Raw genomic sequence first — 72089 nt, forward strand, 5'->3', positions numbered from 1 at the left:
AATGTTATTTGAAATGGCCGTATAATCAATACCTGAATTTTGATTATCCAGCAGCGGACCCAAATCGGAAGTCACAGCTTCTCCATGCACATCTACAAAGGAATTGCTGAAAATAAGTAGGATGCATGTTGCTATGGCAAATGAGGGGGTCTTTAGACCATGCTGCATACAAGTCTTTCAAAGAAACGGCTTAGAAAATCTCAGCGCCTGTCTTACATTCAGGGGATCTTACTACCTCTGTGAAGTGGAAATTGGAAATTCACAGAGTTTAAAATTAGCCACAATTCATTTCAGAACATAGTATACAGAGGTGCTCAGGTTGCAAACTCCTGCATTGCACTTGTTGGTGAACAGCCCGTGGTCAACAGCAAAGCTGAGTTTGTGTAACATGAAAGCACTTGTTGATGGCTGAGAAAAAGTGATCATGCCGAAGTGCTATCAGCGGTCCATAATCTAGAGTAATTTATGGTTCTGTTCTCTGTTGTGTGGGAAATAAAATCCTGGACTCAAGTCACAAAGCCTAAATTTGTTTTACAAGCAGTAAACTTAAGTTACTACCAACTTCACTCTCAGGTCCTGTTGTTCCATGGCATTCTTGAGTCAAATCGATCACGGACATTCTGACACAGTGGACCACACGACTCTGGGAAACTATGCATTGCACCAGCAATATGTAGTCTTGAACACAAACACAGAATAACAAATGGATCTTGTTTTTTTCTCTACCAGAAAAGGAGATTTTAGCTGCAGTAAGACATAACTCTCCAGACAACACGCTCTTTGGTGCAGAGCTGCTTTCGGCATTTTAGAGCACAGGAATGCATGTATTGCGTTATAAATATTGCGTATGTCTTCTCCATTATGCATTCATGGCATATTCATACCAAGAGCTTCCTAAAGCTGCGGCCAGCCTGCCTCCCCACGCTTCCCCTCCTCTCCTCCAGCACCCAACCACTACTGACCTACTGCCTTCACCTGTACTCTGCTCTGCAAGCGCAATACATTTGTCCGAGCCTGTAAACAGAGTGACAGGGCAAATAAAGAAACTGGAAACAGACCAGTGTGGGTTGCCAAAGAGGGTCCCCAAAGGACACAGGAGTGGTATTCAGCTACGAGAGAAAAAGCAGCGTGGGAAATGGGAGAGGGTTCCTGTGCCTTTCGGTGAGTGATGGGATGCGCACAGATGTCGTTTCAGAGGAACTGCTGAACCCCAACACTTCGGCACAACAACCATGAAAAGCACTTTTCACCACACAAAGTGAGCAAAGACACTATGGCCTTTATTCCCTGCTGTAACACTTCCCTAAAACGTAATAAAGGAAGATACCTGGGAAGTTCTTCATCTGTGTAAAACCATATGTATAAGAATTGCACCTTGTTATATATTGGTTTCCTCCCTTCACTAAACAGGCTGAGGTTCTCCCCCCCACCTTATTTTCTTAATAAAGTAATTTCACACAGCTGCTAAACTAACATCCAACTAATCAGACACATTCTCTGTCACAAAGCAATACACAAAATTTGAAAAAAAAGGGAGAATACCTCACCAAGAAAATATAATTCTCTGAGATGTGTCTCATCTGCAACAAGAAGTCTTACAAGTAGCAAGTAAAATTTCTGCTTACATTTGTACTTAAAAAGAAACACAATCCCCAATTACGGTCCTGACTTGTAAGGTTGGCAGAACACAAGTGTTTGCAGTATAAATGGATCCTGAATCTTAAGTCTTTGCAGCAGCTCCAAGAACAAGACCTAAGTGTTCAAGAGATCCCCGAGACTGAACGTTTGGTGACACTGAGTCCTTAGTTGGAAAAGTGTAGCAATATTCTCCAGCAGAACGTTTGGGCCTCTTTGCCATCATGGCACTGTCAAGATCCATTTACATTTAAGTAAAATTATAAACTGAAGCATTTGGTCCTGAAATACTGTAGTGTTCCTTAAAGTTTTATGTGTTTGAATTAGTAACAGCCTTCAGTTGAGGAACCCCCCGGTGTCATCTCAGACACACCATTTGGGTTATTCAGTTAGGAAATGTTTGCTCCAGAGACATTCCGGTAAACAAGTAACTCCATTTATCTGTCTAAAATTATTAAAAATATTATTCAGAGCTTGCAGAAACTATACCTCAGCAATTGTTTGTATGAGTTCATTGGGCAAAACATTTTGTTGTGTAGAGCACTAAGAGGATACTGCCTTTAAATAACATTTTACAAGTTTTAAGTAAGCTCATGACAAGATTCCAGTTGCTGCTGGTCATAAAACTGAAAAACGTCCGTTTTGTCGTTCATCAACACTTGTTTCTCATTCTAAGACTCTGAGAAGCAGTGTAAGCTTTACTCAGTGTTGGCCGCAAATTATTTCCCCATCCCATTAACAGGATTTAGCTTTCAGCTGTGTAAGTATCAAACTACCAGCTCCCTAACGTCTGGGTCTTCAGAGGAGGGAAGGAAAAAAAAAAAAAAAAAAAAAAATGAAGGAAACACTTGCAAGTCTTTAAAACAGATGTTTGGTTACATCAGCTGTCTTAAAAAGAACTATTAAGATGCTGCAAGCATCTTGCAGTTTACAGATTGCCACTGTACTTAAGCACAATCAACTTACTAAACGTGAAAAGTCACGCTGGCAGAAAAGAGGACTCGGGAGCATTCATTTCCATTTCTGGGTATTTAAGGCATCAAATAAAATTTTAGTCATTCGTATTTTTAGGATGCTAAGTGAAACTTGATGGGAAGCATTTAAAATTCAGTCATTGACCCTGAACATTTATTTGGGTAGAGAGATCCATGTCCTTGGAAGATTAGGATCTTTATACTCTCCAACAGCAATTCAAAAAAAAGTATTTAAGGGAGAAGATGAAAAAGGAGTAAAATGACACTGCCACTGTTCCTAACCTTCCCCTGCTACAGAAAATAAATCTGAAGACTGTTTTTTATGATGAACCTTTAACATGGAATCTTAAGGACAAACATTCACTCTGGAATGAAAGATGTACTTACTGGTTTTAGCTTTCTTTGGTCTTTTACATATGTCAAAAAGCAACATCTGGATACAAACACAAGCTATCATGGCCCCCAGCTCTCCTACCCCTAAAAAGGCTAGGGTCAAGGGGCTGGGGGGAAAAGGAGAGTTATCAAGTGAATCCAATTTAAGATTTCTTGCCTTATTGACTTATAGCTTTGTGCTTAACTCAGGAAAAATTAATCTCTTTCAAAATGCGCTTAATTATAATCAAATACCCATATCAATGTCTGCCACCACATCTGCACATCTGGCAGCAATGAAGACAAATTAACAATAAGAGTCAGAAAATCTGGCAATATGACCAACTAAAGCACGCAAAATCCACTGTTACCCTTAGACCACCAGTGACTAAGGATGGATTAACTTCCTGTCTCTAATACTGGTGCCTAAATTAAAGGGAAATTGCATCGCAATCTGGGTACCAGGTTTCTGGCTACAAACAACCAAAAGCCCTCAGCTCAGCTACACGAGGCAGCAAAACCTTTGCTCTAGCTTTAGCCATCATGTCTGGGATGGCCCTACTCTAACAGCTGCTTTTCATTTAGTTTAAAAGAAGCAATTTGGCAACCATGTAACTTTGCACCTTCAAAGCAGACAGATGTAAACAGCCGATGTCCTGTAATATTAACCATTTTGGAGTCTTGCTGTTTTAATGCAGTGATGACAACAGGATTCACAGCTTTTTAAAAGTAGGTATCTGTACGTAGAAAACCAAAATAAGGTGTTTTCACTTATTTATCATTTTATAGTAAGGAATCCTTTTTCTCTGACTGTATATTGTTAAAGGCATTGGGTTCACAGCTGCAAATTTAATCCAGCAAGAATTTACAATTGCTCAACTCAACTGAGCAACTGACTAAAGCACAGATCTCATCCATAACCAGAAAAAGGCAGCTGAATAAGGAACAGAAGCCGGAGTAAAACCAAACAAAACATTATCTTGTACTTGAATTACCTCCTAATGTTGTCCATGGAAGTGGCTGCAGAAGCAAAAAAAAAAAAAAAAAAGGGAGAAAGGGTATGGGAAAGCAAAGACTTCAGCATGCACTGAATATTTGGCAAATACTTAACACTAAGCCACTTAGAAAAGAGTGATGCTACCGGGTAGACATCCAGTGCCTTTTTTCTTCTTTTACTAAACAGCTTGATACGGAATTTGTGCATCTACTGTGCATACCCTCCACCAGATGCACGCACATTATTTGCGCACGGTCATGGGCAGACTGTTGGCACTACAGCCTTGCATGCGTGAAAACTGAGAACATGTGCACATACATCTGATGGTAGGAATTCACAAAGTGGAAGACTCGCGTACTTATTTTGGCACAAATAGCTTCAACCCACCTTACCAGCCACCAGCAGTTAGGTCAGGACCACACCCGCTCTTAGAAGCTGACATAGTAAATCCAGAGATACAAGTTTTAGTCAAATAAAGGTGCAGACATGCAACAGAAGGCACCTACATATGCAGCATTCCTCCATCTATAAACATAATTCACGCGTTTCATTCTTCCTACGCTAATGTGGGTCAGAGACCACATGGCAGCATATTTTATTAAAAGTAATGTGCAAATAAGATGCATGATACCTGCAAACAGCATGGAGTTTCCATTTGTAAAAAGGTACAAATAACAGTACAAAATTAGAATGATTACTACTCATTTCAATAAAATGAAGTCTGACATAGAAATACATATGCTGTATTATTTACACCGTTAATTTACAAAAGATATTATTTGCATAAAACAAAGCTATAAAATTATTAGAAATATAGTATTTTTATAAGGAATGTTTTCCCTGTATAAAAACGTAGAGCATTTTGGCAATTACGCTTTATTTGAATAAAAATGCATTTATTTGTTCTGAATTCATAGCATCACGTCGTTTCTTTCTTCCCTTCTTCCTTTCCTTATTCCCTTTTTAAATAAAATTCCACACTGAGGTAGTAGTACGTCAAAGTATTTCTTTGGTTCCAGAAATCAATGGCAGGTCCAAAAGGAGCTATGTATCCAAATCAGAGGATTGGAAAGCCAAAGTCCTAAAGTTTTCAAAGGACTGTTTGTAAGTATAAATGCTGTTTTCTCCTCTAGAAACTGTCCTTTCCTTTCCATCTTCATCTGCCTCTGCATCGAAGTCCAGTGAGGCATGAGGATTATTATGGGAGGTTTTTGGTTGGCAATTTGCTGGCTGTCTACAACTTGAAAGAGAGTCCAGCTGAGGCCTCCATAAAGGCTTTCCAAATGTTCCTGAAAGACAGTAAGTGAGTAAGTACAGACTTACTGCTGCTAAGTTTTGTGTTTCACTAAGGGCTGTGCATTAGAATGCAAGCCACGGATCAACACAAGCAAAAGTTCACCGAAGTTAGATTTTACTTCACTGTTATTTTACCCCTTAAAAGACACACGCTTGATCACAAGCATAAGGTAAGATTCTGCTGCCTGAGACATTAAAAACATTTCCAAAGTAAATGTGTAGCCACACACAACTTCATTACTTTTGTTTTTACGACTACTCCCATGCCCATTTTTCTTTTGGGAGGGTGCTGAGGGGGGAAGCGAGCACGCTGACCAAACTGTGAACATCACAAGACACTTTCTAATGCGAAAGTCAGAACAGTGTCCTGTGTTGTTCTTCGGTGACCAAATGGCACATGAAATCTGCTGTGCAGTTCAGCAAAAATAAAAATAAATAAATAAATAAATAAGAAAATACCCAACATTGCATAACCCTGTACATGTCCTCCCACTGTGCAATCGGAATGCCAAAACAATCTTTTTCTGGCTAGCATCTCCCATTAATAATAAAGGTCCCGCCAGCCAAATTCTCCATTCACACATGTTCATCTCTGCCCACAACTGGCTAGAACAGATGTAGACCAAAGAAAATTTGGCATTTCAGTTGAATCTTTATTAATAACTATCTGGATTCACTAGCCAGAAAATAATTAGTGTACCTGTCACTCTTCACCATGGGGAAGGTGTTAGCGTCAACCCCTCTGCAAGAGACTTCTCTTTTTTCGCTGAAGAACGATATGGATGTTACAAGTTGTAGTGTCTGTAAGTGACACTCAAAAGACTTATATTCAGAGGACAGCGTGCCACGGACTGATGTGGAAGAATTCAGTTTTTATTAATAACTTACCACTACAATCATTAATGAATTTTGCACCCAAAAAGCCATACTTCTAGGTTTGCTTAGTCGCTAGAAGCAAAGGTTTCAAGTAAAACTGTAATCTGAGAAGTTACTAAAAATGTATTTGGATAAGGTCCATATTTGCATCAATGATTTGCAGAGCAATTTTGCTCCTGACACAATATGAAAGGATATACCTCACAGCACCAAAGATACAAATGAATCCTGTCTTTAAAAAAAAAAAATCCAAGCTGTGAACTTTCTGGGTCATGCATTAACACTGATGTTAATGCCAGCTGCCTTCTTCATGGTGATTGTACAAGCAAAAGGGGGCTGAATTTGAACAATGACACTGAAGAAATGAATCCACAACTGAAGACAAGAAATATATCAAGACTTCTACAGCTACCACCTCCAAGATCTAACCATAGGCTCTTTGAGTGAAGAGTGCTAACAACTATGAAGCGTCCAAGGCAATTATGATGCACCTTGGGTGGGTAGTAGCTCAGAGAACTGACAAGAAAAGCTAGCTCTGCATAGATTTTCAGGGCAGAAAGGGGAATATGAGCCCTCAAGGTTGCATTAACTCCTGGATATATCCACGTACAGCAGAACTACTTTCTGCAGAAGACATGTGGTAAAGCCCTATCTGCACAGTCCCACCACGGCAACAGTGGCAGGCAGCCAGGAGAACATGTGTAGGCCCATGGCATCTGCAATGTTTTACAGTCCAAACATCTGGCTTTCGAATGGGGAAAACTTCAGAGCTTGTATCTCCCTCCCCACCCCCTGAGAACAAAGAGCCCACTGATGCACATTCCCCCATGTCCTCTTGCAGAGCCAGCAGACCCAGGACTTGACCAACCATGCCTGACACACCAGCTGGGAGACAATCCATGGTACCAGGGCTGCACGTGGCACTCAGATGTCACAGGGATGAAAGCTGTATGTGAGTTCATAGGCATTTTCAACTAACCAACCAAACCAACACCCAAAATTTAGGGAGCTTCAAAGGTAAAGCAATGCTTTTCTCTTTCCCCCTACCTCTCCCTGCAATCTGGATTAAAATTGTAAACCCTGAATTAAGCTTCAGGAACTCTGTCCAGTTAAACCATGACAAACTCTTTTGTCATAGACACCATGAAAAAAGAAGACAAAGGAGGGGTAGAGAGGGCATTTTTCCACAGTGCCTTACTTTGACAGGTAAATAGTTCTGGCTCACTCTGTTATACAATATATCCTCATACACTGGAGTTCAAGTCTCCCCACCTGCCCTGAGCCCTCCTGGGACCTCGCACACATTTTGCCTGTCAGGCAAAACTTCTGGTATGCCTGGAGTTTGTTAAGGTGTATTTAAGTAAGTATCTTAACATTTATGGAAATCTGCCAGCTATATTAAGATAAAAGATAAGAATCACACCACTGATGAGATTTTTATGTAAGCATGAGCTATTAAGATCTCCTGGTAATCTAAATACGCTCATTACTCAGTTTTACTGTAATCACTTTTCTGTTCGTGACCTTTAAACATTTGGGACATCGTATCCAATGGTCCTTAGAAGTCAGGTTTCCCAAGAAGCAGAAGAGGGCTCACAGTTACACCCAGAGGTGAACCACCTCACCGGACTGCCACATTTGACCTAAGGACTCCTTTGATGTGTATCGCTTCTGCTTCTGACCAAGCCCCAAGCTGGACCCTTTGTAACACAGGATAGGGCCCATCTCCTGGCTAACTGCCAATAGGATCCAGAGGGTACCCTGAGTTCTGGGACATCCAACTGTCCTCATGCACTGCAGTAGAGAGTGAGCCTATGTGTACAGTTCAGTTGTGTGAGCCTTAAAAAAAATAGATGCTGCAGTATTGAAAGTTACTCAGGGAGGAAGAAGGGGGAAGACAACAAAAAGACAAGAACACATGCAAAAAGTCATGGATGACCCTCAAACTGCCTTTCCTCAGCTACTTCCTGTCTCTCCTCTGCTCCTTTCTAAAGTATTTGTTTACAACATGCTGTATTATCTTACTAAATTCACAGACACCCGCAAAAGGAAGCCTGTGCAAAATTGCACAAAATTATTTTTTTTCACACCACCAGCTATATGAACATCGAAACACTACTACAGAATTAATCCTATTAGGAGTGGTAAAGAAAAAGCTGAGAAGTCAGTTTTTCTTAGTGTTGGAAGTAGGAAGCAAGAACACCAGCAGCCTGAATAAAAAACAATAGGTAGAACATACCCATGAAAGTGCTGTTACTGATAATAGATGAGGGTTCCAAACTTCTGTTTAAATCAAATGTGTCCGAGTTTAGACTTCTGCTTTTAATTCCAGTTCCTTCACTTTGAGTATAAATGGAGTTAATCAATTTGCTACTTGTAGCCTGCATCCCAATTATGCCAACGCACTGATCAAAGGGATCTTCCAGTGGAGGTGAGTATTGATAGCTTTCCTTTTTCCTTAAATATCCAGACTCATAAGGGTCCAGGCATGCTGTTCTTTGGTCAGGGCTGCAACCTAAGGAAAATGCAAAATTGTTTTTACACAGATTTATCATAGCACAAGATCAAATTAGGACTAAAAGTCTCCCTCTGTCCCCAAACCTACTTGCACTGTATGCTTCAAAGGCCTCAGAGCTGTATGTGTTCCCTTTTAAATACAAAGTCCCTGAAGTCCCCAGATAGTGGCACAGGAATGGATCTGCAACACCCTCCAAGTCTGTTTCACTGCCGTTATCCGGATGGCAAATACCTTAAAAATAAAATTGACATGTCAGCATATGTTTTTTTCTTAAGCTTCAACTTAAGGTTTCCTGAGTAAGTTTTGTTCTTTTAAGAACCTCGTCCGTTCAACTAAATTTCATACTGTATTTAGAGTTTGCTTAAGCCAACCTTTTAATAAGAACTCCAATTCTAGCAAGTGTTCAGTTAATTAGCTTGACAGAGAACGTGTCACACTTTGCTTCAGTCCCTGGATAACAGAACAAACCCAATCACAGGGATCAGAACCAGGGACTTCCTTCCCCTAAAGCACTGGAAGCCAGGTTTATGCTTTTTTGGAGCACAGAATGCTAACAACAAAGTCATGAGTGGAAGAGTCTGAGGGAGTCACTGGTTGCTTGAACAGCTATCCTGACTTTCAGCTCAATGGTTCCCGAAACTGGTGGACATAGTTCTGCAGTGGCAGGGTAGTGAGAGGAGCAGCCTCTTTGTGGAGCAAGAACCACAGACTATCTCACCACTGTTCAATTCCCACCTGCCCCAACTCCTTACAGTACCTCGACCCCAATCCCTTCCCAGCAAGGCACTTTTTCCTCCTTAACCCAAGTATGTTCTGAATTTTCAGGACCCAGATGTATAAATATTAAGTATTGCAGCTTTTAACTTGCAGTCACCTCAAATCCTTTATTCACCCTGACTTTAATGACTTTCCAGCAAGAAAGTTTAATCAGCTATACTATATTAAAGTTATGTTGGTTTTACCACCCACCCTTGCGTTCCATTACAGGCATCCTTTTCAAGCTGTAACAGAGGAAGACATGCTGTTCTAAGTCCTTTTGGACAGTTGTTTTGGAAATGTGGTCAGTTCCAAGTTTACCCTTGAAACTAGAGAAAAACATGATTTAAGCAAAACCATAATGTCATTTGGATGAACAGAACCAAGTTTCCGCTATTATCTCGTTGAAGCAATACTAAGCAATGTTTCGCACACTCCCAAACTTCAGTGAAGATGTTTCTTAAGTGTTATTTCTATTAGTTAGAAAGACAATAGTCAAACTGCAGCTACTCAAGCAACATGGAAAATTTGCTTAGCGTTTGACACCTACCATTACTGTCCCTCTGCTGCAAGAAATACCCTCCCATGGAAGATGTGAGGAACTGATGATGACTGCCATTTTCAGATGAACCATAACCATCCTGCCTTTCAGCCAGTGTCCCCTGGGATGACAGGTAGCTTGGAATGTCAGCAGGCAAATTTGTTTCATCTGTGGGGAAGCAAAACACACAACAAAGCCATCAGCATACTTTAGAGTTTGTAGAAACATTTTTAAGCTTGTCAGCAAAGTGCTGAAGGTAACAAGCAATTCACCCTTCTGACTCTGAGTCAAAGTACACAAATGTTCCTACAATAAAGTCATCACAAAGCAACCACCAACATTTTTTTTTTCCTTTCCAAGGCAAACCTTTAGTTTACAAACCTGTATTTGTGATGCTGCAATCTTCATTTCTCCTTCTGGTGTGGTAGATGATGACCACCCACACCAAGGAAGTACCCACCACACAGCAAACCACAGCTATGATCACAATGCCAACTGTGGCCCATCCATCATCATCAAGTGATGGGGCAATGTTTTGAGGAGAATCACAGGTGGGAGTAGGAATTACATTAAGGCGGATGTTGCCCCGTTCCGTTCCAAGTGTATTAGACATTTCACATGTGTATTTCCCAGCGTCTTCTACATCTGTATCCACAATAATTAGTAACTGATTGCCGGCAGCAAAGAAATGTCTTTCCGTTACCACGAGAGGGCTGTCATCCTTAGTCCAGTTCAGTCGGGGTGGAGGGCTACCACCAGCAATACACTGCAAGACTGCAGTTTCACCTTTTGTTACAGTTCGATCCAGCAAAGGCCGCAAAAACGATGGTGTTTCTGAAAAGGAAGCATGAGCCATATATTATAAATGACCTTGCAAGAATGGGAACATGTCCCTTTCCTTCACAGCTCAAGAGGAAAAGCTAAATTAAATGCATCAGTAAGGCCTAATGAAGCTTACTCTCATTCTCAGAAAAAACACATTCAAGGAATTTGAACTTAGAGCCTACAGTTTACTTGTCAATTGATCAGATCTATACGCTTGATTACCTTAGAAGGTAAAAAGGCCAAATCATACATGCTCAAGATTGCAGAGAACTAGACTAAAAGTTGTTAACAAAATGTCAGGAAATCAGAAGTAAAACAAAATCTCCTGTCTCTAAACAAAAATAACAGCCCCCCCCCTTTTTTTTTTTTATCCCCTGCATATCAGATATTCTGTACACACTGAGAAACATAACTAACTTTTATTATTTTGCATTCTAATAGTGCTTGTGTGCCAGAGTACATATTTCTAATCTGTAACTATGTGTCAACACAAATTATTGCAGAGTATTTTTATTTCTATACAGCACTTTCATAACAATGCTATTTTTAATCAGCTGATGATTTTAAGAGCACTCAGCAATAGTTCTGCTCAAGGAGATTATGCCATCAAGGATTGCCTATGTCTTACCTAGTACTGTTAATGTTGCATTAGCTGAAATGCTTCCAGCAGTGTTTTGAGCTGTACAGCTATAGACGCCTGTGTCCTCGATCTTTACATCAACAATGAAGAACACGTCATCTTCAGGCATGACATGCATGCGTCTTTTGCGTGCTGCAGGAAAATCTGTTCCACCATCCTTCTGCCAAGCAATCTGTGGGACGGGATGCCCAACTGCAGCACATTCCAAACGTGCCATTGCCCCCGCACGAATGGTTAAGTCCATGGGGATCTTTGTAAATGAAGGCAGCACTAAAGAAAAGTTAGTGACACCAAAATAAATAAATGAAATGTACTTTTCCTTTTTTGCACAGCATATTCTTAACACCCTTCTTGGACCTAAAAATGCAGGAGAAGTATACAACCTAAACCTACCAGTAGCCAGCAAAGAGAAAGGGAGGGGGCTGTGAAGTATATGAGACCACCTAGATCAAAATCTTATTTATGCTAAGCCTCCTAACATGACCTTTCCATAGTACCTTGGAACAGAGTGTACGCTTACCTCCTGTAAAAAGAAAAGATTAACGTTTTCCCATCTTGTTACACAGATTTTGTCAGACTTACTACGAATTGGGTCTGTTATTTGTTTTTTCATATACTATGGTTCAGCACAATGAGGCCAGATGTAAAACCAAATGGTAACTTTGGAACTAGATACATTTTAATAAATTATCTCATCTTACTAAGGGATCTTCTAAAAGATGCAAATGAGAATGGAAAAAACTGTATGTATATATCTTGATTAAAATCATTCTACATTAGGTCCACAAGCAAAAAGTAACATACTTACTGTTTACTGTAAGTTTGGCTTTGACAGAGTAGGATGAACCAAAGTGATTTGAAATAACACACTGGTATTTCCCTTCATTACTGAATTCAACATTGCGCAGTCGAAGGATGGTAGTGTACTCCATCACTTCACCACCCTGTGACCGGAGGTGTGCATAATTCTCCATTTCAGCATCTTGCAGTAATTCATTGTCTTTCTTCCATGCAAAAGTCATTGGGGAATCACTGCTGCTGGCTGCTGAACATACAAAACTCAAATTGGAGCCTTTGATTGCTGACTGGGTTTCTGGCTGGACAGTGATCTGTGGTTTAGGGAAATCATCTGCACAGAAAGGAGAAAAAGAAAAAGAGAAAAAAATAAATGTGAAGCCCGAGGACTCTTTTCAGAAAGCATCCGAAAGCCTTGTTTTATAAGTTTGAGAGAAGAGGCAGATAACTATTTATAAAATGGATACACAATGCTTTCACTTTAAATTTCACTAGCCTTAGGGCATTTAAAGATCCCATATTTATGAGTTTATTGTGCCAAGTCATCTCTTATTGAACAGAAAGCACATTTGAAAGCAGACTGTGTGTACAGTTTGTTCAACAGAAGCACTAAAGAGGACAGAACTACCCCCTGACATCTGTAAGAACTATTCTGAATGTCAGCCATGCAGCCTACCCTTCATCTTTACAACACCTCAGGCTGCTGTGAGTTTTTCTTTATTGAAAGCATAGTTCTTCTGTCATCAAAAACTGCAAGTTGAAGTCAAGGGTTTTCCCCAAATCCACAAAAAACAATCATGTACAGAAGTCGCTATTCCAGTGATTTGTGGCTGGGTCCACCTTACAAACACAGCAGTGCTGAAGGGCAGGACACAAGAATTTCAAGATATTAGTTTCTGGCGATCCCTTTACTATTGGAAAGCTACCTTCAAAGTGCCATTTTGTGAGTTTACAAAATTAGTTGACTTCTGAATTCTTTATTCTGTCAATTGCATGTACAAAAGGAATGGGTAATTAGATGCTTGGTCTCCCAAAAGCAAAAGCCTTAGCATATTCCCAACTTTCAAGATGTCACCTACCCGCTAACATCAACAAGGGCCCAAAACTTCACAGGCACTGCAGGAAAAGCCCTGGGCCCCAAACACTCCGCTTCCGCTGCAGAGTCAGGTCTTACCTAGCTGCTTTGCCTCCCTATGTGTCATTTGTTTGGAAACAACATACCAGGGTCAAAGCGTTATTTCCTCGAAGAACCTCCATGCTGCATATTACAAAATAAAATGAGACGTGCAGGTAGCCTGAACTCAAGCTGCCTGCAAGAACACTTGCAAGTCTGGAGATGTGTGTCAGGGCAACATGGATCCCCGGATCTGGGACCCTGAGCATGGGCCTTCAGAATCTCCCAGGCCATTTGGTTTTCAAGCTTCATACCCATGCCTTAAATCCTCCATGACAAACTATACCATTTGCAAATTGAGCTGATACTTTCACTGACGTTGCATGGGGATAACTAAGTAAAACTTGGAAATACTTAAATTAGCCTTGTGAAAGGACAAGAGAACCTACTTTATTCTGTTTTAGTTGTACTATCAATAGAATAATAAAATATTTTTAAATCTTAATTATTTGGCAGGAGGGGGGAATGAAAAGGTCACTTAAGCAGATACTACAGAATACAGAAGAACACTCTAGAAGAATAAGACTAGCAATGTGTTTCGTCAGAACAGAATAATTTGAGTGTATTTGAATACATGTATCACAGAAATGCACACATACAGACACAGATACATAAACACATATACACACAGATGCATACACTCTCTCTGAGAAATGTATTTCTCATTTTATAGAAGCCACTTGGTTACTACGTAACAGAAAGCAAACTATTCATTACCTAGATGGTAATCTTTAAGCATAGCTATGTTAACTTGAAGTATTTAATACAGGTCTTCCACAGTTGTCTTTAGTACAGGAATGTCTCGTGATTTATTTCAGTTTGAAAGACAAGATCTTAAGAAACCCAAATTACAGAGATTTTGTTTTGTTTTGTTTTTGTTTCACAGATATGAACCCTCGCCTAGCACGTGCTTTCCTTTAAAAAATTTAGGATGATTCCCCTCCCATCTCCCAGCTATTTTCAAAAAAGTAGCTTGGCATGATTTGAATGACTTATACACTCATATAAATTATATGTAATAGATTATTTATTTTAAATTCGGACAGGACTTAACACACTCTTTGAAAATACTATGAAAGCAAAAGTGGCCATTGTAAACTTGTAAGACAAGTGTATCCACCCCAACATCTAGTGATGGCACACTTTGAAGATTTAATTAACAGTGAAACACTCACTGATTGTATTAAAGAGATTCTAGTTACTTCTGCATGACAATTACTTTACATATTAAATGTAACAACTTTTAGTACATCCCTTTTTGCTAATATATCTTTAAGGGTTTGAAATTAATTCATTAAAAATGTCATTCAGCAGATAAAAGATCACAATCCCCCATGATTTAACAAATAAGAGATATATATTTAAATCCCCAGATTTAATTTCTTGCCAGAATGAGTTTCTCACAAATAAAGAACTATATTTCATATATACTCCATTAGCTATCAAGCAATCTGTAATTTCTTGTACTATGTCAACTTCTCCTTTTCAGCAGTACCTAGATTACGCACCATCTACTCATTATTTAACATTAATATATTAATCATTTGACTGCTAATAGGAAAGGAGGAAACAACATTTTTGTACACCATTGTACATTCTGAGCCTGCTTTGCAACTGATAAAAATGTATGAGTGGCAACAGTAAAAATTAAGCAGTCCTATTTGCTATGACAGGAAAGTTACTGAGAAGACAAATATAGTTTGTCACCAAAGAATAGATAGTTTGAACTGTCTTTACTAAGAAAAATAAAATGTAAAAATACATGAAATCCAGTTAGCTTTTAATTTCCTGGTATTTTCAAAGTTCCCAGTTCATATATCAGATGTATCAGAGTACTCAAACACACATCTTTACTCTGAATGCTTAGCTTCACTTTGCTTTAAATAGAGAACATAACATACAGGTAATAGTGAATGTTACTAAACACAGATAGAGAAATTTTATTTTTAAGGAGGATCCTATCACCTCAAATTCTCATGTCTTAAAGTAAAAATATCTGGTGTACTAAAATATAAAATATCAGTAGTATAACTGTGGTAATCAGATGTTTTAAAATACAGTTTATATACAGGCAGTAACTTACACGGTCCATATAATTTTTGAAGTAGACAACAAGCGCACGCAAAAAAAGGTCAGAGCTGAGGCCAGTATGGCTATTTCACCTTCAAATTTTCTCAACTCTGGAATAACCTCAAGACTGATGAAGTATGAAAATAATTTACAAATAATCAAAAGCAAAAACTGCATCTTTACTTTGCCAAAATATGTCTCACTTAAAAATGATGGTTATCTAAACAATATCCATCTTTTAAATCTAGAGGCATATACATTTACCACCACAAACTATTCGGCTTTCCTTTCCATGCTATGCTATGTACTTGTAAGCAAGCTGTACGTGAAACAAAAGTCAGAAAACCACCACTCCCCATCTTGTACACAACCACAAACTTTGAGTATCTACATCACAGTTTGGGAACAGAGAAAGAAATGTTAACAAATATTAAACCCTCTCCATTTCATTAGAGAATCCAAAACATATCAAAGAAACCACAACAAAAATCAATGCATTCAGCAAAATTTGTTCTATGGAATGAGGAGTAGAGGCTATACTCACCACAGACAAAAACATCCAGGCTGACAGCAAAAATACTTGTCCCTTTTAGCAGCTGAGGATGGGCACAACTGGCATTTACAAAGCTCTGAAAGTTGTTCTCTGACATCCACTGTGGCAGCCATTTTAACTGGCAGTCACACAAGAGACTCGACGTGTTTAAGTGCCTAAGAAAAAGCAATTACATTCAAGGCCTGTTTGCTTGTTTTTTCTGTTTGCAATACAGATCTGTATGAGCACACGTCAGTAACAAAACTAAATTTTTAGGCTAAATACATATACAATAAGAGAAATACAGCAATATTATTTAGCTCAGATGTGGTGACACCCTTGTCGTGACTCCTACATTCTACAAAGCAGATGTTATCCTGAACTCCCAGCTTCTGCTACAAATAGGAGTCCAGGCAGTCAGGCACGTTTGCAGTGACTTGGGAACAAACCTACAGTCAGCAGTAGGACACACAGAATGGGCAGGTAGGAGAACAGACCAGAAGGGAGGCGCTCTGGAAGCTAACATCAAAACCTTCTGAGAGAATTTCATTCCTTCATTTCTCTTTCAGTCAGAATTTATCTTGGGGAAGATATTTAAAAAGGGGAGCAGGGAGATGAAGACTAGTCAGGTGTCGACATAACAAGTGCAGACAGAACTAATTATCAGCTTACCTACCCTATGCGAATAGCTACATTCACAGAGGGGAAGAAACAATAAGAAAGCAAAGGGATATTTTGTGAAGTATCTAGAATCAGGGGTTGAAGTAGAAATAGTTCTCAGTTTTGGCTGAAAACTTAGAATAACCCTTAAAAAACATTAAAAAACACAGTAATAAAATTCCTCTCTTCAAATCTTACCTATTCTTGGAGGAAAAGCAAAAATAATTTATGGATCCAAGGAGAGAAACAGCTTTAAAGATAAATGAAGAAATACCAATTCTTGATTTTTTTGTGAAGAAAAGGAAGTCTCTCTGTGTTCTTTTCTCACACTAACACTGTATGGATAAAACCTAGGGATGCCAGCTCACCAGTTCACGTTGAGATGAAACAGGTCATCTTTCACTGAAGTTCAAGGGGCATTCTTGTTATTCTTAAGAGGCAGAGAAACCACAGCATTTTTTACTACCCTGATGCAGTGGGTATCTGTCATTATTTTCAGACTTACTCTCTAGGGGCCTCAGAATAAAATTACTAGATGGGAATTTATACTAAATAATCTTACTTCTGGGAAAGTACTTTCTACCACCTGTCTACATCTTCCTCAGACATAATGGATGTCTATCAGGTGTTTCAAGAAAAGGACAGAAAAAGACTCCGACAAATCCTGAATAATTATTTCATTGAAGAATTTAGAGTCTGGTATCTTGTAGCATCTTAGGCCTCCTGAAGCAGCATTACCCTGTCATTCCATCACATTTGATCACTCTTCGAATTATCTGTATCAATCCCTAACTGTAAACACTGTGCTCCCACTGCTTCTCTTGTGCCAAATCTAACAATTGCCCTGCAGCTGGCTGAGTGAATTCAGCAAACTAATCAAGCAATACAACTAGATCCAACTCAAAGAAGAGCAAAGGCAGAAAACCCCTGGCTATGGGTTAGAAGCGTGGCTGCTGCTTTCTAGTGCAGCTGCAACAACACCAAGATATGGGTAACATCAAACTGAACTTAGTCTGAACCAAATATTGTCAGATACAAGAAAGAAATGTTTTACAGTGTGAACAATCATACACTGGAACAACCTCCCCAGCGACATGGTGGATCCCCCAGCACTGAAGGTTTTCAAGACACGACTGGACTAGATAATCTCATCTAGGCTCCCTTTTCCATTAAAGGTTGGACCAGATGACCTTTTGAGGTCTCTTCCAACCTGGGCTCTTCTATGATTCTATGAAATACGCAACGCTCCTCATTACTTTCTCTGTGGCACCCAACATAGAGTAATACCACAAGATTAAGTAGAGTGCCAGCTGCTAGGGTGATACTTGATAGGAGTCTGGAGAATGCAAATGAAAAGCTCCCGGCAAGCTCCAGGTAGTTTTTACTCATGACAAGAGCAGCATCTTTTTATTATTCTTTAGTTTGTTGGCAGATTATCCACAGAGCAGCTCAGGAGAACAGATCTGACTAGAGAAGGCTGGTATGAATAGATGAGACATAAGATATATGCAAGAGGAAGAATTAGCTGTGCTCAAAACACAGGGAACAGTGACATCATTTTTCTGCATTGACCAACAGAAAAAGAGGGTAAGAGGAGAAAAAAAAAAACAAAAAAAACCCCAAACTCACTAGAATACATTCATCCCCGTGACCGCTTTATGACTTCTCTGAAGATCTGCCCCTTTGCTACTACAGGATAGTAGCAGGATAGGACAGGACCCAATTACAAGCACTGACAACCAGGTCTTTACAAAAGAATTACAGCACTGCATTTCACTGGTCCAGTAAGCTTTAGCTCAGTGATAGCACTGCTGATCTTATAGCACATTACATCAAAGTCTCCCTTATCTAATACCTATTAGATATCAGCCAATTTAAAATAAGGACTCTAGACACCAAATGTAGCAGAAAATGAACGCCTCCTATTCTACACTATCTCACTGAAATACAGCGATCACATAAAAAAAAAACAAAAACCAAAAACCAAACCACTGACATACCCTTTTTATGTGACTTCAGAGAGATTACCGCGGGAGTTTATCACTACATCAGGCAACATCTTACAAGGCTCTTATTTATATGGATAGATATATTTAATAGAGATTATGTCTTTAGATAGAAACTTACAATTCTTTGAGTTTCTTCATTTGTGAAAATGCATTTCCTTGAACTGACATAATTGCATTGTTACTTAGATCTCTGGGGGAAAAAAAAGAAAAATAACATTACAGGAGGAAAGAATAATTTATGAAATTGAATGTATTTAAGACTCAAAGAATAGCTTGCTACATTAGCGATATACAAAGGATTCTCCAGCTCAAAAACTAAAGAGACGGGATTAAGGAGTTTCATAGCATGCTTAATACATAATGCTTTCTGCCTTAATTCCAAAATTCATATTCAGCATAACTCCAAAATAAAAGAAAAGAACCTGCTCAAGATCAAAGCAGCAACCAGTATATTTCATTCAAAGATATAAGTAAAGCTTGTTAGTCCTAGTTTTATTTCAATTAGTAGCAAAATTCATTTTTTCCAGTGTTGGGTTAAATGTGAATTCTACTACTTACAGGTGTTCCAGTGCATCCAAACCAGAAAATGCTTTCTTTGTAATGGATCTAATCCTGTTTCCTTGGAGTATCCTGAAAAATATAAGTACATGATACAAAAGAGATGCAATAAAATGGAACCATTTTTTGAGCTGAACAATTGCATTTTTGGCATTTATTTCTAAAATGCGACTAATATTCACCACTCAGTCTTCCTCAATGCAGCAAAACATCTCACCTCTAAAAGACAGTAATTTATTCCCCTTAAGTAAGCATCTAGATTTTACAATGATTTTAGATGTTTAATGTGTACAGTTCAGTGATATGGATTATTCTAAATGTATACACATAAGCATCTTTTTATTTCCTAGATGTGCATTTGAAAATTTCAATGCAATGAAGCCACTTCCATTGGATGCTGCATTTCCTTATCAAAGACTATCTCCTGCCACTATGCCCTTGTCATATGCACTTATTACTTCCTGCTAGGAGAAACCCCCATTCTTTGAGAAAGAGGCTCCATAAATATAAAATATTTCAAGATTAGTTAGACTTGAAAAATCTGGAATTTCTTTTATAGAAAAGGAACATTTCATAGAGAACAAAATGGTAAGGGAGAAAAAAAATAATCATTTCAGCTATGGAAAATATAACATCATTAAGTGTTGGGCTTGTCCCCTGAAACACATATAATCTAAGCTAATTTTTTTTAAGGAATGATGAGATACAACTATTGTAGCAATACTCACAGCTTCTTAAGTTTATCTAGGCCAGAGAAGGCACCATTCATATCTTCAATAGTCCATGATATTTCATTGTTTTTCAGATCCCTGTTTAAGGGGGGGGAGGAGAAATCAAACCATGTGAGCTATTAAAAAGAACAAGTTACATACTTCAAGAGCATGTATTATTTAAAACTTTCTAAAAAAGCTTTCTAGTAGGTTGTTTTTTGTTGGTTTGAGCTTTTTTTGGGGGGGTTTTGTACAAGAAGCTTTTCCTGATTAGCCATTTCAATTTTTACTGAGAGACTTTGAAGACTATTAGTACTTTTTCCACTGATAATTAAAAAGATCACAAACCTAACAATTTTAAGAATAATTAGAAAACAAACCTACATTCCCCTACAACGGTATTCAGACACAGGACTATCATAAAAGAAAGAGCGTCCTAAGAAGGGAAGGAATCAACTGTTACCCCTTCAAAACAAGATACACTCATGCCTGTGTAAGTTCATAATATTAATACACAGAGAACACAGAGACATACAAGTGAATCATTTTTACATCCTACAACATCCACAACAATAGCTTAATTATCTGTGAAGCATAAAGAGATTAGAGATTTGAGAAAAAAAAATGGTGTGTCAGCAAAGAATCAACAGGGTAGGGCTAGAGGAGAAAAAAAAAATCTAGGAGAAAAAGTCTAACGCTTAATTCCTAGACACCTCACAAGTCTCTGAATTCATCTCTTTACGGTATGTTTCTGTATAGTTAAAAACCATACCATACACCCCTCTGAACTGCATCTTTGCTAGACGCCCAAAGTGCGAATATGTGAGCAAACCACTGAAAGTAAAATGTTAGCACCCTTTTCAAAGCCTAGAGGGAAAGGTAACCATTTAATTTATCTGGCTAACAGATGGGTCAATGGTACGCAATTGGAAGATTTTAATGAAGTAGAATATATTTCAATTAGTTTACTTCTTTCTTCCCCTTCCATTAAGAGATGCCATTTCAAAAAATGCTCAAATGCTTAAAGCAATTGCTCAGCCACGACAATCATCAGCATCCATAGTAATACACAGTTTTGAGTTTTGTCATCTTATTTCTGCCATGAGGGAAAATGTTGATTCAGTTAAGACACAAACTGTGACCCAGATCCCTAAAGCTGTAGGTAGCAGTGCTGCTTGCTGCCTTCGAAAGGAGACATGCCTTTCCCATAATAATGCTACTGAAAGTTCATATCATAATCACCACCAACCACTGTGCACAGCCTTAACGAAAGAGGAAGTCCTTCCTCTCAACTATTCTGAAAAAAAAAATCCTACTGTAAAAAAAAAACATATGCAGATCTATGAGATTTAACAAAAGTTTCTTGTATATTCCATAAGAAAAAAAAAAAACTGTAAACACTGAGGGTTTTTCTGAAGGTTTTTGACCTTAAAAATTGAGTTTGTCAACTTACAAAATCTGTAGACTGGAAAGTCCCCGGAAGGCACAATCAGCAATGTAATTTACTTTGTTGTTTCCAATGTACAGTCCAAGCAGCACGCTTAAACCAACGAAGCTTGAATCATCTAACCTTGCTAAGTGATTGAACGTCAAATCTCTGCAAATTCAAGGAGAAAATGTATTTTAATGTTTATGCTACAGTGCGTATTACCCAGTTCAACCCAGGTGAATTTTCAGGGCAGAAAACGTTTCTTCCCTTACAACTATCACAAAACCTCCTACGCTATTTTTGACCACACAGCTTGCGTAGTGTTTCTGATAATTCACAAATTACTACAGAATTAATTTCTTTCATTTGAAAATGACCGTGTTACAGCTTTAGTACAACTGCCACAGTGAAATGAAGCAGTCATGGTTGGCTTCAAGTTCTTTCAACAAAATACAAACTGTTGCACACACAAAAAAGTTGTTGTCACCTTGGAAACTTTGTTATGAAAAATTCAGAGATCAGTGGTAAGAAGTTCATGCCTTGGCATGTACCCGGCTTTCAAAACTGGAATAGAATAAAAGCTACTCACAGCTCACTGAGTTTTTGGCAAAATTCCCAGGCGTCAGGACTGATCCTGCTGATGGCATTTTGGCTGAGATGGAGTTGCTGCAGCATCAGCAAGCCATAAAGCCAACCTTTGGTTACCTCTGTTAAGTTGTTATGGTCCAGCTGCCTACAAACACACACAAACAGATAAAAGACATAAGGTTCAGAAACTCAGTGGTGTGCGTGCTTTGCCGCAGGTCCACGTCTGACTTCATGATACTGGTTAGACAGCTGCAGCCTCTATTTACATTTAGTGTTGTATGCATGCATTCAGAATGTGCTGTCTTACACATTCACCAATGACTGCTTGCCGATTTTCTAACCATACTAGAACAACTTAATCCAAAAACATCTTTAAATTTTAACACGCAATTCTATTCATTTTGCACAATTCTACTTAATGTGTTTTCAGGAGAATCTATCACCAGAAAGTTGATACTTACAAGATTTCCATGTTGGTTAATCCCCAGAAAGCACCATCCATGAGTCTAGTAACGCCGTTTCTCTGTAGTTTTAAGGATTTCAAAGCTGGAAGTCCTTGGAAAGTAAGTCCATCTATTTTTTTAATTTTGTTGCGATTCAGTTCCCTGCATTAATAAGATTTATCATTACAGCACACTATGTTTACCTCATGCCAGCAACCTTTCTTCCCTCTCTGGAAGCAAACCTTATTTAAATGCTTTTCTTGCACATAGAAAAGAGGCAAGATGTAATAAAAATCAAACATTTTACTGTAATACGTTATGTTTAACCATGCTAACACTGTTCTGCCTTTCTGATACTGAAGACAAGTACTTGATAGTTCCTTGATTTTCAGATTTAAAGAATCTTTGTAGACCTAAAATGTCATGGTTAGTCCTGTTTGCAAATTCAGAAGTGAAAGCAAGTTCCTGGTGTTTAGCCAGCAGTAGAGCCATTAAGATTAGCTTGTAATTGTAATCAATAATCAGTCAGAAAGAAAAAGTTAAAAATTTTACTTGTGGTAACTGGGCAAAATTAAATATCCTGGCTGATCCCTCTCTTTCTTAATCTGGAGTCAAGCATTCATTATACATTCCTCCCTCATTCTCCACAACTAGTTATGAATAGGTCCTTCCCCCTTTCTCAAGTGGTCTTGGCACTCACCCTTCTGCCACTACACATGCCCTGTGTAGGTCAGAAGCTGGGACCCATGTGTACCCTGGAAGGGAGTTATAAGGCATAACTAGCTGGAGGGCAAGCTGCAGTGACAGTAGTATTCAGTATTTTCTATTTTCCTGCTCTCCACAACACTTTCTCAACTTTGGTCTTTTTTAACACCAAACCCTGCACCAATCCCAAGCAGCTTTCCAACTTTCTGAGCTACATAAAAAGGGAAGTCTAGCTTCACAGAGGCACAAAGAACGATATTAACTGTTTTTTATAACAGTGAATTTTGAATTAGCTATCATTTGCTAAATTAACAGTTATATTTATTAGTAACAATGGATATATAGTATAAAGAGACAGGATTAGACAATACTAAGAAAAGGCCCTCATACAACGAGTGATCATCTGGCCCTTCAAGAAGATCTATCAACCTGCATCCCACCAAATCAAGAAGAATCCTGTCCTACCAAAACTTACTTCCCCATGGGAAGTAAAGGCCTAAATAATTCTCTCTCCATAGTTACACAACAATTATTTTTCAGAGTCTCAGTCTTGTAAGGATTCAGCTTTCCTCTCTGGTAGCCTGACATGAACCCTACCTGATAACAGATACCCAATAGAGAACACTACTCCTCCTGTGTTTATGTGTGCATAAGCAGTGAAGAATATTCAGTAAGAACAGCCTTCAGTTCTTCCCCACTCCTCCTCTGAACACTTCCTTCAGGTGGTAACACAAATTTTTGACCTTCATTGCAGATTAGCCACCTAACATAGCTAGGTCAGCCTCCTGATTAAATTGTGAATGAGTAGAACTCTTTTAAGCAAGAATATCACCAAATTAAAAAGTTTCAGTTGAATTGGAAGATGCGAAAGTCTACTAAGATCGTTAACAAATCCTGAGCTTTGCAGGACTGTTCTCATGCTCTTTTACTGAGGCTAGAGTCAAACTCTTCCTGCATTTCTACACAGAGAAGACACAGCCATCGTTTCCATATGTGTCAAGCATCCTAACACTTCACTGTTCTTATGACCTTTCACTTTCAAGGTTAATCTAAAAGAGCTGATCATTTTTAACTCTTGACTATCTAATATGGAAAATAATTATTCAGGACTTGACAAAGTGCAGTCCCAGACCATCCCCTCCCCTTGTCAACTTCCTGCACTCTAAGGTTGTTGTTTTGTTTTTTTTTTTTAAAAAAAAAAAAAAGATATTGTATTTCCCCAGCCTCTTCCATATTTAATAACTTTATTATTTATTAGATAAAACATTTATAGATAGCATTGTATCAGTGAGGCTGATATGGTGGTCTATTTACTCATATTTACTCAAGCATATTGCTTATTGTCATACCTTCTGAAAGCAAATTAATTCCCTTCATTTCACCGTGAAAGCACAAAACAAATAAGAGACTGCTGTAGCGAACTACATAAGTTTACTTCACTTAGTATTTTTCCAATGCTTTCTTACAGGTATACTGCTATTACCCCTTCTCCAGCCTTTTCTTTTTTTTTTCTTCTAATAGGCAAACACGATTTTAAACACAAAGACTATTCATATCTCACCAATATATAAGACTAGTTTTGTTCAGTACAAAGCTGCTGTTAGTAAGGGTTGTAGTAATATGTTTTCTGTGTCTGTCTCACTCTGCCTCTGGTTAAATTGAAGGTTAAAGTTCAAGCACTGCCAGTGCTTTGGAAAACCTGAAAACAATTAGTCAATTGTAGGTTGCACTTACAGGTGCTGCAGATGGGAGAGTTTAAACATCTTTTGAGGGATTGCTGAAATTTTGTTCCTGTTCAGTTTCAATACTTGAAGTGTGGTAGACAAATTGTCAAAGGTACCAGGCTCCATGGAGGTTATTCGGTTACTGTTAATGTACCTGTTGAAACAATGTCTAGAAGGTTAAATTTACAGTTATTTAATAAATTCTTAATACCAAATAGTGAAACACAAAGCTCTTGTGCTGCCTACTCCTTGATAAATGGAATTTCGTTTATCATATTAATTAGAGTTCTCAACAGCTCAGTCTATGGTCAAATACTATTTCACTACCAACATTTTTCTCTACTCTGCAGGACTGTACTATTGGCAAAAGATAGCATGTTGCAACCCCATTGCTTTATTCTTACTCAGTATAGCTCTGGCATTGCAGTATTACTGAATAAGAATTAAGGCAGATTCAAAAAAGTCTGCCAAACCCCGTGTAACTCAAGATTAGCCCAACCATGGGGAACTTAAGTTAATTTTGTTACATAATTATTTCTCTCAAATGACACATCTATTTGTTTCATCTCAAGATGATGAAGATGATGACCTTCACTTTTTATGAACTAAAACATCTCACTGCAACAACTCATGTATTCAAATTAGCAGCTTATGTTAAAACTCAACAGGTGAGAGTAGGAATAAATATTTAGTGTGTGTCTAATTGAAAGAAGACTTAGTACCTTAACAAACAGCTGCCAATCTAAGTTTTCCAACAAGTTTTTTGAAAATAACCTGAAAGAAAAAAAAGTAATACTAAGTTTTACTTACAGATACTTGAGCTTTAACAATGGAAATGATGATATTTTTAGCTCTGATATATTGTTGTTGCTCAAGTCCAAAGTTTCTAGACTTTGAAATGGCTTCAGATGTTCAGACAAGATGTTGGCAATCTTGTTACTAGTCCTGAAATTTAAGGACAGTAGTCAAAATACTGGCATTTCCAGAATAAATACTTGCTAACTACGCATGACTGACAAAAGTTAGTTCTTAATTCTCTCACTTGAAAATAATTTCTAGTTAAAGAAAACCAATAAAGTATGTTCTCTAGACGTAAATTAATTTCTCGCCATCCTGAATCACAAATTGGAATGCTTTAAAGAAACGTGTTCATCAAAATTTCTTAAAAACTATTCCCAGCAAACAGGGCAAAAAGTGTGTTATAATCCAATTACTGCAATTCATGGCTTTTAAAACAAGATGTAAAACTCTATGATCATCTATTTCTGAACAATAGAAATGTCTGGTATTTGCATTGAACAGTATGTCACAGTATTGTAATGAAATTAGATTAAAGTTGTTTTCTATTTTAACGAAATTAACATCATAGTAGGTAGACATTGTGTTTTGGTTTTTTGAAAACTACAGCATGAAAATCAGACTGAATTTCCAGAAAAACAGAGCTAGATTAGAAGAGATGGATGACAGTGTGCTCCCTCAGAAAGACATTCTCTAATTTTGCAATTACATTTAGTATTTCATCCTCTAGATTTTTCTAGTGAGTTAGCAAAGAATGAAATTTCTGCCTATTGCAGTTCATTGCAGAGGTTCTGGACTTCACATCTGGTCAAGCTGCAGCTAAGCATCACACCCAATTCCACAACAAAACTGTGGAACTGTTTAAAGACATAGGTGTCCTAGGCTACTATAAGGAACCACCCCCTTATTTCACTTCAAATGAAATGTACTTTTTCTTCATGTTCATACTCAGCAACCTACCAGTTTTTTCCATCACAGTTGCATAATGTATAGAATCATACAAGCACATCAGCACCATTAATATGGTTATTTGTTTGGGGCTAATGGTAGGGAATAGGGGAAAACAGATCACGACCAATTAAATGAACGTAACCCAAAATGATCCTTGTTAACTTGGGAAATTCAAGTCAGTTCTGGCTGTGGTACATTCTGTACCTAATATGATAAATGATCAAAATTTAGGATCTTTCCCCAGCTCTAGGGAGACTGCAGGCAAAGGCAATTTCACTAAAACTATCAACAAGAATGTTGATTCTGGAAAGTGTTTGCCTTTATTGGAAATACTTGCTCTGGATCAAATAGCAAGCCACACATTTAGGATAGCATGGACAACCCTCACATATTCAAAGGGGGGGGATTACTGCTCAAGACAAAGAAGTCCTGACTCAAAAACTGAACCAGAAGTTAGATTAATGGGCCTTCTGACCACATGTGGGAATGGGTAAGTGATCTTGCAGCCCCTCCAACGCTGCGCTTGTATCATGTTTCATTCCTCAGGCTGTCTGGTAGAGGTACACTGCATTTTTTTAGCTCTTAGCTGAAAGTATTTATAATAAATGGAAACAAATTACTTTAATAAAAAACAACAACAAACACCACCAACATGTGTCAGTCCCACTGGTCAAATAAGACTGTGAGTTAGATAACAGGTCATAGAGCCTTGCCTTTATGCATTAGTTTGTTTATAAGGCAATTACTAACAAGGTATTAAAACTGCCAATTACTTGAGTGACGAATAAAATTTTCCTTGCAGTAAAAGTGTGCTCCAGCAGAAGCCAGCAATTTCCTGAACTGCACGCCTCCTAAATTGCAGTGTGAAAGTGTTCAGTTATAGAGACGGCTTGCACAGTGCTGTCTTTGTGTCAGCATTGCTCCATAAAACAGAAATTCCTCACAACTGGCAGGATAATAGCCCCTGTATTACAAAGTTTAGTTGGACCTAATGGAACCGAATAAAACTCTTATACAGCCTTGAGATTAGCACTTAAACTAACTGGCAAATTACCTGACACAAACCAGGTTACAATAAAAACAAACAAACAAACCCCCAGCTTGTTTGTTTCAGGGAATGTTTTTCTTTTTTGGTGATGGTAAGGTCATATCATGGGGAGAAAGCAACTTCTGTTTACCAAAACAGAGCTACACATCAAAGTCCTAGTCCATCTCACAATGAAAATCAAACCAGCCCTCACTGCACCTTCCTGCTTACTCATATGCATAGAACAACATCTGAATGGTTCACTCCTTATTGCCCCAACCTCCAAGTTCAGTTTTCTCTTCAAAAAAAATTAAGTGCCATAATTCACTCTCAGAAGGAGATTATCTAGCGCTGAACATATCCAAATAGTTCTACTTTAAGGCCCAAATTTAGTTGAAATGAAAAAGTTCAATTCTAATTTGATTTTTTCTTCACAATCATCACTTAAGTAAATCAAACAAAACCACTGTATCAGCTTCCTCATAACTGCCAAATCACCATCAAAATTAGTCCAAGAGGACATTTATGAAAACGCAAGCTTATCTAATTGTCAAGGCAGAACCAACCAGTACCCTCTATGTGTCACAATGGTATACCAGTTTGTTCACCGGGGGGGGGGGGGGAACAACAAAAAAACCAAACAAACACACACCACCCCCCTCCCAAAAAAAAAACAACATGAAAACCAACTTTCCAGCAAAGTGCAGTTATTACTGTGCTCAGACAAAAGGAGCTGCACACACCACATTGGTTTCATTTCACAGCCCCTCAAGGGGAGATCAGAGCAAAGGAGATCCCCTGCAACAAGAGAACCAGCACATCAACTGCTCACAGAAGCAGACCTGCAGCAATTTGATCACCATTTCTTCATGTGGAAGGAACAGCAATATGATGCAGCTTCCTTACAATTTCTCCTGTTACTGCTAAAGCAGCAGGAGCACCGAGGAACACAGATAAAGCCTCCAAAAATACCTGCATGAATTTGAACATGTCTTTTGCAATTTGAATGCCTACACCCTGACTTGCAGCAAAGAAAAAACAAACAAGAACCCAAGAGTGCATGCAGACTGATTTAATTATTTTTACATAAGCCTGTGTGAATACCAGCTTAAGACAGAATATCAGTTTTTTATTATGGGTATGAGAAACCTTAGTTTTCCCTCTTAGCATTCACGACTTGAACCACACCACACGGCCAAAACATCTACAACCACCCTATCAATCATGATCTCAAGATTCATTCTACATAAACAACAGCTACAACGTACCCAACATACTGACTAGTACTTTCCTTGCCTCTGAGGAAATACAAAGCAGGACAGCAACTTCTGTATCCATTTTGTTAAGGATCTAGTTAACACCATTTAGACATAATAGTTCTTATGTACTGAAAAAAAAAAAACAATTTTTAAAGACCTGAGATAGTATGACTAAGTATCTCTTGATAGAGGTTCTTAATATGTAATGTTTTCTACCTAAGCAAAATATCTATATATCTTCGTTAGTCTGATCCTGTAACATGGAAGCCCCACCTCAGAAACAGATTAAGGCCTAAAGTCCTATCTTTCCTTTCTATTCAAAATCTCAGCACAAAAATACTCTTGCACTTCTTTCTCCAGCATAACTCTTTCTTCCAGGTAGATCTTGATCTGCTGTGTTTTAAGAACCTCTTAAGTCTTATCTTACACCATGATTCTGACAAGGAGCATGTGTGGGACCCTGAAGGTAGAGCAACTTGGTAAAAAAAAAAAAGTTGTCTAGAAAGACTGTTCTGGAGAGCTGTGTCTGTGCAGCCTGTTCTCCAAAGTTGTTAGAAGTAAAATAACTGTTTTAATATCTCTGTGATTCCAGACTAAGACGGTATCTCCTGTCCTTCAACTAAGTCCTGAGAGGCAGAATATACTGAATTTGCCACACAAACGGGCAAATGAAACCATAGTAGAGCCTCTTGCTAGAGGCTAAGAGGATGCGTAAAGAGAAAAAAACACTGTGCCCAGGGGTTAGATATATCTTTCTGAGCAGTGCTGAAGCCAAGACACTGGGGTTCAATGATGTTTAGTTTGACCATCTTGTGTTTATATGGCTTCCAGACTAGAGCTGGCTTGGAGGCAGCTATGTCAGAGCACAGGCAAAGCAGACATGACTGTCCACATCCAAGCACGTACTGGGTGGTCTCCGTTATATGTCACTACAGCTCACAGCCTCCTTTTTCACATTTCCTCAAGTCTTTGTGGTTGCTTCACCTGTTCTTCCCTCCACTCACCCACTGACATCATAATACCTTCTGGTATATCATCTATTGTTTCCTGCACTCCTCTTCCTCCCAAACTCCTTTGGATTTCTAGAGCTTTTGTAAGAAATAATGATGTCAAGACACTGAGTTGAAGAAAATTTAAGCAAAAAGAAAAAAAAAAATTGATAGTAAAGAGGTAAGATCAATACTGTAATAAACTTCCTCAGAAAGTTCTGGAAGACTCATGTTTTGTGGCTTTGAGCATACAGGTGGACAACTTTAAGGAGCACATAACAGAAGAAACAGACTCTTCCTTCTTGTAGGAGTTAGTGAAAGAACAGATATTTTCATTTCTTCAATTTCTATTCATTTGACTACTATTATTCAGACTGTTGTGAAAACTACCTCGTTTAAAATATTGTAATTATGGTTTCAAGCTGAAGACTACCCTTACAAAAATCCCCTGATATGAATGGGACTACAAGCTCTTCTCACCATTAGACACCCAACTGCACTAAGAACTTCATTTTTTGTTTTTAATCTTTGCAGTTGTTAGATAAAGAAATATTTCAAGTGAAACTATTTTTCTCCAAGACAAAGATGCCAGAAATAGAGCCAGCATTCTGGCTCGCTTCCAGTCCTACTGGTAGGTCTACAAGTCTGATGCCTCCTTCACATACAGGCTTCTCGCATTCATTGCGGCGAGCAGTTGTTCTTTCTTTTGAAGGTCTCCTTCATTCCATGATCCCCGCCTGTACTGCTCTTTCAAGCCAGATGTCAGTAAGTCTCTGATCTTATTTTTTGTGCTCTTTGTGGTACACAGGCATAAAGTAGAAAATGAAAACTCAGAACTCTGTAGGCTACTGATACTCTTTCCAAAACTTGAGACCAAAGGCTTGTTGATTCCTAAACCTAGCATAAATTGGGAAAAAGGGAAGAAAAAGATGCAGAATGAAACAACTCGGATCAGAGATGTTTTCATCATCAAAAAGACAGAGGCAAATCCAAACTTCCAAACACGTGATACTCCATAGCAATTCTCTCCTGATTCCAGTCACAGTACCAATATGTAATTAATTAAACTTTCCTTCCAAACTCTCATCTTGATAGCCTGGAGTCTGTTTCCCATTACACTTTCTGGCATTTCCAAAATAATCACAAGTTACTTATCACGTGATGGCCAAATGAGTATGTAAATTCATTACTTTATTTTAAAGAAAGTACACAAAAGTAACGCAGGCACAGCTATTTCAGCATGAGCTGACAACAGGCATAATAAGCCATTGCAGACCTGGTGCACTCTGTGACTGTTAGTTAATGCTAAAACCTTGGACAAGTTTAAGTATGACCTAGATGAAACCCAGCATAATGCCCTCCAATATTATAAATCATATTTCTAATCTGATGTATGGACTCATTAAGTAAAAACACCTATCCTTTATTGTTACAGAGCCAACCCTCCCTTTTGGAGGGCACAGACCAAAGTCTAGGCACTGCAGACTGCACGTCTTTCTAGATCTACTCCTAATCTTAACTGTTAATACAAGTTGAGGAACGTTCTCCTGCCCAATTCTATTTCACTCAAGGCACTGAGTCATTACATTTCACTGTTCTGTTGCAATATCCACCTACCACTTCTCTAAGATATAACCCCAATACTCATGCCTGACCTCTTAACTTCATTCTCTGTACTGTATGCCCTACAACTTGGCTACTCCTCCTTCATAAAACTTCCTACTATTCTTCCATTTTGTCACACAGAGACAGCATTCTTTATTTTTTCTGATCCATTATGATTCTTTTTAATTCATCTTTTTCTTTACTGCTGTTGATCAGGAAATTAGGCCATTTTTTTCCACTGCAAATAGCTCATAAAATTTGCATTCTTTTCCATTCTCATTGCAAAAGCATTCGTCTAGGCTCTCACTACTGTATATTTTTGCTACAACAAACTCTGGGTTTCTACATACTTCTTCCCTTTCCCATCATTCAGTATAAATTGCTGCCATAAAAATCTAGTTTCCATGTCTGCAAGACTAAGACAGGTTCCTTTTCAAATGCTTTCATTTACTTCCTCTTAAGTCTCCACACCAAATGTCAAAGACTGCAAGAACTAATTCCAGTAAGTTTCTTTGCTCTAGCTTTTTGCTCGCAACTTCAGCCCAAGTCACACATGGTTTACCACCACTCTCATTTTTGGGACTTTCTCCAAGTAGCCTTATGCCTGAAGCCTAGTCTGGCATTCCTCTATCCTTTCTTTCAATCCTTCTTCAAAACAAACTCTTCCAGGCAGCATCCAAATCTTAATCCTTCCCATAATAAAGTGGTAGCTGAAGAGATGACAAGGATGTAAAATATTTGACCAACATTTTCTTAATATTGGGAGCCAGACTTCAGTTTAGTATGCTAGCTTTATAAACACACAATACCACTTTCTCTGGCAAGCGTAGAAGGGAAAGGCATCCACTCCTACTGAATGTAAGCTTTCATTTTCAGGAGTTGCGTCTAAACTTCTTTCTTGTGACTGTAGCTTTCTAAACATTAACTGAGACAGCGTTCTCCCAGGTTTTATATACAGCTTCTACTTCCAGACTACTGTGAGATGACAAAGAGGCAAGTTTCTCATACCTGCACCTAATACAAATAGTCCTGCAAACAAGGACTATCAAAAAACTCCTGCAAGGGGCCTTCTATAAAGAAAGGAATTTTCCTCATTAAGATACTGCCACACAGTGAAAACTATCACTCTTATTGCCACATTGACAGCTGGGGCAAATGCACAATCTATTTTGGCATGTTTGCTTCAAGTAATTGAATTTTACTTCTCAAATTACTATTTGAACCATAATCTGGGATGCCCATAAAATCACAAAACATATTTAAATAAACTTTTTCATATTTTAAACAGAAATGGACACACAATACTAAAATAAAATCCTTTCTAAATAGTATAAGGGATTAACCACCACTTTTCTTCAGTAACTACATTTGTGCATAAAGTTAGATAGGTACTTAAGCTGTATGTTGATTCATAAAAGCCATGATGTGACAGTGCACACAAATTTTGGAAGAGTATCTTTTTGGCAACAGAGATAATTATTTTTTTTTTTTAAACCAAGAATGAAAATCAGTGACCAGTGTACGCTCTATTATTATCCCCCAAATGAAGAAGGTAAGACTATTTTGTTCTTCCCGGTAAGGAGAATGAAAACAAGCACAAAGCTGCCTAAAATACAGATGAATTTACAAATCCTTGGTCATAAGCTCAGCATCTTGTTTAGCAAAGATCTGAGAGCCACTTCAACTTAAGAATTAGTTTATTTAGTTTTAAGGGCTATAAAGAAAAATCCTTTTTCAGACTACACAGTTAAGTTAGGTAGCATGAACAATTCCATTCACCCTGAAAGCCCTATGAAGTACAGATATTGCCATTGCAGTATCACAAGCTCCACATACTAAAGGTTTGTATTGCATCTGAGTTAGCTCTGTCTCCACTGCCTGAGAGCACAATGCTTGACCAATCTCAAGAAACAACCACGTTGTAAAGAGGTCTTTCATCACTGGGATTTTATTCAGATTGGAGCAAAGCATGCTGTCCACCGAAGAAATTTTACTGATGACTGAAATCAGGATTAATGAGCAAGGAAGGAAGGAGCTAATACAGTAAGACACAAAGGTAAGTCTCAGCTCTTCTGATAACCTAATTTTAAATTTTCATTTTATTTATCAAGCCTGGTATACACTAAAACTTGAAGATCTCCAATAAATTCCTCGCTGCAGCTGTGTGGGTTGACAAGCAGCAAGTAGAACCTCCCATTGAGAGCACATACTACTGCCTGGAGCTGAAAAAACGTTTTAGGCATTCCCCGGGTTTTTGTTTGTTTTCAGTGATCAAAATAATATTTAAAAAAACCCACAACAAATCATTGTTGATGGCTTAGATAATTTTTTTGTTGGTTTGTTTTGGGTTTGTTTTGTTTTTTGTTTTTTTTTTTTTTTGTTGCCTTGGAAGAGAATGACTTTGCACTTTTTCAGCACTGCAATTCACTTTTAACTTCTTGGTTTGCTTCTCAGAAGTGCTCATTGAACACCAAAGGCCTCAGATGAGTAATGAGGTAATCAGAGTAATTTTAGAGTGGCTAATCAGAAAGCTACATTTAAAGCTGCAACAATTTTGTTTATTGTGAGAACTTGCAACCCCTGCAGTCAATTAACACTGGCTACTTTCCAGTCCTTTTGTCCATTTTTATCTCCTGACCAATCTTTTTTGTTCATTTACCTTTTTAGGTGTCCATGACAAGACACACGTCTTCAAAGCCAATGCACTTAAACTGGCATATACCAACAGAAAGACATTACAAACTGAAGGCTGTAGAAAGCCTTCAGAAAAGCGACTTGCAGATTTGGTTCAGCACCTAACAAACAAGCGGGCACATTTCTGTGAAATCTCCTTAATACTGGCAACGTTTTTCATCATCTCAACTCAAAACCAAATGGCCATGTGATTCCTTGTTTTAGCTGCGTTAAAGGCTTCCTGAGCAGATGGGGTTGAAGGATCCTCTCAGGGTAGGAGAGGAAAACCTGTATGTACCATGTTGCATATTCTGCATGTCTCTTAGGAAAAAAAGATTTCACATTCTGAAAAAAGTGGGAACCTAATACAAACCAGATATTAATGTAAAACTTGAAAAACATTACTAAATCGTTAATCATCCATGCTCCTTTTACTCCTGCATCACGAACTTTGTATTTTCCACCCTGGCTTTAGTAAGACTGAACATTTGTTTGTGTTCTAGACTAATGCAACAGGTCTTTACAACATAAGATACAAGGATATTTCCATCTCAATCACCTGCACCATAAGTACTAGTGGTTTTAAATAAAATAATTTCCATTCAATAAATTGTAAAATCACTAATTTATTTAAAACACTCCATCGTTTAAAGCTAGTCTAATGTCAGAATTTCACTATATGCACTAGAGACTTTGGCATGCACAATTTTTCTAGTCCCTACAGACAACAAGATGATTACTGTATAATATATCCTGGATGTGGGTAATAAGAAACATGCTTTTTAATATTAACTCTACTTCTACATATGCATTTTGATAAGAACAGTATAATTTAGTTGGAGAGGCAGGATGCTTCAATACTCAAAGTTCTTTTGTCTCTCTAAAAGTCACCACTGCCTTCCATTTTCCACAGTACTCAAGGATACAGCATACTGATGATGTTGGATGGTGCCTACAATTACGTATTTTAAAAAAATCTGCAAGTAAAGTAGCATGGGTTTCTTATTTAAACTGTATATCCTTAAAGAAAACCTTAAATAATGTTGCAGTATTTGCATGTCAGTGTCTTTCTTCCTTACAAAGCACTAATCACACTAAAAGTACTTAATATTTTCTGAAAAGTTTTAAAGTAAAATCCCTATGCAAACTGTAATTGGTAGTTAGACACCACGCTGGACTTCTCTACAAGGCTACTGTACTTGAATTACTTGGTTTCAATCTATTTCTGGATTCAACGTAGGTACAAAACTTTGGTGTTGTCTTTTACATCTGTTATTGCTGTACTTTTCTTACCCTGTACCAACATCACAGATTCTAGCAGATTTTCAGGATAAATAGGACAGGACTGGTACACCTTGGATAAGGAATGCCATTAGAATGGTAACCAACTTCAAAACTTCTGCTTGTTCTCCTGGAATGAGGGCATTAGTGCCTATTTCTCTACCTGACACAAATGTAATCCACCTATCTAGAAACAATTAAAAAGAATCCATTTATTCTTCCAGAACTGCAGAATTTTCCAGTATAAAACTACCACAACTGTTTAGGGCAATTCTACATTAATTTAACTGTTTTTACAAGCACTTCAGGAATGCAAATTAGGAAGCATCTAACATATTTTAGTTCTAGAAATAGATAAATACCGTACTATTGTGTACAGTGTCTGTACATTATATTTTTGTGGTAATCAGTTATTAAATCCAGTATACTCTCTAAAAGCTTATGTTGTCAAGGTCTTGGTGTGACCTGGCCTCCTGGCTAGAAGCACTGTGCTGACTGGAAAGCTGGCAATCTCTGGCAAATGGCTGAACTCTCTGCCTTGGTAAACTGCTCTTTTTCTGCCTTCTCTCACAGAAGACAGAGGGCTGAGTGACTGAGCAAAAAGAACATCCTGCAATTTCAATGTCAAGTGATTTACTTAAATGGTCAAACATGCTGAGAGATGCAATCAGACCTTTGCAAGTAAGGTCACTGTAAGACAGGTATGCCCAAGTACATTGCCTAGATGTTTCAAAAGGAACCTAACTTAAGACATCTAAAAGTTAGTTTCAAATAGCTATCTAGATGAGCTTCAGGAGAGAAGTCATCTGAACTATCTTAGGGAAGACAAATCACTTCCGAGAGAGCCTTTTCTTCTCCACACTAACTGTAGATCCTCTTCAGGATAAGACTCATACTTAATTATGCCAAACTTTCAATAATTTAGGCTAGGGAAGACGAATCCTACTCTTTGATCTGTCCAGAATGTATTACATCTATTAGTGTCAGACAAGCCATCACAGCTTCACAACAACCTAAAGCCTCCTGACCAGATTTAGCCCAAAGTACCACCCGTTTAGTTCACAGCAGTTTCCAGATTCCCAGGAGGCTCAGAAAGTCTCCTATGCCATGTGACAAGCTACATACTCATCACATGAATGAAATCATAGATGCATCTCCAACCATGTAACGAGAGTGTGTCTGCATGTGCTTGTATACTCCTTCACACAGACATAAGGTGTTCCCAGGGTGGTGGGCGGGGTGTGTGTGCCTGCCTGATACTTTTCTCTCCCATGGTGTTCAACTCTCCACTGGCATCCATAAAAACAAAATGTTGGCATCGTTGTTACAGACAGACCATGAGACTGCGAACATCTCCTGCTCTGGGTAAGTTTAGCCTGCATAATTCAACAGCATGTAAATATCTCAGCTAGATAAATATCAATTAGAGCTAGAAATGAGGTATCTCCAGAAATGGAAACTACACTAACATGATAATCCACCCATGCTTGTTTACACTGCTCAAAGAATTTAGACATACAGTGCTGTATGCAGATACCAGCACTATTATTCACCAGAGACATACCAGCAGTGTCATTTCCTTTGCAGGACAAGAAAATTCTTGCAGAACAGGCAGAATTCTAAGGCTCCACAGCCAAGGGACAAGTACTAAGAAGTGAAAAAAAATTCTTGCAAGAAGAGAGTTTCTTCAACAATGAAGATTTTGGCAAGAAAGGAGGATACCGCTCCCACAGCATTCCTTGAAGACTCCTTGGAAAAAAACAACTAGATTTTCAACTGACATTAATGATCTAACGTATCTGTACCTCGTAAGAAATGTAATCAAATCACGTTTCAGAAGACTACCACCCTAATTTCTGCTATTATTTGAAAAGCCAGAACAAAAGACTCAACAAGGAAACAGTGGTTTGTTTTGGAAAGGCTCCACAAGTTCCTTCAGGATTTTAAACTCTTATATGAAAGGAAGTCATCATGTGTTTCGAGTACAGTGATTCTTTGAACAGTGGTTCTAAAAATTGTATTGTAATTGCTCCATGTGTTCTCTTTGCATCACTTAGATACACTAACTCAGTTTGATTCAACCCCTCCAAATAACTTCCAACACAGAAAAAGTAAGTGAACAGATATTTTCACTTCTAAAAAAAATGGATCATTACATTGAATATTTGTCCATCTATGATACCACTATATTACATATATTTTTATGCCAGACAACTGCTGTATGTTTATCCCTCTTTATTTATGTTCTTTTCTGTAAAACGAGATTTAACATCTTTACATAAATAGCTTCCAACCTGTAAGAAAAAGAGGCTGAGAGGAGACCTTACCACTCTCTACAACTACCTGAAAGGAGGTTGTAGCAAGGTGGGAGTCGGTCTCTTCTCCCTAGAAACAAGTGATAGGATGAGAAGGGATGGCCTCAAGTTGCACCAGGGGAGGTTCAGATTGGATATTAGGAAAAATTTCTTCACGGAAAGGGTTGTCAAGCATTGGAACAGACTGCCCAGGGAAGTGGTAGAGTGACCATTCCTGGAGGTATTTAAAGGATGTGTAGATGTGGTGGTTGGTTAGGGACATGGTTTAGTGGTGGACTTGGCAGTGTTAGGTTAATGGTGGGACTTGATGATCTTAAGGGTCTTGTCCAACCTAAATGATTCTATGATTCTTCTCTATGTTTTAAAAAGAAACCTTTGCAAAAGAAATAAGACGCTTTTTTTGAACAATGCAATACCACTCTCTAATTTTATGTTCTATGTACATCTGTTTTGATACGGAACAAACAACTGTCTTAACTATAACGTATGAATGTCAATGTATAAAAGTAAAACCTTTCAACTACTTAATGAATTACTTCTACCATATTAATCTCAAGGAATCTCTGCTGTGGTCATCAAGCAGGTATTAAATCTCAGGTGGAGCACTCTTATATTCAATAATGTCCCAACACCATGCAGAAATAATGGAAATTAGAATGAGAACAAGCTAACACCCAACCAGACCAACTTTAACTGCATTGCTAATATGATAAGAGCTTGTAGAAATACTTTTTTTTTTTTCCTCCTTTTAAGTGTCAGCATATATACTGCAGAGCACAGATGTAACAAAGCTTTTTCCATGTTTGACCACCTGAGTAAATCAACCAAGCTAGTGACCTAAGGATATGGAACAACCAATCCAGCAGTGACTGATTTTCATTTATTCTCCCAAAGGAACACAAAAATCTTTCCACAGCTGCAGAAGAATGATTTTAGGGTCAGCTAAACTAGGTAGGTTTCCATGAGAAGGACTAGAGGAAATGCTAAGACAAATTATCAATTTTGTATTCATCAGGAGTAAGGGAGGAGGATCTAAACTACTTTATTATGTTCTTATTTCCAATCTTGCAGCAAAAAGAACCTTACCGAGGTGGTAAAAAAAAAAAAAAAATATATTCTTTAATATATTCTTTATTCTTCCTTAAACTACAGAATGCTATGCCAGTGTAAAAATGTCAACTATAAGCAAAATAAAAGATATGCTTAAATTCAAAAGTTATTTGTCAAACACCATCTGCTTTTTCTTTCGTTCTTTTCTGATTCTGATCTGTAAAAAAACACATCAGTATCAAATGTCACTTAGTTCTTATTCAAACAGAGCAGTCCAGACACAGCGGCTGCACCAGCTGACTTAGCTGACCTGGGCCTAGAGTAAAAACAAACCCCTATAAATCACCAGATGTAAGCAATTGAATAATGATCAATTTAATTAACTGAACAGCTTTCCAAAGTTTACTGTATTGTTTTAACCCTTGAGGCTTCTTCAAGAAAGGTAACTTGCAATTCGTATTCAAGGGCAGAATTTGGCCAGAGGGCTACATATTACTAGCTTTAGACACTTTAGATTCCCATTGATAAAAACCAAATCCCACACATGAAAAACATGTCTTTTCTGTTTTTTTTCCAATTAATAGTATGATAGTAACTATTTTTGTTAGTAGTTCCTTCAGCATTTTAGAGAAATCAGATCACAGGGAGAAAAAAAATCGAACTGATTTCACGTGAAAAGCTCAGGAATAAAATTTCCTTTAAAATCAACTGGTTTGGTTATGGGCCCTATATGCCTTCTACAACTTTATACTCATATTACAAATGCCACACCAAGTAACCTACTAATTTCTTTCAAACAAAACAATGAACATAGACATAATCGTATGTCACAATTATATACATTAACTGCAGCCATAAACAAATTATGCCACACATTAGAACTGGCTCAAAAAGACTTTTTAAAGATATTGGCAAAACATCTTCTAACATAGGTACTTGTCCTGAAGCTGCGTTCCGAAGGGATTTCCCCATGTTGCCCACTGAAATTAATGGAATTCTGCCATGATTTAATGCAAGTGGGATTTCAGCCAAGATGCATAATGATAGAGTGTAACTCTTGTTTTAAAGTCTGCATTGTAAAAGTTTGTATAACATTTACTAATGTTTGTACAGTGCCTAGTACAACAGGGCTGAGGCTTCTGGGCACTACCACAACATAAATTAATTCTAATGCAGTCTTTGTATCTGAGGGTAGCATAAAAACTACAAGGATTAAGCTCAATTATACACATTTTAAACAACCTGCTAAATAATATGACATAATCAACTTCCTAACCACAAGCTGCTCTATTTCCAATTATTTCACTTTAATCTCTGTAATGCACATATTTCCATGAACCCTGTAAAGTTAGTTCCACTAACTCGGGACAAGAGTAAGATCTACTTACAAAGACAGAAGAGTTATATTTGCAGAGATTGGCCCCAGATCTGGAATGATCTCCAGTTCATTGTCGTTAAACTTCCTATTAATATTAGAAAGGGGAGAGTCAGCTTTGATGTTAATCACAAGTATGTACATTGGACTTGCTAAATTGATGAACAGTGTCACCTCAAAATTAAAAAAATAATTTCAGTTTCACTTAAACTAAAATATCAGAACAGCAAACATCTTTGTTGTTCAACCAATTAATTATCCCTAGAGAAACAGCTATACAATTAGCATACACAACCACTGGTTGGTTTTTTCAGTTGGGGGGTTTCTTTGGAGCTTTTTTTTTTTTTAATTAAGACAAATTAACTTACACTTCCTGAAGACTATGAAGGTGATCCAAGAGACTGGTCTTGATTGAAGATAATTTGTTGTGACTTAAGTCCCTGTGAAGTTACAAAAACAAACAGCCTGTCAGTTTTGCCATAATATATCAGGTAAAGCAATACAATTTCAGTCCAAATTATGTTATCCTTTGTTTCCAGGTATATAAAAAGGCTTTTTTTTATATAAGTAAAATTAGAATAGAAACTCATTTGAGTATACAAGGTCAATAAGTGTAAATACCTCAATCACTGCCAGCAGTGTCAAGTAATTTCCTACACCTCTGAACAATTTAGAACTGTTCATTGGGACGTGTGTAAGACCCATTAAAAACATCTGAAGATTTTGACTCATATACACCAACAACAATCCCCTTCCCTCATCCCTTCACAACAAAAGATCTGGCTAAAGCAACCTCTTGGGTTACAAGGAAAATTCATAAACCAATATTCATTGGAGCTTCATTCCTTGAGTCAGTCATAATATTGGTATCATTTGCTCATCTACTCACTTCTCTAAAGCAACACACAGATTCTAAGTACACAATGAGGACTGTCCATAAATCTCAATTCTATTTCCATGCTTTCACACAATTCAGGACTCCATTCCTACATAACCAAATTTAATGGGGATCTTAAACAAGCAAAATCAGAAGAAAACAGACATAGGAAGGCCTAATTCTATTTGGAGTTTTAAGTCTGTATATTAGTCACATTAATACCGCACTTAATTGCGCTTGAAGTAGCTCAAGCACTTAGCTTGTGCCACTCTGTACTGAAGATCCAAAATATATAGTGATACAGTTTATAAGAAATCTTGTTAGTGTCCTTGCAGTGTTTGCTACAAAACAAGCCAGGGTACTAAGAATGCAACACATTTTCTCCACCACTGTCAAGAAATTATTCTCCCTAGAGACACCACGCATCTACACCGTATGTCCTCTCAAACATTTGAGAACACCGTAAGAGAGTCCTAAAAAACTTTTTGCTGTAGCCTCAGTAGTACTGAAAAAACACAGAAATAAAAGAATAACCATAGAAGAACCAATAGAAGGTAGAGAAGCTAATTACAGAAACTCAAACTTGCACATCTATAGAGATCTGCACGAGTGGTATAGATTCACAACTGACCTTGACAGCATGGCAAGCCCTGTTGAAGACCTCCCCCTTCTTAGCCACTCATACATAAGAACATGCACCCTCCTGCTCCCACACTACAGCCTGTCACTACCTCACCTGCACCAATTCAGCCATCTGCAAAGCACTCACTGGACGTTACAACACTGAGTTTATCCAAGCCAGCAAACAAGAACTGCACTATTTTTAAGGACTTCTTAAACTCATGACAGTGAGAGTCTGCAATGCAGACACATAAAGAATTGCATCAGCACGCTTCAGCAGTGAGCCGCTATAGCATCAGGTACAGGCAAAGAAATTTCTCTCATTCTTCCCTGTGCTAATTAAGCACTGAATAGTCATCCAACATGCGTCCTCATCAAGCCACACAGGCATGAAGTACATTTCAAATTGAATCTATGAGGAAACTCAGGGGTCCCTTACTTTATCTGGATAACACAACTCAGTACAGTCAGCTATACTGAGCACACCAAACACAGGCCTGACTGCCGTGGACTCCATCTACAGTTCTGGAACTGAAGAAACCCGATGAACAGCATATCCTTGCTACACACAGACCGGAACCGGCTTAAATCAAGCCAGGTTCAGGGTCTGCGCGAGGTGTTCTGCTCTGTGACTTAAGCCCTGAACAACTGCAGATCCAGAGAACTCTGGTTTCTCTGCACCCACCACTGCGGCTCCTCAGACACAGGTGTAATGCTGCAACCCAGCTAGGCAACTAGGCTACTTCAACAGCACACGGGGATGGTAAAACCATGTTTTAGACTCCCCCAACTGTTTGGTGCTTTATGCAGTACTTGTTCAATGTTGCCAGGACAATTCCATTGTCCCTTTTGTCCTCTCCTGGAGTCAGCGGTTTAAAAAAAAAAAATAATAATAAAAATCAAACATTAAAAATAATCCTGGGCGTGTATGGGCATTATGAAGGGTACCACCAGTACTCGGTCAGGAGGTGTGCCCTGAGCCAGCCACCTGGATCAGGCCCAGCAGGCTGCGGAGCTGTGACACTGGTGCCTGGCTCGGGGCCATGGGCAGGGAGGAGATAATGCGCTTCATTTCCCAAGCCAGGGCTGCACAGGAGCGCACACAGGGCAGACCCGCAGGTGCAAAAGGCATTTTCCAACACACAAAAAAAAAAAAAATGGGGGGGAGAGGGGGGTAAGGGCTGGGGGAAGGGGGGCCACCTAGATAAGGGGAACATCCTCCATCACCATCAGGTGGCCACAGAGGGGATGTTTTCCAAGACTCAGCTCTGGACTCAAGCACCTAATATATATCCACGCCTTCTTCCAGGTGTCTAAACCCTGACAGATTTTCCTCTTAGAGATGGAAAACCAATACAGTGTTAACATTTGCAAAAACCCACAAATGTTAGTTTCATCATTATGATTTTGAGTTCTCCTGTAAATGAGGTTAACCACAGTTGAGTTAAGAGGACTGCACCATTCACTGCTTAAAAATCTAGTACAAACATTCGTCTGGCCATAGACTGGAGAAAAATCCTTTTGTTTAGCACCTGAAGACATTAGCTGCACAGATTTGAAATTCCAATACTGCAGTCTTAAATGTAAAGACTGAAAAAGTATGTCGTTACAAAGATCTAGAGGGAAATCTAACTTGGTCCTTTAAAGCAGACAAAGTAGAAACAATTTTTACCCTTAAACTTAATTCAATATTTGGCTTTAGTCTGCAGGGATTATAAGAACTATGCATATAAACAGCCAAAATTCAGTGAAGTTATGGCTGTTAGTGCCTAATATGTTACTGGTCTTCATGCTTCAGACAAGACTTAGGAATCGGTAATTATTTCAACAAAGAACTTTCAACATTAGTGCTAAAAACCTGCATTTCTTCATTTCATCAAAAAACCCTGCAAAAGGTTTATTTAAAACATGTTTGCCTAAAGGACCTACCAGACAGTAACAGACATGAGTAGATTTGTTCTGCTGGAGTTATAACATGTTTAAAAAAAAAAAAAATCTGGCTGAGTCCTTAAACTATAAAAAATCCTGCAATTACAACCACTGCTGTGCATGATCACCACACTGGAGCCAGACACTTTCACTCATAGCTCAAGCTCACATCCATCTGGAGTCTATCAAGGCAACCGTGAGCGTAACAACTTACACTAGGTTTCAAACTATTTTTTTGTGTTTGTTTTTTAACACTAAAGATACCCTCAGATTTTCCACATAGCACCTACTTTAAAAAACACATACATACAAAATCCTCATTCCTGGTTTCCTTACAGCAGGTTGTCAAACACAAGTTGCAAAATACCCAAAGTAAATCATCAACAACAACAACAACAAAAAAAACCAAACAGACAATACTGAATCGCCTGTTTCACACAGCTGTATACATGCTTGTCTACCAATTGCTGGGTAAAATACGAATTATAAATATTTTATTAAACATTATTTCAGTGCTACTGGCATGAGAAACTTCACCAAAAAAAAAAGCCTTGCAAGTTACATTTTTAAGTTAAACCAGAGTGGTTGGAAGTGAACCAAGAGTTAAAACATTCGCCTTTTACTAATATTCTAAGTGACGCTTAAGCCTATAGAAGTTTCTGAAACTTATAAGCACTGGATCTGAGGCATTTTTTAAATACAAAAATCCATCATCCTTGTTGCAAAGCTACAAGTACATTTTGGTCCAATGCCTTTCTCAATGTATCTTAAAATAAGTACGAAGAAAAGGTTTGAAAACAAATCAGTATTCTTCCTCCAGAGAAATGGAACAGACAACGTTAAAACACTACGATTATTACTATGCATTTTCCATTTCTGAATTTTCCTTTTCTGTTAAAACCACATTACAAGTGGGGAGAAAATCTCCTCTGTGATTACTTTTGCTACTAGAATTTCAAAAGCCATGAAAGATATAACAGTGAATGCACTCAGAAACTTCAGAAACCAGTTTTATATTAGGAAATTCTTTGTAACAATAAAAAGTACGTATACCTGTTCTTCACCTCAGATTTCTAATAAAAGTGATTGAGCATTTAAATAGAATTGCCTCCACTTGAAAAAGCATGCCATAGTTTTTGAGGCCCTTTAAGAACCTGTTTTATGGAAGAAACTATTTTCTATATTCCATTACGTTTGTACAACCATCTTTCATAACTCAAAAGTCTTTGCATTAGAAAGCTGGAACATCACTTTGAACGTCTATGTTTGTGTGATAAAAAAAATTGAAAGGGAAGCCGAATGCATAAAGTGAGACGGCGAGTGTTTCTTCACACATTTTATAAATATAACTTTTAGACTCTAACTTAATTCACAACACTTAGTCACAATTATCATCTTCTTCCTTAGAGAACTCAGAAACCTGAGCCCCAAGTCAAATTTTAAAATGCAAATCCAGCAACAGCTTCTTAATCAGTCCCACTGGGGCCTATAGAGCTGCTAATTCAGCAGAAATCAGGAGAGCTGAAAAACAAAAAGCCAGGCTGTAGCTGTTTTAAGACACTGATCCAAAGTGACTCATAAATCAGCTTGCTATGTTCAAGTTTTAGTCTGGAAAATATTGAAAAACAGCTGTGAAAACTATACAGCCCTTTTTTCTGGCAAATCTGGTAGAGAACTAGAGGATTTATAAAATGTAAATACTAAAGATGTAATACAAACACAAGTGAAAACCATCTTTCAGACTTTCCCTCCTGCCCCACCGACAGTTTTAGCATTCCTCGGTGAACCTGGCGAGGGGTACAGCAGTGCCACCGGGAGTTTGCACACACAGAGGACACCAGCCAGCGCTCAACACTCTTCCTCCCTCTCTCCCTCCACCTCCAGCTCTGCTACACTAGCTCTAACAAAGACACATTCTTACAATCTCGGCACACACATCCTGGAAGTAAATCGAAATCTGACTTCAAAACTATTTGCAAACAAAACCATTACAAGTGTTTGTCAGTTTTCAGCAGTCTGTCACCTTCCGTGAAGGCAGCTTCACAGAAGATGGTATTTTGGGCTAAAATCACAGTAAATCTGGCAATTATACCCTATTTACACACCATTTCGTGAAGCCCTTTTTGTACAAAGCAGTAGATTCACGCTTGCCACCAAAAAGAAGGGGATGTAACTCAGTACACACTCATCTTCTTTTCTCCCTCCTTGTCCACCACCCTAGGGTCACACAGCCTTTCCATGTGAGATTCTCTCATTTTATTTCATCGGAAAATTTGAACACAAAAGAATGAATGACTGAGTGAAACAAAACTTCATAATGCCGACTTCATCTGACACTCCATCTAGGCAAGCAGAGAGATGGGCAGAGGAAGGTGTAAAGCCTAATGTGGGCCTAGACCTTCTCAGGCACAAGACCTTCCCCTCTCCTGCTTGGGAGATCTTGCCTGCATATGTTGAGAACGTGGTATAATAGTTGTTGTTTTCTAAAGAGGATTGGAAAGCCTGCAATTAAACTACTACCCTTTGGCTATACCCACTATGGACTTCCATGGAAAACACAGTAAACATATACCAATAAAATTCATAAACAATCTTTAACAATTTGTAAATGCACAGTTTGTTGCAACAATAACCCAGGCTATTCAAACCTTTTTTGCGTATGTAAAACCGAAACGCATTATAATCTTAAACATAGCACAATCGTAATCCCAGCCCCAAGTACTCGAGTAGCTGGAGGTAACAGGCAACAGCCACACTCTTCCTTGCTCTCTTATTAAGAAGAGGGGAAGGAAGAAAGAGCGGGGTACTTCTAAGGCATTTGACACAAACAAAAGAAATATTTACACAAAAGCGGCCAGACCACATGGTTTGGTGACACCTACAAAGATGTACTCCTGTGAGTTTAAGAGCAAGGGACACAGCTGTCCAATGAGTAATCACAGCAGGGTTTCTTACAACAGACCAAAGCTTATTTATACAAGTGGAACTTATTTTCTCACACTTTTAAAGGAATGTGAACTTACATAAGGACAATTTACACTACCAAGGGAATTCTAATTAGAAAAACCTCTCTTGTGCTAACAAAAAAGCTCTGGAATGTGTTTTATTGTCTCTCAGTAACATAAGTGGAAAAGACAAATTGGGATTACTGTTAATGCAAAATGCTTTTTTTAAAGCAACTCTAAAAATGAAAGTTCTGTGACTTTTTCCCTTGTTTTTTTTTTTTTTTGTTTAGCATGCTGTCACACCTGAATTTCAACTTAACAGTGCTAAAGTAAACTAAGCTAAACTAAGAAACTGAACTATGAAGCTTAGCTTAGTACCAAAAAAGCCTTAGGTTTTGTCAGAGAAGTTATGTTAGTGTACTGAAAGACAGACAAAAGAAAAGGAGGGATGAAATTTAATAGGAAGCAAAGCCAGTTGTTGAATGTAAAGCAGATCCGGTATTTGATTCGTATGCTTCAATCACATAAACCGAGGGGGGGGAGTTTCTTTCCCCTCACACTTTCCTATACCACTGCTGGAAATATTCATCTCCCAGAGCCATTCCTATGTTCAGTTGAACCCATATGGTGTCAATAGAGCCATCCACATTTCATGAGTAAAGCAGCATGACCTCCAGACGAGGCAATTGAACAGAATTAGCCACAACTAATTGAAAGTCTTCCTGTTTACTTTAAAGTCCTTATCTCAATCTGCTTTGGAAATGTAATAGAAAATTAATACGACTAATACAGAAGGTCTCCGAGTGACAAGAGATTAAAAACAAATGTGAAAAGCGCCTCAGCTACTTTCAGGCTCTTAAGAAAGCTCCCGCAATTTATGCTTTGTCCGCAAAAGTTTGTCACTGGAAGTAAATTTTGGGAGCGGTGGCATTTGGGTACGCGTTCCCGCCGAGCCCGTCAGCCCGTGCACAGCACCGCACGGGGCCAGCTCCGCCCTTAAGGAAAACCCACCGAACCCAAAACTATCCGTGAAACGAAGATAAAAAACCTCACGAACAAAACCGAGACCAGTTCCCCCCCCCCCCCCCCATAATATTAACGTGATGATTACTGCCCGACTGCCAAGAAGGTCACCAGAACTCCCCCCCCCCCCCTTTCCCCCTCTCAGGACACCGCGCAGCGCTCCCGGGACCGAGTTCAGCCCGGGCGCTCACCGCCAACCCCCCTCAGGGCCGCCGCCCGCCCGAGGGCCGCTGCCCCGCCGCCGCCCCCCTGACAGCTCGGCCGCCGGCGCTGACCCCTCCCGCCCCGCACACCCCCACTGCCGGCACCTCCCGCTTCGCTACCCCCGCCAAACCAACTCCCCTTCCCCAAAACCCGCCGGCGGCCCGCCGCCCACCCCCACCCGCGGGGCAACCCCCGGCCCACAGGGGCAGAAAATGGCGGACGGGCGCCCCCCGCCACCCCGATACTCACAGCTGCACCGCCCCCCGCGGCAACCCCTCGGGCAGCCGGCTCAGCCCCAGGCGGCTACAGGCGACGAGGTGGCCGGCGCAGCGGCAGGGCGCTGGGCAGCGAGCGGCGGCGCGGTCCCCCAGCAGCAGCAGCACCAGCAGCAGCGCCAGGAGGGCGGCGGGCGCGGCGCGGGGCCGGCGGGGCATGGCGGGGCTGGGAGCCGCTGCCCGCGCTCCCGTCCCTGGCGCTCCCTCACTGACAAGAGCCGGGCGCGGCGCGGAGCGACCTCCCGCCTCTCAGCGCGGGTGGCGGCTCCCGCTCATGCCCCGGAGCCGCCGCCAAAGGGGGGAGGAAGGCGGTGGTGGGGGTGTAGAAGAAAAGTAAAGGGAGAAAGCAGAAGGAGGAGGCGGCAGCGGCGGTGGGTGTGGGGGGGGAGCGCGCAGCGCCGCCACAGCCACTCCGCAAACTTTCCGCCGCCTCAGCCCGCCTCTGCGCGGCCGGGGGAGCCCCGAGCGCGGCCCGCCCCGCCGCAGCCCCCTCCCCCTGCCGTGTGACGGCCGCCGCCGCCGCCGCCACCCCCGGCCGGCCCGGGCCCGGCCCCGCGGGGATGGGGGGATGTGGGATGGCGGGCCGGGCCCCGGCCGGGTAGAGGCGCGAAGGCGTCCGGGCCCGGCCCTGCCCTGCCCGTGCGGGGTTTTCCCTTGGCCGTCGCGGCAATGCAGAAGGTGCTGCAGAGGCCCCACCGGGTTCCCAGCCAAGCCTGGGGTCACTGGCATGTAAAAGGTGAGGTGAGGTTAACTCCTGCCTTCCGGGTCCTGCGCGGCGAGTCCAGACACCGTAATTAAGCCCATTATGTTCCCCACAGGATCCCAGCTCCAGAGGTTCAGGGAAGTGGGCAGGGCGTGCAGATTCCACATCTCTGAGGTAATCTGTGCAGTTTAAGCGAATACCTATTGTTCAAGTTCCATATGTAAGCCCGGACCCTGCCATGGGTTCAGTTGCTGTAGGGTTCACCCACCCCGACTCGGCGGCAGCAGCAGACGACAAACTGTTCGTGGGCGCTCTGCTCCCTCTCCCGCCTTCATATCCCTACCTTTCACCTGGAGGATCGTAGACATCTCGGACACTGGGAGCCTGGAGCCTCAAAAGCTCCGCTCTCAAGATTTGCAAGGCTGAAACTTTGTCTCTGTTTTTATTGTTGCCACGTGTATCTCGGGGGGGGACCCAGCTTAAATTAAAGAAATGAAACTCCATTTTAGTGGGGAATCATGAATTTGCAAGCCAAGCGGGCAAGTTCTGAGCGACTGCAAACGTTCACGTGCCGCTGTCAACGTGAGTGTTTCAGGTGCATCGGGTGTGCGGAGCTGTGCGGTGTTCCGTCAGCCTGTGCTCCACTGACCACTGGTGCTCCTCAGGGAAATTTCTGCTGGAAAACGAACATGGCAGGAACACACTTTTTTTTTTTTTCTACATGTAAAAGCAAGCAAACAAAGAAACAAAACACAGGATAAAAATTAATTAGTCTGTATTTACAAGTTACTCTCATTTATTTGTTGCAAATGAAAACCATCTTGGCAGCATTGGCGTGCCAGAGTTGTTCGGTTTCCTTGCAGCCTTCTTTCTTTCAAAAACGTTAGGGTGACATTAGATCAACAAAGCCTGTGAGACACTGGACTGTTCTAAACAGCCGGTAGGACAGTGCCAAATTCAGATTTTCAAAGCTATCCGTCATTAGCCTCTACCTGTTCCCATTGCAGTCAGTGGGAAAGCTTCCTTCTGTTTCAAAAGTGCCGGTTGTTCCACACCATTATACTACGATACAGGGACACTTGAACACATTGTGTTCATATTTAGATAAAATATGCTATACTTGCTACTTTTGCGAAGTAATCAAAAATTCAAGAGGAAGAGGAATTTAAAATTAAAGTGGATTTAAAGTAACTAAACCTTTACACTACAGTTCCCAGATTGCACAGCAAAGGACCTCTTATTTGGGAAAAGTGAGCTTGTCTTATCTTGAGTGTTGGCAAGGGCGGTGATTCACTAGTAAGTGGCAACAAGTCATTAAGCTGTCAGTTTTAACATCCAAGGGAAAGAAAAAATACAAACAAAGCATTTTGAACTTACTTTGTCATCACAGTCAATAATATACACGGTGCATATGTGAACTATGGAACGAAAGAATCTGAGAAAAGGAAGGAGAAAAAAAAAGAGGTGAACATATTGAAAAGGGCAAGAACTTCTGGTTTTGTAATTTTGAAAACCACCCATGCAGGCATGGAATACTGTGCCCTTAGAAAAACCTAATGCATATTTAGTGCTAATTATATATGAAGCTGTTTTAAATTAAGCAAGGTAAATCAATTCAGAAAATTAATCCATTTGTCTTTGCAGCTTCTTTTCTCAAAATACTCAATAAAACATTTTAAAACATATTATATATGAATTCTAAAATACTTATATGCTGTACTTCAGAGCCCATGACAGAAAGTCTTTCTTCCCACGGGGAGTTTTGCTCTCTTCAGAACTCTCAGGGATTAATTCTACACCTGATATGAATGCTGCAAGCGCTGGCAGCCCCCAAGCCCAGGGGTCTCTTCATCATTAGTTTTAGGTTGAGAATGCACCATGACAGTACATAAGCGAATACAAATGTCTCCTTCATAGGTTTGGCTGGAATAGTTCTGCTCTAAGTAAGTTTATATCAAAACGAGAGAGGTCTCGCGTTCCTCTGCCCTGTTACCTCCACATGTAGTAAGGGATTTCTGCCGACCTTTGTTTGGCAACAGCATTAGTGTAAATGCATATTCAACAGGATTAAGGGACTGATTTGGCTGAAACCCCACCAAAAATAATAACAACCCCCCCGCTTTAGTTCTGGGTTGGAATAATTCCCTCGTCCGGTTTTCCATGTAGCTGCACAAGGAAGAGGACGTATTTATGGTGTTTACGCAAAGACAGGCCCTTTCCATGGCAGCCTGAATATAGGTCAGCCTGAGGGGATGCTGTTGAGGAGGGGGAAGCATGCTGCAGAGAAAAATTCTTGTAAAACTAGACCCTCAAGCTCTGTCTTTGGCTAATGAGATTAGTTTCCTCCAGGAGACTACTGAGCACAGTAATCTGGGTGAGTTGGGGGTGGAGGAAAGGAGATTGCACAGTGAACTGTAGACCCTTCATTGGGATGTTACGGGTTGGCTCTAATGGTGTCTTTTTCAGTCCCTGATTCTTTTAAATCAGATAAACACAGGTTTACAGATTCAAGTCCAAACATATGTTGTTTAAAATATGCATTCACTTCAGGCAAAAGACACACCCAGAAGCTAAGTATGATTTTTTTTACATATCATTAACGCATTGAAATCAGGCAGTGCTTTCAAGTAACCTACCTCCAGAAAAGGTCAACCTCAAATCAGGCTGGGTTTAGCAGATTATTAAAAGTAATTTACCTATTGCTAAATTAAGCAAAACCAAATTCAGGTACCATACATTTTCTGTTCTGAGTTAAAATTAGAACATCTTTTATAACATTAGTAATTTTAACAGTTTGATTAATCTAAATTCAGGTTTTTCAGTCAGTTTTCAAAGGAGTCTCCAGCCAATACATGAGACAATTACAGATAGCTATATGTAGTTATGTATAGCTAAATCTGCAGGATTTATGTCAGAAGGTCAAGAGGAATGAACAGTTACATCTACTAAATGATTACATCCATTAAGGCCACCTTGGGAATTAGGAGTCTCTCCATGTACTCCTGGATCACCAGGTAATCCAAATCTGTGTCTAGTATTTGTTTCTGATTTTCTACTTTTCATGGGTAAATGAAGTGATTTAGGAAGTGTTCAGCAGCAAAAAGCAGAAGCAAAGCAGAACAACATCGCTTATGCTTTGACACATCTCAGTTCTGATAGAGTGAGATAGAAATCAATGTCCCATCTATCCACTTTCCTATCAGCAAGTGGCCCCGTAGAGTACTGGCAGAATTAATATCCTGTCTATTTATTCCTAAACTTTCCCAGTTCCATTTTTTTTCTAGCCAAAAAAGACGTTTAGGACTATGTGGGAGAAAGAAACGAAGAGTTCATCCGCTGAAGATCATCACTCCCTATTGCAGGCTCCCCGATTTAATCTGTTTAAAAAAAAACAACCAAACAAACATAAAAATCTTAAGGCTAACAGAACTTTTTCTAAAGCCACAGCTGGAGAGAGAGAGAGGAACCGGTGAGATGCATCCTGCTTTAAAAAAAAAAAAAGTGGAGCAGGATATGCTTTTTTGTGGAGGCTGCTTGCATAAACCACACGAAGTAGCTTGCAGTAGGCAATAGAAGGTTTTGCCTTAGGCACCTGTCTGGAAGTTACTAGAGAGTCCCACAAAAACTACCCATTGGACATAGAAGACTCTTTTCTTCACTTCGTGTGTGTAAACAAGAATCTCGTCCAATATCGTGGAATGTTTTTCATGGAAATGGCTCTAAATGCAAAGGTTTCCCACCCTCCTTCTGCCCATTGGATGTAGCAATTGGTATTACTTTTATTTTATAATACCACTAAGACTTCATGGGCATTTATTTCAATTCCTGTGATTAACCATTGCAATTTGACTTGCATTTGAGGAAAACATTTTATTAATGTTCTTAAATAATTTACTAGTAATTGTGAATCTCCTACTAATGTGTCATAAGTCCACAGTGAATATCCCAAGGTGCGTACAGAAATTTATTTTTGGTAGTAATTATACTTGACTTTATGTGATCCAACACTGAAACCATGAAACCCCAATTATGCATTATTTGAATGCACTGATTACAACAAGAAAAAACGTATGAACTCTTTCTGAAAACTTTGCCTAGGGCAGAAAATGTTCAGCTTTTATAGAATTAATCCAAACAGTGAGTGTTTGCCTCCATTACAAATAAACTTAAACATCCTAAGGCAATCCACATTAGCGACGATTGTTAATGTCTTCAAGTCATGTCCTGCATGGGGCTAAGTGGGAAGTTAAGTGCATGATTGGAAGGACAATTAAACAATCAACATCTACAATGATGTAACTTCAAAGAGGAAAAAAGAAGAGTTAGTTTTATGTCATTAAGGAGCACTCAAGTTGAAATGTTGTCAATTTAAATAAAAATAAGTAGATGTAATTTCAGGATGGTGCTACTGTAATAAAACACCTGCCAGGTCTGTTCTACTCGTTGTTTTAGTTTGTTGGGTTTTTTTTTAAATAATCTTTTAAAATTAGTAAACGTTTTGCGGTAAGAAGGATCAAGAAGTGGCCAAAAAGGGGATCCAGAAGAGATGCTCTGTCACAAGTAGTGGTGGCTCTCCCAGACAGTAATGTCTTCAGCTCTTCGCTCCTCCCCTTCCTCGGGGTGGGGGGTTGCTGCACCTGAAGCAGGAACACATGTTCCCTTCTGCAACGGGGATGGAAATTCCTGCCAGAGGAGAGGCGGGGGTGCTTGAAGGCTGTATCTGCTTAAACTGTCACGGGCACATTTGGTAAGATTTTTGACAGTATTTCGCAGCCCCCGATGTTGACTATTCACTACGTTTAGGTGTGTAACTCTCATTGAAGTCAACAGCTAAAAGGATCTCACAGTGAGAAATCAGTGGGAGTCAGAGCCTAAATCTTTGACGAATTTAGGTCTGATTGCCTGTTCCAGGGGAGGAACAAGCTACAGCTGGGACTCATCTTGTGTAATTTCAGCAATTTGGAAGTTAGGTATCTATTCTAAAGCAGTTGTCTTGGCATCTTCTGTAGTCAGTGGAGAAAGACATATCCAGAGAGTGATTACTACCTTTCTAAAATAAGCAATCAAAGCATTTGGAATGCATCAGCCTCTGGAGGAGTTTCTCCCTCTCCATTGACAAGAAAGAGCCTTATGTCTAGTTTAGGCTAGACCCTGGATTTTTAGATGATTCCCATTCTGTGCCTTCAACCATATATGTTAAATAGCTAAATAGACTAATATGTAAGCATATTTCTCAAACTTTCTTGATTATAGGTACCTTAAATGTCATTGTAACAGTAATAAGCAAAATTTCTTACAAATAATGAATTGTAGGTTTTAATTTTATTATACCTGTATAATAGTTTGCTTTGTTGTCTGCTGATGTAACAAGTTGTGTTAAGGATTTTTTAACAGATTAAAGCTTAGAAGATTTAGTAAAACAAATGGGAAGTGCTATGCTTAAGCGAAGTATCATGTACAAATACAAAATGAGGACCCTGTGGAAAAGGATCTAGGAGTGCATCACAAACTAATGAGTATGTGTCAACAATGAAACATCAAAGGTGGCATTTTGGGGTATATCAGTTAGACTTTTCTGTGTGAGAGAAAGAAATAGTGTTCTGGCGAGGGCTGAGATGAAGTACTCCATCCCATTTGGGGGTCAGATATAAAAGGAGGGAAGTGGAGAGGAGAGGGCTATGGAAAGCTGGTACCAGGCTGAGGAGGACACAGGTTACAGCTCTCACAAAATGAATAGCCACTGTCGCAGCACAGCAAGCAGCAGTCGAGATTTCACACAAAGCCATCCAGTTGCCGTCATTGGGAAACCAGGGAGTCACAGCAGACTGTAGCATCGCCTGCACTCGCTCCCCCCTTTCTGCTGTCTGCTGCCTGTTGCTTTCCCAATTATTATATAAAACAAACTAAGCAGGCGCTGTCCCGGTAAGAAGCTGGCCAAACACGCATTGCACCACTTCCACAGCTGCTCAAGCAGTTGCCTGCAATAGCCACGTTTGCCAATAAAGTCTGACTTTCTGAGCCCGAGCATCAAAGAGCCGTCTGGATCAGATGGCAGCAAACACAGCCCCCTGATCTGGATGGGCTGGGTGCCAGCTGTAGCCCAGCGGGAGTCGCAGCAAACACCAGCACTGTGCACCAGCTGGCCAGACTGGTGAACACTGGTCTGCAATGTGCTCTTTGTATTGATCCTGATAATATGGAGCTGGGAGAAACTGCACGGGGTACTGGTATGAATCCTGTTCACGGCTCTGACGCTTTTGGAGAATTTTATACAAGCAAAACTTTCAAATGCCCTCTTTTACATCTCTCACATTCAAGACCTGGTTTTGGAACCCTCTGAAATGCAGATGGCACTTTCCAAATAGTTCTGCTGGCTGCCAGCTAAAACTAGGGCTTTGGGGTTTGTCCATTTCCTAATGGCCACAACACTTCTTCTCTTGGCCCTCTGTGACTTTCTCAAGTGAGTTTTCTGCTAGAGTAAGCTAAAAGACAGCCATCAGCACACATTTCCATGAATGTTGTCTGTTGTGAAGTTTTTACTTTGTTGTGTTCCTTCCCAGGTTTGCAGCCTAGTCATCTCCTCTCAGTTATTGCTCCCTTTCATCGGCCTCTCTACACTCTCTGATCTATCAAAGGAAATATTTAGCAATGCAGAGTTGCACGTGTTGGATCGTGAAATACTTTTCTGGTCGTGCACTGTCATCTCCATAGAAGAAACTTCTGGTTCAGGGGCTCTCCTTGCAGTTGTGTTCTCCATTGCTGTTGCAGCTTCCGGAGAGGAAATAAATAGGATAAAAGGGTGCGATGCTTTCGCGGGGCTACAGGGCAAATACCTCTGGACTGTACTGACCTTACCAGCAGAAAAAGCAACCTGGTGAGAAAACAGCACCAGTGTCAGCATCCTGCCACATCCTAGGTGGATAAGGAGGCACAGTGCCACAAGGTGGGTTATTAGATGCCTTGGCCCACGTGTACGGTGTCAAAATCCAAACAGCCCTACCACACGATCAGGCTGGGCACAAGTCTGGCAGCAGTGATTACGAAACCATGGCTTTCGTCGAACTGCAGACACTCGATAACTGAGTTATCCTCTGAGTGATTTATAATCAGAAAAGTCTCCATAAGGTTGGCTGAGCTACTTCTACAGTATGAATTTCCCAGTTTTGTGGGCAAGGGAAAAAAAAAAAAGCTAGAAACTAGAGTAAACAGGAAGAGGTTTGCTGATCATTTTAAACTTTGGGAAAATTACAACTTATTTTAATCATAATAATAAAAATAAATCCACCACTAATCCCCCACGTTATCCATGCTAATATTTTTCATTCTGATTTTTTGTTAGAAAAAAACTGCTAATGACAAAGACAAAATTACTTTCCTAGAATTTTGATAAAATCATACACACACTCACTGAGTACCACATGTGAGTAATATTTCAGTTATCCCACTGATGTCACTGAGATGGAATTAAAAGTGCTGAAATTTTCAGTGATAGATATTTCGCCGCAGCTGTGAGCAATGTGTTCCTCAGAGACTGTAATTCTCCCAGGGCAATGTTAAACCCTTGGACTCGCATCTTATTAAAAATAATACAATTTAAAAATAGTGTCAAAAGAGATCTAGCCAAGAAACTTAGCATTGTGTATATTTCAGTTTGTATATAAAATAATCTCTGAAATTATAAATAAATGTGCTTTTTACACATAAATATGACTGCGTGTCATAAAAAATAAACCATGAAGTATGTTAAAATAAGATCAACAAGAAAAGGGCATTCAGAGTTAAAACTAAACCCATAATCTCTTACATGGCTTTTGAATGTACGTTGTTGTCTAAAAAATGGCAACAGTCACATATCAAGTGGTAGGATTGTTTTTAATTTTTAGGTATAGCTGCCTGAATTCTCTTGCATTTTAAGTCTCTTAAACTTACTCTAGTGCTTTCCAATACTTTGTTCTCTAATTTATTTTCTTTATCAGATGTGTTGTAAATTCAGTATATATTTAATTATAAAACGTTAGAGCAGCTCACACAAATGAATAATTCTACCAGAGAAGCTACTACTGACTGCTTTGCAAGTGCAAACAACCCTTTATTGTTGTCGTTATTTAGTGGCATACACTGATCTCCAGAGCTGTAATAGACTGTTGTGAAAAGACCTTATTCAGAAGAGCACTTGAGCATGTATTTAAGAAGAAGGTTTGGACACAAAAGGGAAAGCCTGGTGGGGTGTATGGTGAGAACCCCTTCCTGACCAGGACCCCTTGGTGAACTGCAAGCGTTGGGTAACCATGAGTAGCCCTAAGCTGTCTTTAGCACTACTCCTTCAGCAAATCAGGTGTGCCTGAATAGCCGTTAGCCTGTGACCTGGGTACCTTTTCATACCCGCGGACAACTTTTCAAGTGGTTTATGCAGGCGGAGCGTCCCTGCGAACGGTTCCTCATACCATTTTCTCAAGTAGGGGTGGCTTCAGATTTTCCCATCCGGCGCGCTGCCTGCTCAGACCTGCCCCTACCACCCTCTCCATGGTGTGAGCACAGCTGCTTGTGGTGCCTTACAAGAAGCCAGATCATGATTTTTTTTTGCTGGAGTTATTTTTAACCCGTCTCTGTTCGTTCATTTGATTTGTCATTTGGCCCCACGAACAGTGCCAGGTGCCATGATGTGGACCAGGGAACAAGTGGCATTAGGGGTCCCGGGTTCACCTGAAGCTGTTGTTACCAATGAAAACAACATACAAAAAAAATAAAATTGTGGCTTGAAGAATCTCATTTACTGTGGTGGTAAATCCCGGTTTTGGGCACTGACATTAGAAATAGCACAATCCCTTGAAATTGCAAAACTTCATTCTGCCTCTTCAAATGAATTCAGAATTTTGTTCCATAGGTATCTCTGTCCTTGAAACTGTGCCGGCTCAAATGTTGCCTCTCTCCACTGGTTTAACTTTATGCTGGATCAGAGCTGATCTATCTGTAGCTTAAACAAAACTAGTATAAGATACTAAAGATAGCATTAAGCATCATACTGTCCAGTTTATCAGAATGTAATTGTGTATTCACACCCGACCTGCATCCACTTCCATTTACTCCAGCAATGTGCAGGTCTTGAATTAATGATCATGCAAGCTGCAGTACAAGAAAAACAAGCTCATTTTCATAAGCCTGACAGACGTTCATATTGCCAGTAAAAAATGTATCGGGGCTCAGAAACAGAAAAATGGTTGAAAGCGAACCAGACAGTATGCATCAATGCTTGTACTTTACGTTTTTCTTCCATTTCTAGTGCTGTAGGAGCTTGTCTAAAGCCACATAGTTTGCATGTGTGCTGCAGTTCTTTAATGCACGTTTTTTATCCTGCTTTCTGATTTTGAATTACGTGCAGTTAATGCTCAGACCTCCATTTTTTTTGTTGTACATGTAAATCCATACACACGCACACACATATATACATATACACACGAGTGTATTTTGTATGTACTTTAACTTTCTGTGCACGTGATATTTAACTTCATGTACTGCGTGCATTTTTGTCAGGAGGAGTAGAGTAGGTTCCAAGCACAGCTAGTGCAGCCTTCAACTGAGACTATCTATGGCAGCCTCAGGCTCAGCAGCCTGGCAGGAAAACCTGCAAATCCTGCTGCACCCCACGGGTTTCTGTGACTTGCAGTGCTGATGGAAGCATCCTCTTTTCTGAGGCATTACAAGTTCCCAAATAAGGAACCTTCGCTTTGCTCTTTCACACTCACCAAATTGTTATACAGCTGCAATTGTGAGTCTCTTTGATGCTAGATTTGGAATATGTGTTATTGCCACACATAGAGTAAATAAGCATCAAGTAAGGGGGATAACAGTGGAGCTAACGGGAGCTTTCTTGCATGACTTTAAAGAGGCTGGTATTTCTCCCCATGAAAGAAAAGGCTGGGCATTTCTCCCCATCAGAGAGATGCTGTTCTGTCCCATAGTTAATAGCACAGTGCTATCTCATAGTTTCTAACAGGGACCGTAAACACAGTTCTACAGCTGCCATGGGTCTGGTGAATTATTCTGGGAGCGTGTTTGGCCCATTCTAGGAAATGAAGTAGAGCACTCAACACACCGCATCATGAAACCGAATTTATTTATTTGTTTGTTTGTTTATTGATCTGCCATACCAGCTGGAAACTTCAGGAGAGACCAACAAAGGATCTGGAGAAACACTGGAGAGAAATGTATTCATTTTCATTTGTGGTCTCAAGAAATGGTCAAAAAGTGTTTTTCTGTATATTTGTAATTAGTAAAGAATATAAACACAACAAAGGACAGCAATTAATAAATGCAACCTGGAAATATTAGAAATAGAGACAAGAGGTAATTTAAGCCTCTGTTCTGCAGTTATACACACGCTCAATTTTAGAAGTGTGAGTGGTCTTTTAATTCCAGCGGACTACTCTCGTATCTAAAGTCACACAGAGACATAAGAGCTGTGGGTGTGTTTTCTGAAGGCGATTAATCGTAAAAAAAAGTTAAATCGATATATATAGTGAATTGCACTCTGAAAATTGGATTGCAATAGAGGAGAATACTCAGAAGGCGAGAAAATTAACACAAAAGTCGGGGTACAAGTGAAAGATCAGGGAAGTACACTTCTGAGCTTACCACGCAGCACAGACTCAATCCTGCTTCACCCAACGGGACATTTGACATTTTCCTTTCATTAAATTCGTATAAAGACGTGGGTGTGACAAGCCACTTAAAAGTTTAGAAGCCTTGGCAAATAATTGTGTTTACTTGTGGGAAAGAGGCAGAGTATTCCTGTTACATTGAATAATAATTATAACCGGGCTTTTAAAAAGTACTTATCTGCTATTTATTTGCTTTTTGAGGTTGCCTTCGACCGAGAGATCACAAGAAGCTTTCAGGAGCCATTTCCCATGCATAGTACTAATTAGAGCTCGAAAGAGCACGCCTATTAGCACTCACTTTCGCGAAGTGCGAGGCGATTTGAGATGCTGAATGCCTTCCATAACTCGCCGTTGAGGGTCATGGTGGAGCGGGTGGGGTGGCGAGGATCCCAGCGGCTCTCGCGACCCGTGCGGATGTCGTCGGGGGCGACAGGCTCAGTCCCGGCTGCGCTCTCATTGAACTCCGTGGGAGAATAAGGAAACCCTTAAATGAAGTGTTCAGCCGGACAGTACAGGTAGACAATAAATGTATTACTAAGCGCTTTTTTCTTTCTGCAAATAATTATATTTGTACAATTACGCACACTTCAGGTATTAATCACTTTTGATTTTTCAAATACCATTGTCATATATATATATCAGCAAGCAAAGGCATCCCCTTTACTTGGAAAGGCTTACTGAAGGTTCTTCACTATTTAAAAGCTGATTAATCAGCATATTAAAGGACACAAATCCTTCTAGAAAGTCCCTCAGTAATTACTTTTTCAGACCATCACCGGCAGCTTCAAGTCTGTTTATTCCTCTGAGCTCGGCACACCAAAAAGCTTTTAGAATGGCGAAATGTTTGCACCTTTTCGAGCCGGTTGAAAGAGGTAATAAAGATGTGCTTTAACTAAACAAATGGGAGACCTGTTGTGAAATCTCAAGATGTTTATTGCCTAAGAAAGAAAAAAAAATCTTTTAACACTTCTCTTTAGATGTAATTTCAATTTTAAATTAATTTAGGATGACTACAAAATATTGAAAGGAAATAGCATGAGGAAATTAGACCCAGAAAAGTTTTGAAGTCAATGGGGTGATTGTTACTGTTAGGATTTTTAAAAATTATAAACTTGTAAGAAATTTTTTTCCTCCTTAAGGAATAGAGTAAAATGGAATAAACCCAATTGCATTTATGTACTGAAGGGAGACGTGATAAAATCAATTGCATTTGAGGACTGCAAGGGCTTGACCTCGATGGGTTTAAGGGGAACCTCAAGTAAGAATTATTGAGGGAAAAAATATTCTTATAAAAAACAATTCTATCTCTGGTTGTGCTGGTGGGAAATTGCCAAGTAATGTATTAATCGAATGTTTTACTTTCCACCATTCTGCCACTAAAAGGGGAGGATCTTGTTTAGGGAAACAAGGTTTTGCATTTAAATAACGAGAAAAGAACACACAAACTTTTGGTAATAGAATCTTTTATACAAAAGGACACCAATTCAAATGCAACAATGGGTACCAGTAAGGAACTTGCAGTGCTTCAGTTCAAAGTAAAGACAGTTTATTTCCCCGTTTCATGACCAAATATCCTATCGATCTCACAGAGGATGATGCCTGGGAAACAAATGGAAAACAGATCATAAACCCCTGAGTCCAGAGGATGGAGTAAGAATAGGCAGATGCTCCTCGTTTGCTTCGTGCAGGCTTTGGGGATGCTCAGACTTCTGAAAGGATGGAGCTCATGGCAGGACTGAGGCCCACGTGCTTCAAAACCAGTGATTTCAAAGGAAACTTGTCAAAGCTGAACAAAACAGATGGAATTCCTCCATCAAACATAATTTTGGAATGGAATAAGCAAGAAAAGTTGCTTCCTTTGCTGTTTCTGAGTTGAAATTCAGTAACTGAAGCACCGGGACTTTTTTTTTTTTTTTTTTTTTTTTCAAAGCAAACAAGACCCTTTCCCCATTGCAAGCAGAATAAATGTGGTAATTTTCAAGCCAAGGCAAGTGAAAGGTATGTAACAGCTTATAAAAGGGCTTTGTAATGGATGCAAACCTAATTACGGATAGTCTATTGCCTCTCCAAAATAAACACATAATAAAATAATAAGTAATGAATATGTAGTAATTACCTCAAACCTGTGCATAATAAATCAGGTATTTCAGTGCAGTGACTGATGGCACTCTCTGGCAATCATGCCGCTTGTAGAGGTTCATTTCTGGAATAATTCTGTCAAATTTCAATAACAACAGAAGGTTGGGCTTTGCTTCTGTTTAGACATAGGTAGGTATTTTGTGATTCTTTGATTCACAGGAATGAGGAAAGCTAGGGTCTGTTTTAGTGCCTGTTCTTCACGGTGCCCAGTGTAGTCCCTGCAGCATGGCCACGCGATTTGGCTGCCACATGCTAAGACCCCCCCCAGCAGCTCCGGGCTGCAGGCAGGTAGAGTGGAAGCCAAGTTGTCTGTGCCTCAGGCTTTGAAGCAGGCATTAACTCTTCCTTGGATTTCCACCTGGAAATATGTAGAGTCAGCAGGGGAAGCTCCTGTGGCTAGCAGATGGGCTTCCTCTCCTACTGCTTTCTGTCTCTGAAACTTTGTGTTATCCAGAGGCAGAAGCTTCCACAGAGTGAAGAGACAAAAAGTCATGGAGATTATCTGTAGACAGATCCAATAAGTCTCAGTTCTGTCCCTTACATAAGCAGAAAAGACGGTTTTAGCCTCAGGCAAAATAGATGTTACAAGTTGATCAAAATTTTACATACAGAAAAGCAAAATCTGTATTTGCAAAATAATTTTGAAAGGGAACTACTGATGCCCTCCTCTTCCCTCCCTCCCTCTTTCCCTCTCTCCCTCCTTCCCTCTCTCTCTCCCCAAAACCTAAAAAAAATAAAGCACCTACCTAAAAGTGATGTATAGAACGAAGTCACTCTCAGAAAAAAAGGCAAAGAGAGTTTATCTCTGCTTTAAGATAAGCAAGGACACTGTTCCACACATATTTTCTAGATTATCAACCCGGTAAATTCACCTTCCATTCAGTCACATAAGAATGGCCTCAGCACAGAGTTGTAGTATATAAGTAAAAACTGATTTTCCAACTCTGCCATTGACTTCGAATACACCTTTGAATAAGTGACTTAGGCCCACAGAAGCAGTCAGGTACCATAAATTAAGTTCCTAATCCCAATACTGCTGTTATCAAAATTCTACCTAGGTTTTGATTTCTGGTGCTCCCTAGTGCACCCTGCACACTGCCTGGAGCTGCATGCTAAGAACAGTTACTTATTTTGCAAGTAGCTAATTCACCAAGCAAGGATTCAGAGATTCTTAAAGAATATAGTTACTTGTAGGCAAACATCTGCAGCCAACATTTGAAAAAGTTGTGATGACTTTCTTAACCATTTCCCTGTATCTGTCAGCACCCCCTTCATTGATTTCCTCATTTGGTTGCTGTAGATCTGCTTCAGTGTAACATAAATCCTAACACATATATAAATATTTTACTGTCTTTTAATATGGAATGCTCTCACACCATTTGTTTTCACCTCTGGATGAAGAAGGAAAAGTGCTAGCTGCCTCCAACATGACCATCAGCACTGTCTGGAGAATTTCATGGAGAGACCCAGAGAAAATCTTCTCTTAGCTCTAATGCAGAATATGAGGTCTGGATTGAAGATGTTTCCAAGATGCTTTTTTTGGAGAATGCACACCTTAACACTGATCCTTCTTCAGAGAAAATCTAAACAGTCCTCATTGCATACTGTTTAGAACTTATGCCCACTGACTTAGTACGAGCTCAGAATATACTTCTTGAACAGCTTTGCCATAAGGGAACCTCTCTCCACAGCTTAAGAAGCGACTAATCAACAGTTCCAGGCCATATCTCTCCATTTGAGCTGTACATACAAGTTCCCTTAGTATCTACTCTGGGTTCTCTGTGAAAGTCTTTGTTGACTTGCTGGGGCCAGACATTAGCAGTATGCAGATGTTCTGGGAAGCCATCCTTTCTCTTCATGCCATCATGGTTTTACTAGTCTTTTCTACGTGCTTGTTTGGGTTCTATTTAATGTAGCCTAGAGCTTGCTCCTGATGTTGGTTGCTATTATTATCTAATGTTGTTTGTAAATCTTGCAGAAAAATCAGAAATGTTGGGTGTCACAGATCATTGAGATTCTTGTTGAGTTCAGATCCTGGTCTTGGCCTAAGTACATAGGAGAAGACCGATCACTAAGAATACTTCACTGCTTGCCTTGCCTACTGCAGGGCAATCTGCCATGTACCTCCCATGTTCTCTGTTGCAGTGCTGCTCCGGCTTTATCCCGTTCCTTGAGGGCTGTATCCAGATCTGCTGACCTGAGTAAGTTGGCCTCGGATCTTTGGATCATTATTGTCCCCTATTATTTACTGCTCTTTTGTTCTGTTACTCATTTTTCTGCAAGAGTGTGAAACAAAAACATTGTTCTTTGATGTACCCTTTCCTGAGGTCCCTCCTTGAATGGTTGATAACTGCTGTAACACTCCAGGATGTCTTGCAACTCTGTCTTCATTTGCTTTCAAAGCACCTATTAGACGATAATTTGTGCTTAACTTTCCAATTGACATCGACTGATTTGTGTTCTACCGCGGGGCATGGAGGCCTGTTGTCTCAGCAAGCCAGGTTTGCTACACATCTTTCAAAGATCAAAAAGTCTTTGCCTGAATTTGTATGAAAGCTGAGAATCAGTGCACGCAAGTAGAAATGATGATAGGGAAGAGCAAAGAAGCAATAAGAAGCTCCTGGCCAGCATGGTGTTAGTGGTCTCAAAACAATCACAGCACCCAGTTGACAGGCTTTATAAGCAACACAGACATTTTTGACTGTGCCCTTAGTTTTGCCTCACATTCAGCCCGCTTCCTAGGAAATAGCGTACTATTCTGTTGCTATCTTGTAATTTTTGTAACTTTTAATAATGAAAAGATCCATTACAGATCTTCTGGTTCTGGTTCTCTTGATTGCTGGACTAAGAATTTTTTTTTTCATAGATCTACATATGCTTGATTTAACATTTCTGCTTGTGAAGTAGCTACTCTCCCTGCTCATCTCAGACATATCTCTTTCTCCACATGTGATGAATGCATTTGTGCTGACTTCCAAATCCTCTGAAACTACTGCTTTATCCCTGCCTTTTTAAACAAAACTCCATTTTGTAGCTTTGTCTATAATAGGGACTAACTTCCCGAGGTGTTTGCTCCTTGAGACATGGCTAGCTCTGGCGTAGGAACTTTTCTACTGTCTGCCATTCTCAACACTTTCAAAAGAAAAACAAAAGTATTGCATTTTGCATATATTTTCAGTTTCACAGAGCTGGAAGAATACTTGTGTCCAGAAGGCATGCTTTGATGTGTATCTCTGTCATTAGTAATGCTGTTAGTGAGTTGTTCCTTACCCTTGCAGCATAACGCGAGCGTCTGGGTAATGTGAAATGTGCTCAGTCTTGCAGCAACGCAGTGTTTTCTTTGTGATGGTACTGGTGATGAGACCACGCATCCCACTGACTCGTCTCTTTCCAGAGAACATGGCCTTGGGTTTTCATGCGGTGCTAATGCAGCTTTGCGCAGTGCAGTTCTAGCTGTCCTGTAGGGATTGTGTACATTGGGAATAACACTTTGCCTGTGATCTGTTCTTGTGTCTCCGTCTGCTTTTACACTGCATAATTAATTGCCCGAAGAATGCATTGATTTCTCATAGGTAATTGCAGTACCTGAAAAAATACATCACCACAGTCTGTTTTCATTTTTTTCTTCTGGGCACTGCACTCATGGCTTTCCATTTCTCACTGTCTAACTGGAATCTGATTTCTAAATAGGGAACATAATTTTCCCCCACTTTGCTTTCAGCCGGGTACATCTGTCTTAGCACCTATGTAGGCATCTGCTGAAGCTTGATGCCATGATCATGGGCTGCTTCTCTCCGACCTCTCTCCTCCAGTAATGAGAATGTTCCCAGCTGCTGTCTTGTTTCCTGGGGGTCCCCTCGGTGCCTGCTTCAGTTTACAGTGAACACCTTCTGGGGTTGGGATGATGTCCGTTGGCATTCATACCAAGTGCTCCCTGCCAAAAAGTGTGGGAAAGGTTACCGGCTGGTGGGGTAGCTCATCTGGCCTGACAAACAAGAGCCCATTCTTGATGTGAGCTGGTTGGGAATTTTCCAGTGAAACTTGCTTTATTGGCAAATATAGAAACTGGTATGTATCAACCAGGTGGCGCGTCTGGTCAAAACGGAAGGCAAGAGACCCACCACAGAATAGTCTGGCCCGTAACGCAGCGATATAGAATATCATTCATACCTGTGCTTTGCACAACTAGTTCTTTGCGCAACCCCACGGATGTCTTAACCACAGGATCACTGAGTACTCAGTCACACCTCTCAACCCCTCACGGTGCAGCTGCTCCAATTTGTATAAGCGGGTCAGGAACTTAAATCCAGAGCTCTTATGCTGCACTTACCTCTTGCAGCTACTGGCTGCTCTGCTATCTTTGTGCTTGTCTTGATCAAAAGCTCCACGCTGAAAATCTCCCCTTTGAAAGCTTTTTGTTAAAACTTTATTTTCTCTCTCAAGAAAGATCTGAAACTGTGTGACATTTTCCGAAAATCATCTAAAAATCCTAAAGATCTAAAAATCTTGGATCAAGTCTATCAGTGCCCTCATTACTGGATGCACTGCTGCTTTCTAAATTCTTAATATGACATTAAGATATAATGGAGTTCTGGTTTTCATACTTTTAATATAGGTCTTTTTTTTTTCTGTCTTTGTTTTGCGTTCCACAATATGGAATTGCACCAGAGTAGCCAAGACATTTGCAGTCAGACTGTCTCTGTCTTGCGTTCCTTTATCCTTGCTTCTTCACCAGGAATAATTCGAAACTGGAAACTGAGGAAGGAAAGTTTGCTCCTTGATTGAAACAATTTGAGTTATTTTCACAGATAGATCAAGAAATCATCTCATTTGATAACGGTAATATTTGTTAATGTCATCACTTCCAGACTTATCCATAATACTTTATTCTTACATATATGATGTATTTATAAGAGATACTTTCTCTATCATCTTCTAGAATATGAACTGCTGCTGACAGAAACTCAGGAAAACCAAATATAGTGAAACTTTTGGGTCATGCAGTAAAATATTTTCTAATTCCAGAGGAAAGAGACAGACGTGCCTTTACTGTGGTATATGAAACTGTAACATACAGCAGTAATGATTCCATTTTCCATGCAGGATGTTTCCAGGACTTTGCTCTTTCTGGGGTAGCTGCAGTTCTCTGATGAAACTGGCAATTTTGATATTTTTATATTTTTCTGGTTTTGTTGTTTTACTTAACGTAAAATGACTTATTCCAGAAAAGAAAATATTGTCTCTTTTTCTCAGTGGAAAACATAACACTTCACATTTTCTTTAAGTTTGGAAACTCTGAGCTGTTATTTGAACTTGTTTAATAAAGGGTAATTTCTGATACTGGAAAAGAATAACTCTGTGGAAATATCTTTCTGCAGTAATCTTTAAGGATTTAAATTGCCCAAGATACTCATACTTTTGAAGTACCATTAGCATTTTCACTTTTCAGATTTCCGTTTGCATGAATACGAGAAAACGAAGGAATGCCTTTTTCTGGTTTGTTCCTTTGCAGAATTTCAGTGCCTCTTTGCTTCAGCGCTGTTCTTTTAGCTCTATTTGCCCGTGTAATTTAAAACCAAACTGGAAGTGAATGGTTTGAAAGAAAGATATTTGCTTAACAGCTAGTGGCTCCAGCTAAAAAAAATCTGCAGTGTCCCATTGCTCTCACACACTGGGTGAGGCAACACGAGTTTGACTACAAATCTTATAAAGCACTGGCTATTTCTTGTTTAAAGTAGTTACTTTTTTGAGTCTTCTGCTGTGATTTTGGTAAAGTTTTTAATGCTTTACCCTATGTTTTCCTAAATAAATGAAATTTAGAGGACTGAGGAGTCCTTCTTCATGTCTGTCTGTCAGATCATCCCCTACCATTTTGGAACCCACTATCAGTTTTAACTAAGGCAGAGGACCAGCAGGTTATATGCCACTAATTTTCCAGAAAATAGGCAGAAGAAGAGGAAAAGGACCATTCTGAATGCAACAAAGAGAAGAGTTGAGGGAGTAGTTTACATTTAGTGATATGGGAGAACTCACACAGGGCGATGCTGCTAGACACTGCTAGACAGCATCCTCATCTTCTGAGATGGAGAATGTGGCATTTGCCTCAGTTTAGAGTGTTGCAATATGCTCATCATGTCAAACTCTCACTACAGTCAACAGGGAAAAAATAAGAGCTTATGGAGCTAGACTCCATCGATTTTGTTGACTAGATTTCCAGTAGTCATAAGGAGCGCACTTTTGTCTCCACTTTCCCTGCTTTAGTCCACATTGCAGATGTATTCCGGGCATGTGGTCAGAAGGCTCCAGTTGTTTAATGGGCATTCAGTCCACAGAACCAGACTAGGAGTCCAAAATAAACACCTCTGAAATACATACAGCACCATCTTGCACCTACTTGTCCACACTATTTGCTTACGTAGCTTGAATGTAGAACACAGGTTTTTCTTTAATAAATGATTGTAAAGGCATTCTTTTTGTGCTCTCTTTGTGGCTAGATCTTGTCAATTTATGAGCAATGTGTAATAGTCTTCTGCTGTGTTCATTCTACCTAGCGTCAGGCAAATCAATTGCAGTTAAACTCTCAGCATTGGGTAATTTTCCCATTTTCTATTGCTCTGCTGCAATTGCTATAGCAACAGAGGGTATGTTAAAGTAGTCCAATTAAAAAGATTTTAACCACTTTCTTTTGTCTAACTGAATTTTATGGTAACAAATTTGAGGTCCATTTATTATAACTCTTCCAGTATTGCTACTTGTAACAGAATAAAAACAAATTATTTTAGTGTCAACAGTGTTTGGTTATGGTGTGGAAGAGACTTTTCCACCATAAAGAGTCTGAGTTTTGTTATCTTTTTTCATTCAAAAAGAGACCCCGGGGTTTTTGCAGAGCTGATTTTTGACTGTTTGAAATCTCTAGCTTGGGTGGCATTCAAAGCTACACACTGAAAGTAGAAGCCTAAATTTGTTACAGTTAATGTAACATCTTAAAAGAGTTATTAAAATTGCTTATATTAGCCTCCATTCTCACACAAGGAACATAGGATGGAGAAGGACCATCTGGCTCATAAAGTCCATTCCCTTGCATGCAGCTGAACGTAGATTTGCTAAGTCCCTAGTTTCTTAGTCCTCAAATAAACTTTCCTAGAGTCAAATGTTTAGGCTCTTGAGAAATCAGTGACCTGGATTTTCTCTTCTTTCTATGAAAGAGATGCAGATCCATAGTTGTCTATATATATATATATCCACAAGTCTTGTACGATCCAGGCATGGGTCACCAGAGCTTTTCTTGTTAGTTACTGCCACTGGCAGCACGATGTCAGGGTATATCCCATGTAGCAGTGGCAGCTCTGCGTGCTGTGCCTGCATGTATACTAACTTCAACACGTGTGACTCATGGATTGTGTCCATACGGCAGCTTGATTTATGCTGTGCAGCGGGAAAAACCCTACTTGCAGGTTCTCTGGTGCAAATTTATAATGACTCCACACATTTCGAAAGAGGAAAAGAGTTGCCAGTACAATTTGGAACAAAATCTCGTTCTTTGCCCTTGGAGTAATAACAGAACGGCTCGTGTTTATAAACTGTTGTTTGGAAAAGTCTGTTGCGCTAAAGATTAAGTTACATACAGTGTGAGTAATGTTCTGCATATACCAAATACCCCTGTGGGCTTGTTAAGGAAAACTAGTCAGGAATTTAAGCAACACATTATTTTGACATAGAAGATCCACTGGTAGGAACGACAAAGAGGTAAATAGCTACCCAGTTCATTTCTTTCATCATAGAGCTTTTACATTTCTCCTGATTAAAATGGGAGGGTTAAATCACTGCCCTTGAAAACAATTAGAATGTATAATGAAAAAGGATTCAGGGAGAAATTTATGAAAAGAAACTATTTCTATTATCTGTTCTGAAATCTTCATATTTTTCTCTATTGTTTTCCAGTTTTCATTACTACTTTTTCCTGGAATAAGTTCACTTGACCCTATACCTCTGATGAGCCTATATTGCTGTTACTGATAAAATAAAAGGTCAGAAATATCAGAGACCAAGTTCCTCATTTAGACTGTTTGCTTCACTTGCCCAGTCCATTTATGTGGCAACCTCACCACATGCACATTGTGTCATTACAGGTAAACAAACAAGTTCCTCTCTAGGTCAAAACATATGTTCAATTAAGCTTGCATTTCAAAATAAATGATGTGTTCATCTTTCATAGCTTTTTAATTTAATGTGGGTTTAGTCAGTTAATAGCTTCAGTAGTAAAAAAGAGATAAATATATGTGGCAAAACTGGTGAATATGAAGTCATGAATACTTTTGTAAACTGTCTTTGGAAACACGGAACTGAAATTGTTCATGTGTCACTCACATAATTTGCGCTAAAACTGAAAGCCTTAAAAAAAACCCCAAACAGTAGTTCCTCCTGCCTGAGTAAAATAGACTTACTCTTCATCTCTGAACATCCTCTGTTTGGTACAACCCTAAGAAATGGTCTGTGAAGCTCGTCCTGAATTCTCCATCTCAGGAGGCAATACGGTTGTGATGAGTCAGCTCTGTCACTGAAACCGTTTCTGGACTCTATGCATTGTGAACTGGAGTAAAAGACTTAAACCATTAGAAAAAATGTTGAAAAGGTACAATAAAAAAACATCTCCTCATATTCTGTATTGGTTTTGCATCTTAATTTCTACTCTGTAATCTACCATATTTCTCCTGCCCTTGTCTCTCCTAAAATCCATCCCCCCCTGTCAGCATGACCCTGTCTCCCTGCATGTCATTACCATGCTTCTTTGCTTATTGTCTATCAAGAAAATAACATTGTGGTTAGCTTCTGAAGGGTAGAACCTCTTAAGACATCCTCTGTATGCATTTCATACTGGATGCTGCTCGTGGGCTCCCCTGCATTCCTTTTGGTTTCAGCTACTGCACTGTTTTCTTTCAGAATATTGGAAGATAATGTCTGATTCCAGCCCTGTTCTCTCCACTCGAGGGAAAAATTTAGTAAGTTGAGTTTTCTAGTTACTCCAGATCCAATGTCGGGGAAGCACTTAAGTCACAAACTCTTCAAGACCCAAATATTCAATTTGCAGGCAGTTAATGGAATGCCAAGTGAGAGTGAAATGATCTGGATTTATCCTTTTGATTAGCGTGCACTGACATAAGGAACTGGATTGAAAGATCGTTCACTTTATTGGATGGATTTTTACACCTACCACTTCTCATTTCAGTGTGTACAGAAGTACCTGGATTTTTACAGATTTCCCCTGTGCCAAAGTCCTTACTGACAATAATGAGAGCGGGTAGGCACTGACCTATCTTGATAACTTTTTCTCTTCCTTTCAGAGCCTTATGATTTTGAGCATCTGAATTCAGATCTTCCAGTAAAGCCTATTTGTCCGTATGGCTACTAGGTTATATCCTTGTAAACTAGCAAAAATATTTTAAATATCTTTTGCAGTATTTTGAAAGGAAATAGAACGCGTAAAGAAATTGTTTCAATGCTCAGTGTTTTCAGTGTTTGGAATTATTTCCAGGACCAAAAGACCACACTTAGAGGTGCAACCCCAGACGCGTATCAGAGCCTATGCTTCATGTCAAATATTCTGACTACTTGGAGAATATTGAAAAGACTTTCTTGTTCTTTGTAGTAATACACAGTTACATTTCTTTCTTGTGCAATGCAACAATGGTGTTTTAAAGGCAGAACAACCAGAGATCCACTAATATTCAAAATGAACATGAAATATTAACTGGCAAAGTCTGTTAAACAGATGATAGAGCAACCATATATTTTACCTAAAATACTGTCACTGTATGTATTAGACTCCTGTGTTTAATTCATGGAAACATTAATTATAGTGCTAAACTTCTCCTGACAGGCAAAGTATAACAAGTCTTCAAATAATAAAACACACCTAATTTCATCTCAACCGCTTTTCTATAAACAAATGCATGAGTGTGTCTCCAGAAATACACAGTCTCATCTACATGGAAACCTAAATATTTAAAATTAGAATCTCTATTGAGGGGGAGGGTTACTATAGAGGGACTTGATCTACAGCTGCTGTTTAATAGCAGCCAACTTAAATCTTGTGCCAAAAATGTCTAGTGTTTGTTTTCTTTTGTGAAGGAGCAGATGATTGTCCAGATGATATCCAGATGATTAAAAGGAAGCTGAATCTGTATCCTATCAAAGCCCCTCTGAAGCTCATCCATAATTTCTCCTTTCTCCCACCGTATATGCTTCTTTCATCTGCAAAAAGTTACAAAAGTTTCAGACAAACCAGAGACTGTTCATTAAACAAAAAAGAACACAGTAGTGTACCAAAACTAAATCTCTACAGTACATTGTTAGGTGATGACTACCCAACACAGTATCTTCCTTGCAATGACAATTATCCCGCTTTCTATCCTACTTCATAAATGACCCCAGAAACGGCAGCTGATATAAATATTTTTATGGTCTAGGCCAACATTTGTAATATTTTACCATTAACCAACTAATAGTGCATTTGTAGTAAATTTGTTTGCCAGAGAAATCTTTTTTATGAGGCCTATTTTCAAAGA

The 72089-nt window shown here is 39.4% G+C and overlaps 1 protein-coding gene across 1 annotated transcript; it reads right to left on the reverse strand.

The window, feature by feature from the left end:
* Positions 1 to 4541: 4541 nt before the first annotated feature.
* Positions 4542 to 48256, reverse strand: LRIG3 (leucine rich repeats and immunoglobulin like domains 3). The gene is made up of 19 exons (XM_082486732.1): positions 47999 to 48256; positions 40519 to 40590; positions 40164 to 40238; positions 25638 to 25772; positions 24838 to 24981; positions 22417 to 22560; positions 21957 to 22100; positions 21392 to 21535; positions 19957 to 20037; positions 19229 to 19300; positions 18789 to 18860; positions 16014 to 16177; positions 12239 to 12559; positions 11419 to 11700; positions 10347 to 10799; positions 9975 to 10133; positions 8756 to 8899; positions 8390 to 8665; positions 4542 to 5267 (listed from the first exon to the last, which is right to left on the reverse strand). Exons 1-19 carry the CDS (start codon positions 48181 to 48183, stop codon positions 5023 to 5025), a joined length of 3312 nt encoding a protein of 1103 aa, XP_082342858.1. The 5' UTR covers positions 48184 to 48256; the 3' UTR covers positions 4542 to 5022.
* Positions 48257 to 72089: the final 23833 nt, after the last annotated feature.

The sequence above is a fragment of the Vanellus vanellus genome (genome assembly GCF_965231255.1).
Source record: "Vanellus vanellus genome assembly, chromosome: 1".
Taxonomy (NCBI): Eukaryota; Metazoa; Chordata; class Aves; order Charadriiformes; family Charadriidae; genus Vanellus; species Vanellus vanellus.

Bases quoted from the DNA above. Each gene is read 5' to 3' on its own strand.
- LRIG3 (XM_082486732.1), bottom strand. From the start codon at position 48,183: ATGCCCCGCCGGCCCCGCGCCGCGCCCGCCGCCCTCCTGGCGCTGCTG. The intron at 20,038-21,391 runs GTAAGTTGACAA...CCCCTTAAACAG, and splicing joins CTTTCCAGTCTACAGATTTT to GGATCTGAAAAACAATGAAA. The intron at 8,900-9,974 runs GTAGGTGTCAAA...TTTATTTTTAAG, and splicing joins GCAGCAGAGGGACAGTAATG to GTATTTGCCATCCGGATAAC.